The sequence below is a fragment of the Chenopodium album genome, chromosome 21 (genome assembly GCF_948465745.1).
Source record: "Chenopodium album chromosome 21, dcCheAlbu1.1, whole genome shotgun sequence".
Lineage (NCBI taxonomy): Eukaryota > Viridiplantae > Streptophyta > Magnoliopsida > Caryophyllales > Amaranthaceae > Chenopodium > Chenopodium album.
Genome location: NC_137854.1, coordinates 40,562,974 through 40,633,904, shown reverse-complemented (window position 1 = coordinate 40,633,904; position 70,931 = coordinate 40,562,974). Strand labels below are relative to the sequence as shown.

The 70,931-nt window shown below is 32.1% G+C and overlaps 9 protein-coding genes and 3 pseudogenes across 11 annotated transcripts in view; 1 reads left to right on the top strand and 11 right to left on the bottom strand.

The window, feature by feature from the left end:
• The window catches only part of LOC145601950 (beta-1,3-galactosyltransferase GALT1-like), a 7,155-nt gene extending 3,900 nt beyond the window's left edge, over nt 1-3,255 (bottom strand). Inside the window, exons 1-2 of one of the 2 annotated variants that reach the window (XM_081658042.1) lie at nt 3,065-3,255; nt 463-1,567 (exon numbers count right to left, since the gene is read on the bottom strand). In XM_081658042.1, the coding sequence (XP_081514168.1) occupies nt 463-1,255 (793 nt within the window). In that variant the 5' untranslated portion in view covers nt 1,256-1,567; nt 3,065-3,255. The remainder of the gene's footprint in view (nt 1-462; nt 1,568-3,064) is intronic. The other variant, XM_081658043.1, reaches the window with a different exon arrangement.
• Nucleotides 3,256-11,119: 7,864 nt separating this feature from the next.
• LOC145602899 (ribonuclease 3-like) lies at nt 11,120-12,261 on the bottom strand. Its single transcript, XM_081659048.1, has 3 exons — nt 12,110-12,261; nt 11,821-11,976; nt 11,120-11,548 (listed from the first exon to the last, which is right to left on the bottom strand). The coding sequence occupies exons 1-3, from the start codon at nt 12,221-12,223 to the stop codon at nt 11,120-11,122; spliced, it is 699 nt and encodes a 232-aa protein (XP_081515174.1). The 5' UTR covers nt 12,224-12,261.
• A 5,774-nt stretch (nt 12,262-18,035) lies between these two features.
• Nucleotides 18,036-19,426, bottom strand: LOC145602570 (ribonuclease 1-like). Its single transcript, XM_081658757.1, has 3 exons — nt 19,275-19,426; nt 18,976-19,131; nt 18,036-18,627 (listed from the first exon to the last, which is right to left on the bottom strand). Exons 1-3 carry the CDS (start codon nt 19,386-19,388, stop codon nt 18,199-18,201), a joined length of 699 nt encoding a protein of 232 aa, XP_081514883.1. The 5' UTR covers nt 19,389-19,426; the 3' UTR covers nt 18,036-18,198.
• A 5,009-nt stretch (nt 19,427-24,435) lies between these two features.
• On the top strand, nt 24,436-30,853 carry LOC145600847 (uncharacterized). Its single transcript, XM_081656702.1, has 5 exons — nt 24,436-24,958; nt 27,537-28,108; nt 28,485-28,667; nt 28,954-29,158; nt 30,150-30,853. The coding sequence occupies exons 1-5, from the start codon at nt 24,436-24,438 to the stop codon at nt 30,851-30,853; spliced, it is 2,187 nt and encodes a 728-aa protein (XP_081512828.1).
• A 1,164-nt stretch (nt 30,854-32,017) lies between these two features.
• LOC145600846 (ribonuclease 1 pseudogene) lies at nt 32,018-33,844 on the bottom strand (annotated as a pseudogene).
• Nucleotides 33,845-34,957: 1,113 nt separating this feature from the next.
• LOC145602976 (ribonuclease 1-like) lies at nt 34,958-36,241 on the bottom strand. The gene is made up of 3 exons (XM_081659113.1): nt 36,137-36,241; nt 35,828-35,983; nt 34,958-35,386 (listed from the first exon to the last, which is right to left on the bottom strand). Exons 1-3 carry the CDS (start codon nt 36,239-36,241, stop codon nt 34,958-34,960), a joined length of 690 nt encoding a protein of 229 aa, XP_081515239.1.
• Nucleotides 36,242-38,242: 2,001 nt separating this feature from the next.
• On the bottom strand, nt 38,243-40,405 carry LOC145600845 (ribonuclease 1 pseudogene; annotated as a pseudogene). Its single transcript, XR_014104325.1, has 3 exons — nt 40,209-40,405; nt 39,921-40,076; nt 38,243-38,674 (listed from the first exon to the last, which is right to left on the bottom strand). The product of XR_014104325.1 is annotated as a ribonuclease 1 pseudogene (transcript).
• Nucleotides 40,406-44,045: 3,640 nt separating this feature from the next.
• Nucleotides 44,046-45,521, bottom strand: LOC145602943 (ribonuclease 1-like). The gene is made up of 3 exons (XM_081659085.1): nt 45,390-45,521; nt 45,131-45,286; nt 44,046-44,474 (listed from the first exon to the last, which is right to left on the bottom strand). The coding sequence occupies exons 1-3, from the start codon at nt 45,519-45,521 to the stop codon at nt 44,046-44,048; spliced, it is 717 nt and encodes a 238-aa protein (XP_081515211.1).
• A 2,665-nt stretch (nt 45,522-48,186) lies between these two features.
• On the bottom strand, nt 48,187-49,830 carry LOC145600843 (ribonuclease 1 pseudogene; annotated as a pseudogene).
• A 3,659-nt stretch (nt 49,831-53,489) lies between these two features.
• LOC145601253 (ribonuclease 1-like) lies at nt 53,490-56,006 on the bottom strand. Its single transcript, XM_081657227.1, has 3 exons — nt 55,822-56,006; nt 55,544-55,699; nt 53,490-54,063 (listed from the first exon to the last, which is right to left on the bottom strand). Exons 1-3 carry the CDS (start codon nt 55,930-55,932, stop codon nt 53,638-53,640), a joined length of 693 nt encoding a protein of 230 aa, XP_081513353.1. The 5' UTR covers nt 55,933-56,006; the 3' UTR covers nt 53,490-53,637.
• A 3,428-nt stretch (nt 56,007-59,434) lies between these two features.
• On the bottom strand, nt 59,435-61,829 carry LOC145601248 (ribonuclease 1-like). The gene is made up of 3 exons (XM_081657222.1): nt 61,627-61,829; nt 61,111-61,269; nt 59,435-59,971 (listed from the first exon to the last, which is right to left on the bottom strand). Exons 1-3 carry the CDS (start codon nt 61,771-61,773, stop codon nt 59,555-59,557), a joined length of 723 nt encoding a protein of 240 aa, XP_081513348.1. The 5' UTR covers nt 61,774-61,829; the 3' UTR covers nt 59,435-59,554.
• Nucleotides 61,830-63,922: 2,093 nt separating this feature from the next.
• Nucleotides 63,923-65,946, bottom strand: LOC145601446 (ribonuclease 1-like). The gene is made up of 4 exons (XM_081657468.1): nt 65,844-65,946; nt 65,589-65,744; nt 65,068-65,260; nt 63,923-64,196 (listed from the first exon to the last, which is right to left on the bottom strand). The coding sequence occupies exons 1-4, from the start codon at nt 65,934-65,936 to the stop codon at nt 63,973-63,975; spliced, it is 666 nt and encodes a 221-aa protein (XP_081513594.1). The 5' UTR covers nt 65,937-65,946; the 3' UTR covers nt 63,923-63,972.
• Nucleotides 65,947-70,931: the final 4,985 nt, after the last annotated feature.

Below are 70,931 nucleotides of genomic sequence, written 5' to 3'. Positions count from 1 at the left end.
CTGCAAACTCAAATAACACATGAAAACTACAAAAGAAACAAGAGAGTTTATTGGGACCTCTATGATCCTAACGACTACATTTTTGGACAATGACTGAACCTTATAAAAATATCATTCCTGTTCAAAGTTTCTTACACCTACACCTTCTAGTAGGGTCATATACTCATATTACTCATATAGCAGACCCGAATATACAAGAATAGTGGCTCATCAAACTCCAACAACCAAATTCCAAGCACGATTGCTTAAATAAAATTAAAAGAATTTTCAGAGATATCTTTTGTTTTCCAGAAAGCATAATGAATGACTTAGCTGAAAATGACAAAGAAAAAGGATATGAAATTTGAGTGTGGCATAGCAAGTAACTAACAGAAATTCTACAAATGTTGGCATTCTACACTTTTACTAAATAATAAAAGAATAGAGCTTCATATAATCCCCTGAATAAAGAAAACTAATTACCTTTTTTATTAGTGTCAGTTTCAGTATTTGGGCAACGCTCCTCTTCACCCCAGTCATGTGCAGCAGTCCAGGTGTTTTGAACAATAACAGGGTCCTCTGTTATCTGATCTCCATGTAACCTAACATTATAGTGCAGTATAATAGGTGGGTCTGGTTCTCCCGGAATATGTTCCCCAGTTAAGTCAATCCGGAAGTTGCCAAGAAGGCCATTTGGAATCGCAATAATTGTAATAGACGAACCTTGAGTCAATCCACAGGGGACCTCTAGCCTGAAATCACTATTGTTAAGTTCTAAGTCACTCATCTTCTTAAGATAGTGTGGACACTGTTTCTCCTTTGCTTTTACAGAAGTACTGTCATTTACATGAAGCTTTTCCTCTTCAATCACAGTCATAAGGCCATTCCACGCATGTGAAGCTTCTCTAGTGGCTTCAAGTGCATTTGGTAAAGACTGAGAATTATTCATCAAGTGCTTCAGCTGGTTCCAAGTCAGCAAAGAATGTTGCTCCACCTTCGTAAGGTTTCTCCAAACAAAGAGTCCGGATGTCAGAGTATCAGTAGAAATTACTTGGGTAGCAATCTTAGGACTTTGAACATCAGGAGTACCAGTAGAGCTTATCCATTCTAGAGGATTAGTGTTAACCCATTCAAATGGATTAGTCGCGTTGAATGTTAGGGAAGCAGTCAAGGAACTTTGCCCTAGAGGGTTTTGCATGATGGTGTATCGTAGCACCAGCAACATGAAGACAGAGGAAACTATAACACCAACATACCATTTCTTCATGTCTTTCATTATTAGCTCCAACAAATAGGTCAATCACTTTGTGCAGAAAGGTAGTGCTTAAACGTGAAGATACAACCTTAAACCAAATACCAAATGAAGCCAATGGTGATTAGATATCATACAGCTATAATCCAATGATCAATTGATCGGTCTTTGAAAGCAGATAGAATCAGATCATTGACCCCATTCATGTAACCATTTTCTGATCTTTAAACAGCATTTTCTTAATGTGGAAATCTGTAAGACCAAATTCCATAATTAAAGAACAGATTATCAGACTAGTTCCTCAAGGACTATATCAATGACTATTCAACCCATGTCCTGAAAACCAATTATTAGAGCACAAGGTCATTAAGGAGGTACAAACAAACCATAGAAAACCATGCACCATTCTTCAACACAAAGCTACAAGAAAAACTAAAAGCACCATGGATACTCTAATTATCTGCTTGCCCTTCAGCTTAATAAAATCATGATGTAAATAATGGGTACATCTATTATCGTTTTACTATCATAAATTTTTTCCTACTCCGTATTTACTGCTTCAACTAGTTACATACTTCGAATAAGACATTGCTACAGATAATTAAGCAAAACAGAAATCATATTATATACTTCCTCCGTTTTCTTTTACTTGCAACACTTCCCTAAAAAGGAAATGTTACAATACTTGCAACACACTAAAAAAGGAAAGTTACTTTAGGGAAAAACTATACTATTTCCCTTATTTAAAGCACATGGCCCACTAAATTACACTCCTAACAACCACTCATCCCATTTTAAAGTGTATTATATCATGTGAACCCCACATTTCTTAAATACCGTGAAAAAGTGTGTGTTGCATCTAAAAGAAAACGGAGGAAGTACTTGTATACAATTTGTATGACCAACAAATTCGACTCCACAAAATACGAGCACATTCATGGCATATTTGACAGCACACTATAATTTGACCATAGGCCATAGTCAATTAACCATGGTCCGCTCACTAAAAACCAGATGAAAAACTAGAGTATGGATTCAGATTTTATATCCGGACAAACTTTCACAGATTAATGCATGTTACAGAGGTTTCTGAAGTGCTCAAGTAACAAAATCCAGAAATCTGGGGTTGAGAATCAGAAATTAAATGGTCAAGTAACAAGATAAACTCCAATATTACTGTGATTATTGCAACTACTAATAAACTATACAATTCAAAATGTTGCCAAGAAATATAAAAAATTCCATTAGATTTACCACCCAAAACCCACTTAGGAAACCCCACAACAAATTTATTAAACAATTTATTAAACAAAATTCATACTAAGTATATGTATCAAGGAATAGATAAAAGGCTTCCAATTTCAGTATTCAATACAAAATCATCAATAATTCTATCACTTGTTTTGACAGATTCAAAGTTAGCTTCTTGATTAGTTGGTTAATGTCTATGGGGTCGAACCCAAGACCTCAGATCGAATCTCGTCTACCTCATTGTCATTTACACATTGCCCATTTTCTAGCCACTGTAAAGAGACACTAGTCACTAAGAAAATTATGAACAATTTCATCTAATTAATTAATTTTCCACCAAACAAAACCCCACCAAAATAAAAGCGAGAAAGATCAAAACTTTACATCACATGATCAAAAATAGAAGATCCCATTAAACATCACATTGAACCACAATTGGCATAAAACTAATTAACATTATATGGGTAATTTTTGATACAAAATCACTGAAGAAACTGCCTAAAAACTAACGCTTGAAGTTCAATTTAAAAGCAAAATGACAATTCAAAGCAGAAATTAAAATTGCAAAAATTGAAAACTCACCTGGAATTTGAAATTGAATAACTGCAAAAAACAGAGATGATGGTAGAAGAGAAAGAGAAAGAGAAAGAGAGAGAAATTGAAGGGGACTTTAATTGGTTTGAATAGTGGTCTTCAAGTCTACGCTTTAATGGTGGTACTACCAAAAAAAATAAAATAAAAAAGAAAAAAAAAACGCAAAGAAAATTGAGTAATTTGACTAGTCGAGAGTAGGTTTTAAGGTAGCATTATTTTGACAAGTTCTACACTTCTACCTTTAAAACGTTACAAGTATTCTTTTTTGGGGAATTTTATAGTCAATAAGTCATCCATTAATATTATCTACTTCATATAATAAAGTTTTTAATAATAAAATTTATTCATATTTGGCGTTCTTCAATGAAGTCGGTCCAAACTTCATATTCCTAATGGACTACATTTTTTCCTAATCTAGATGGTATTGTTATAAATTAGCTATAGGTTTTCCTCAACTAAAAAGGTTTTCCAAACTTCAAATTCCTAGTTTTTGAATTGAACATCGTTTATGGTTATTAGAGCGTGAAAGCAATTAGATGTGTTTATATTTATAGAAAGATTGGATTAATGATGAATTTAAAGTGTGTTTTATTAATCGGATTTTTTTATCGGATTAAACTTATCTAAACTTACTTGTATATATTTAAAATTATTCTAGTCCTATATTGAATTTGCCTAGTCCTAATTACCTTAATCATAACCTATGTTTTAAATTATCTTATTTCTACTTGTTGCAGCTATTAACTCTACTCAAACTTTCTTGAAATAATTAAAAATAAGGAGATCAAAATAGAATTTAAGGTCCTGTTCTGTTCACCTTATTTTCACTTATTTCAAGAAAAAAATTCATATTATTTCAAAAAAAAAGAAAAAAAAAGTTCATATAAGTTTAGATCAAGGTTAATAAGTTCAGATAGGTTGTGTTAAGAGTTAATTAGAGCTACCCAAGTTCAATTTTTAACTAAAATAAGTTCTAATAAGGGCTAATAAGTTTAGATAAGATAAGATAAGTTCAGATAAGTAAAAATAAAGTGAATAAAACACACATTTGTCTTTGATATTCACTTATAATTAAATTTGCCTTTTGTCCATTTTTTTAATATAATTGTTGTTGTCCACTTGTCTTACATACATGACTTGCAACACTATTTCTCTTCCAAAAGAATTGATTTTTTTTAATAATTGAAGTAAACTAATCTAATCCGTATGACTTTGCTTTATTTTAGATTAGTCAAAATTTTAAATTTTTGTATTCATAAGAAGTTACGTATTTAAATTGTAAATTTGTAACCATATATATTTTCCATAGAAAAAAGGGAGGATTGGAGGAAGATTGTGGTGGTGGGAAAGGAGTTACCTAGAGAGAGCAGGGTTGAGTGGTTCATTTGCTTGCATAGTTGCATGAGGTTGGGATGGGTTTTAGTGTTTTACTTGTTTGTAATGTCTCAATTTACTTGTGTCAAAAAAAAAAAAAAAAAAGGTCTCAATTTACTTACCACAATTTTTTATGGAAATTTTTAACAGCATCCTCTTGAGTTGTGTCTCCCACTCACCTAACTATGGGCCTGTTCATATTTACTGAATTGAGCTGAACTGAACTGAACTGAACTGATTGGAGCTGAACTGAACTGAACTGAACTGATTGGAGCTGAACTGAACTGAACTGAACTGATTGGAACTGAACTGAACTGAACTGAATTAAGTTGAAATGAATATTTTATGTGAGAGGGAAATTAAGAGCTGAACTGAACTGAACTGATTGGAACTGAACTGAACTGATTGGAGCTGAACTGAACTGAACTGAACTGAACTGAAATTAAGTAAATATGAACAGGCCCTATATTGTTTCTCTTTTACTTTTCACTAGAATAAAAATCATGTGCAAATATTTTCTAGGCAATTACATAAGGGTAAGGGCATGCTTAGATTGGGGGTAATAAAAGTCAAACTTCAAAAAACATAAGTAATTAGAGGTGTATTAGGATACAAGGTATTATAGAGGTCACTCAGTTATGTTTACAGGGGTTGCTTAGTTAGTAAATTGGGGTTACTTTATCAGTATTATAGGGGTTACTTTGTTATTTAAGGATCACTCAATAAGTATAGTATGAGGTTACTTTGTCAGTATAATAGAAATTACCTCTTTTTTTACAAGCAGCCACACGTCGTGACCAGCCGCACAAAAAACACGCTGATATTATAATAACGTAAGAGGGAAAAAAAATAGTCAAACGTATAATCATCATAAAACTATGACAACAAAAAAATTCATATCACTTTTTGTTGATTGATCTTAGTAAATAAATACCATGAGAAACATTACAATTAATTAATTTGTTTTGTTAGCAATACTTACATTTTATTTTATGCGTTTATTGAAAAGTAAATGTATGTGCAAATAATGGATCCATGGTTGGACTGAATCCTAAATCGTGGATTTTAAACTCGAAAGTTGGATTTAAATCTAAATTTGACTTTTAAGAAATGACTTTGGGTCTAAATTTGAAGATTCAAATCCTAAATATGAATATATATTATACCACCAAATTTAGACCAATTAAGTTCAAGATCCACCGTCATCTCTAACATATTTACATATTCGTTTAATTATTATTTTAAAATCATTTTTTTTATTTTGACGAGATTATATTCATTTTATCATCAAATAAACATGAAAGCAGATTCAAAAATCATATGACGAAACTAAGTCATTTCGTAGTATTGGTAATTTTGGTAAATAATACACTCACGTGTATGATCTAAATTACATCCTCAATGGCAAAAAAAAAAAAAAAAAAAATCTTGTTACAAACAAATACTATAATATTTTTAAAAAAACTTTATTTTGTTTTGCTCCCCATCCACCCTCCCACCAATAATACATGTATGTCCTTCTCGTTGTAGCACACATCATGAAAGTAAGCATCAATATGAATATGATGGTCACACATCCTGATGGATGCCTTGACTCCAAGGTTGCTTCATTGCTTGGATGCTTTCTTGTTTTTTATTTTTTTATTTTTTTTTTATTTCTTTTTCATCTATTTTGTCTGTATTTAATTTACCAATATTTATTTAATTTCATTTTCCTTCCTTTGGCAAATGTTGAATTAGGAGGTGGAAAATCGTATTTGTTGGATGTTTCTATGATTGCAACTTCTCCTCGTTTTATTGGTCAACATAACCCAAATTGATACTTCCTTGCACAATTTAAATTCATAATAATCTTGCTTTTAAAGCTGACAATATTTCCTAAAAATAAACTAATAATTTAAGTTTTTTTTGGAAACCACAGTTTTCATACTCTAGATGATCATGAAACATAAGAATAAAAGATGAAGAAAAGTTGACAATTGAACGGATGCATGATGAAAGAGTATTTGAATGGATGGATAGATTGGAGTAAAGTTTGATTTTATTTTTTTTTAAAATAATAATAATAATAATACTGACAAAGGCAAATTTTTTATTTTATTTTTTTTTTTTTTTTTTTTGGGGACATAGGCATATAGTTCATGTAAGATCTATTTGTTTCATTTGTTTTGTTTAGAATGTGTCAATGTGTTTTATTCACTTGATTTTTACTTATCTAAACTTATTTGAATTTATTAAACTTTATTAAAAATTATTTTAGTTGTAATTTGTTATTCAATAACTTTATTAGAATTTATTTTTCTTGAACTGAACTTAGGCCATGTTCTTTTGAGCTTCTGGCAGAGCAGGGATTAGCAGAGCAGCAGAGCTTTCACACACTGCAAAGCAGATTTCAGCAGAGTAGAGCAGGGCAAGACAACAGAGCAAAACAGTTCAAAAAAACAAGACCTTATCTATTCTTATTAAACTTGAAATATGTAAAAATAAGGTAAACAAAACAACACCCTTAATTAATTTCAACCAAACCAAACATTATTTGGATATTGTAGCACGGAGTAGATGATGTTGTACACGTGGTGTAACACCAATACTCCGTAGTGGATTTATAACTTGACAACAACCAATAAAAAAAAGTGAAGCTTGTCTGCTGATGAACTTGAAAAAGCACGCAACAAACATCTCCTTTACAATAGGCAAACCCCAAATTAAGAAAACAGCTAATCATTGTGTCTTGTTCAAAGTATATTGTAAGTTTAAACATCCCCTTCAAAGAAAAAAAAAGAAGTTTTAATTTATTTAAATATAGTTCCTCATTATTATAATTTAGAAATTGTATTAATAGCCAACAAATTTTATGATGAAGCCCTTTTACCGTTGGAGCCGTTATGTTACTTCTTAAAGTACAAAATGCTACTGGCTCATTTAAATTAGTAGAATAGTAGCCATTTGATTTGTACAATAGAAATTTTGCTCAATTAGAAATTTAGGTATATTTTGTTCATTTTAACTTATTTCAGGTGCAATTATGATAAGCAGAACTCAAGTACAAATTACAACTAAAATAAATTTTAATAAGGTCTGATGAGTTCAGATGAGTACAAATAAGTGTAATCATGTATGTGAATAAAACACATCCTAAGTTTGAAATTTTTATTTTTATTTGTAATGGTTTACGGTCGAACTAAACTTAGACTTTTTTTTTTTTTTTTTTTAAACCTGAATGTATTATGTTATTATAACGAAACATTATATAAAATAATATCTTGTAGATTCAATTCAACATATTTTTGTTTGTTTTATTTAAATAATTTGATGAAAGACAAACTTTTTTTTTTTAATTAATATTTTTGATTCACTTCGTATATAAATCCCTCCTTTTAAAAGAAAGAAAAAAAAAAAACAAAGACACAAAGCCTTAAATTAGGCTGGCATTCTTTTCAATCAACATTCACTTATGTAGTTTTGTTTCATAAATTTGACATATTGCTCTAAAATTTATGCAAAGATTAAATAAAATCCTTATCTGAATTTAATTTTTCGTAATACCCTAATATATAATTAGGTGAACTTAAAAATTATATGTAAAAGTTTATTGTACTTGTGTTGAAGTTTAAAAAAATATAGATATATTAAAAAATAATTTGGGATGGTGAATGGAGTAGGGGATTGGGAGATAACTACAGATAAGTGATAGACACGTGCATGTAAAACAGTAAAAGGATTACCCAACAAATATCATTACACGATTATTATTGTGCTTTACTTTGTCTTAAAATGTGGTGGAATATCTTTATCTTTTCTGTGTCAAAATTTAAGTGAGAAAAGTAATTTCCAACTTTTGACATTATTGAGGAACATGTCCGCCGAATCACTGCCTATGGTTTCCAATATTCCACCCCAAGAGTTTTAGAGGATCCATAATAGCTAGCTACACGTACATATATGTAGTTTTGGGTTGTCACATTATAAATCTCCAATACAACCTCTACAATAAGCTACATTATTTGTAATAAATATACCATAAAAAATAAAATAAAAAATAAATAAATAAACAAATACATAAATATATTAAACAAATAAATATAATAACATTGGGTGGAGTGAAACTACACAGCTTATGTAATTTGGCTTAGACACATTCACACAAGAGATTATAACTCCACAATGGCTAGTATGTAGTTAGCAATTATTTAATAATTGATACCAGGTTCTTATGCACAACCGTTGTGTTTGACCTTGATAATTTGCAATAATTTAACTTATTCGACTTTTAATCAAAATTAAACCTAATCTACTGTATTAAAAAAACAAGTATTATTAACATGTTGTTGGAGTGATTTCCCACCATACTATTAAAACGAAAATTAATTCTTCTTGTGTACCGTTTTAAAATTCGAATATTGGAGTCACATACGAGATATATATAAAAAGTGAAAACTCGAAACTACCTTACCACTTAACAATAATATATTTTTCATAAAATAAGTTGTTATAGAAAAAATCAGCACATTATATGTATGGCTGGCCACACCCTAGGGTTACTGACTCAAAGGTTACTCAGTCGGTTAAGGATTACTTGATCATGGGTTGCACGGTCGGTTAAGGATTACTTAGCCAGTTAGGGGTTATTTGATCGGTCAGGGATTACCCCTAAATAAATAACCTCGCCACATGATGTGATCAATTCAACCATATATGAAACTTGACACTGGACTTGTTGATAATGATTTTAACGGCTTATCTGAATAGGTATAAAGTTTAAAAGGGTAATCCCATTATCATTATTTGTTTGCTTCATTGCACTTTTATAGGTTATAAATAAAATTTATAACTTTGGCCACCAAATATGGATAATATATACTACCTCCGTTTCATGTTTTTTTGCAACTTTGGACATTATTTGTGAGATATAAAATATTGCAAAGTTGCAAAAAACATGAAACGGAGGTAGTATATAAGAAATAATATAGTCATGTAAGATTTTCTTGGATTCGTTTCAATGCTCCGTATCAACTTTTAAAATATCACATTTTTATAATTATTGCATAAACCGAGATATATTTTCTAATCAACGTTTAAGAATTAAGACATGTTTGAAGACCATGACTATTATGAAGAGATAAAGCTGTCATTAGGAGTACATGTTTTAAAAGAATTTGGACAACCCAATTATCCAACCACGGCCACTAAAGTGAAATTAGGTCGAGGAACAAGGCCCAATACATGTTCACGACATGGGTTTCAGTTGGCCCAATAATACGTTTCATCTATTAGCTGACATTTTTTTTTCCTTAACTTGCCTTCATTTCAATATTTATGGTTAGTGGTAGCTTTGTCCATTTGTCAACCCAATAGGCCAATTTTATATAGAGAAGCAAAGTTGCAAAACACAAGATTGATTGCTACTCTAAATACGGAGTAGATAATGGTTGATCTACCCTTAAAAGGATCTACTATAGTACTAGAGGATTAGAGGCATACTATTATCAAATTAGTGAATTGATGCCTTGTATAGGTGATAATATACCTGATTTGAATGATAGACGCAAGAAAGATTACCAAAATCAATAATAACCCATATTTTATGTAGTTTGCTAATAATTGAATTAATTACATCCATGAACATGCAACGAAAGACTAAAAAAGAAAGTGTTCGCAAGGAATTGGCAAAAGAGAATTTTAATCGATTTAAGAATATAGTAGACTCAATAGTTGGGAGTTTTGGCAAGGTCATAGCGGTTTAAGTATCGGTTAGTGATGAGGGAGCTCCCTCCCGATTCTAAGGGATCCTAGGATCGATTCCATCTCTGCTCTTGTAGCTCTCTAACCACCAAAAAAAAAAAAGGTTTGTAGTTAAAATACTAATATTAGGCGTACGTGTCCTATCAATCATCACGCTTGGAATATATAGAATGCTAACATAATTTTCCAATACATCCTTACTAAAAATTTTTGGTCTTTTGGTTTGGTTAATTTTGATTTTGTACACAACTCTAAGGCCCTGTTCACTTCAGCTTAATTTCAGTTCAGTTCAGTTCAGTTCAGCTCCAATTAGTTCAGTTCAGTTCAGCTCCAATCAGTTCAGCTCTTAATTTCCTTCTCTCATAAAATATTCATTTCAGCTCAGTTCAGTTCAGTTCAGTTCCACTCCAATCAATTCAGTTCATTTCAGCTCAGTTCAGTAAATGTGAACAGACCCTAAGTCTCTAATTGTAAATGTTTTCGCAAAGTAGCACAAGGCCATTTTAATTATTATTCCTAATGAACTGTATTGATTTTGTACCAGATTGATCTAATACGTTTCTACTTTGTTTATGTTATTTAATCTTGTTTGAGTGGTCTTATTCAATACTTCGTGGCATGGCTACAATCATAACAGTAGACCATCTTTTGTTTTAATATAAGGATCACAGTTACATACTTGTTTAAAAGACAGGATGTAATATATTTTGGAGTACTACAACATAAAATATAATGTCTCATAAATTGAGATTTTAGTTAAATATTATTGAAATTTAATTATACGATGAAATAAAGTACATGATTGATAAGGGAATTACATCTTAAAGTAATATAATTGTATAGTGGTAGCTTAATACTTATACAGTTATACTTCAAATTAATTAAAGTAATAACTAACCACATTAATTAATCATCTTGATTTCTTGATTAATAATAGGAGGAGAATTGGATATTATTGTCGCAATTACCACGTCCACTAGGAAGGTAAGGACATTGGATGAGTTTCTTCCCCGTTTTATCAGAGCATAGAGTGACTTGCCAAATCTGCTTGTTACCTTGAGCATTTGTGTTACAAACAATCCATGGATGAAATCCGGTGGCTCGAGCAATGGCGGTCTTGATGGTCTTGAGAGGGTAAAATCGATTATCCGGTCGGATACCATATCTTGCTAGGGCTTGTAAGATATTGACCTTCTTCTTAAGGTACAAGGCACCCTCAAAGTAGTCAATTTCACCTAGAATGTCTTTGGTGCATGTGCCGTGCTTATTCCACAAATGCACCCAAAATTTCCTACCGATTTGTGGGCATGTAAATGTTGGCCATGATTCTTGTAGCCTCTTCTCCATGTACTTAATCTATACATTAATTAAGAGAAATTTTTATTAGAATTTTAATTTAGAACAACAACTAATAAGTCAATCTACTAATCTAGGCTTCATTTTGACTTGAACATTAATTTTTGTGTACTTAAATTTTTGTTGTACTTTTTAACATGCAAGTCAATATTATTATAAATCCGGTCAATGGTTTAGTTTAACAAAAAATATTACTCGTATAATTTTGCACAAAATAATCATATCATTGGTTAAATAGGATTAATTGCATGCATTAGTTGTAGAAGATTTACCCTGCCAACGTCATAATTGTCATCACCACAATTGTAGGGGAAACTACCATCGTTGTAGTAAGGCCATAGCCCATAAATTGTAAAATCTGGTTTTGGCTTCCCAGTTGGAGGGTCGCAACATTTTGTTCCTCTTTGATTACAGTATGATCCTAGCCACTGTGTGAAATAACGCGTTCAATATATAGGGCTCACCAACTTGAAAAAATAATACTCGTGATAATGTGTACAAAATTGATACCTCGAATTAAGTAGTGCATAAAGATAAAATAAACCAACATGAAAAATGTACCTGTTGCACAAAGTAGAAAGCTCGTAAACCACCAGTTCGATAGCCAAGAGCACCCGTTGATAAGCTTAACATTATAACAACCTTAAAAATCATCAAGCTCCTATTTTCTGCCATTTTCTAATTATTCTTATCTTAGCTTAAATTTTGTATGATGAGATGTTTAAGCTTAGTTTGATGAATTTCAATGAGGAGATATGCCCGTTATATATAGTATTTGGAAGTAGGAATACATATCCACCACCTTAGAAATTGTATTTAAAAATAATGTTATACGATTGTTACATTAATTACATAATAACGTGTGTCTAACCTAGTGGCATCAAATTATATGGAGAATAATTATTAGGTTGAATTAGGGTAGCCCGTCATTGTGATCGAATACAATTGCATGCATATACTCCATCTACTAATTTTAAAATGATTATCAAATAATGAATGAGAATAATTTTATTAAGAATATTTTAACATAGATAATTAACATGACGTATAAACTCTTCATGCTATTAAATTGTACGACTTTAATTTCAACTACTCAGTCCCAAGTTTAATTATAATTAACAATACGTGCTATAATGAGACATACAATGAAATTTTATGCGAAAATAAATATTAACTCTATATACAAGATTTAAAATTAAAGACTGTTGTAATTAATCTAACTTTACTTTTCACAGTTCATGCAATGTAATTTTGAAATATTAGTCACGCAAATCTCTTGCTAATACAAGTATAAACTTCAATTATTCAATCCAATTTATTGTTGAAGAAATAGAAAATAAAGGTATTTGTTCATTCATTATATTCTTAAAATGTCATACTTATTCCCATATTGATTTCATTATTGTTTAAACTTCTATAGGTAAGAGATACATGTAGGGATCAAATAATTGCATTTATCGATCTTACCTATAAAAAGTATCACGCACATTCGCACATGTAGTATCATATTAAGCATATTCGCTTACAAGAAAAATAAACTAAATAACCCTTATAACACTAACCGAGTAGCTTCTATTATACCGATAAAGTAACCCTTATTTATTCTTATTAATTAACCTTTAAATTAAAAGCTAAACATTATAACACTGACTAAGTGACCTTTATATTATTAACTAAGTAATCCCATAGTGACCGATGTGGATGGCTATGGCCAACCACATAAAAAAGTTTTAGTTTTTTTATTTTTAATTTTTTAAAATTTACTTATATGCAAAAATGAAATAGCTTTTTAAGGGTGTATTCTCTTCACCTTATTGGGGATTTGAACTTATCTCAACTAAACTTATTTGAACTAACCTTAACTTTTTAGACCTTATTAAAACTTGTTAAACTTTGTTGAATTTACTGGACCTTATTGGACCGTATCCATAGAATTGATTAAAACTTATTGGAAATTATCATACCTTATTTAACTTATTGGAACTTATTAGACTTTATTGAACTTATCAGACCCTATTAAACTTATTAGATCTTATTATAACTTATATGAATTTATTAGACATGAAACTTATTTATATAGGGTGAAGAGAACAATCCCTAAGTACGTAGTAGTATAAAAAGTTTATTTTAGGGTGAAGAGAACAATCCCTAATAAGTACTCATAATTTATCTTGGAAAATTGGAAATTATATACCGCACCACAATTAGTGAACTGTGAAATACAGCATGTAAACTGGTAATCATTAACCCATTTGCTCGGTTGCTCTCCAATCTCCATGCATATTTACTTCTTTTTACATGCCACTTTTGAAGCATGCACTCAAGAATATAGATTTGATATAGAACAAACACAAAATTCAAGGAAGAGTATATAGGAAAAGATGTAGGAGATTGTATGACTTTCATGATACTGAATTAAATGGAGAAATTTAATGTTCAAATTAAAATTTAACCATTAATAGTAAGAACACGATTATTGGCGACTTTTTGGAGTAAAAATGAGGTAATATAGAAGTGAAATCAATTAGACATAACTTTCATCATAATGTGGCAACTAGAAATATAAGTTCTGAGTGACATTTAATTCACTCTTCATAGTTAATGAATTCTGATCAATCAATTAACTAATAGTTAGCCTCCATCAATAAACATGATATAGACGACGTAATATTAAGAGATGATATACAAATTTTAGAGGGTTAATAGTCGTTACAAAATGTTAAAGATATGAGATAATCAATATTAAAGGAAAAAAATGTGTGATATATTTTTTGTATCAATATTATTAGATGAATAATATATTTAGTATTATTTATATTAAGATACGGAGTATTATGTAGTGAATATATTTGTAGGATATATTGTTAACTTTGATCTTTACCCAAACTCGTCACAAGGCTACGAGCGAGCCTACGGCCGTAAAAAGGTACAACAAATACATTCCGATAGAACATGGAGTTTTTGTAGGTAACAAACATGGGAACTTGCTTGAACTTGGAGGCCATCAATCGGACATTGTACATGCAAGCAATGACGGTTATTCACATGGTTTGACTTAAGGAAGACATGCACATGTTATTGATATGTAATACTACATCTTATAACTTAAAACATACAACCACTAATTACGGTTATTTCCACATGTAACGGCATATATATAGTAGTTGACTTATAAATCAATTAATATGCATGTTATTGATAAGCTGAAAGGTGAGGTGCCTTAAGGTTATGTTCCCCTCCACTTGCTACATTTTCATAATTTAGTTATATAGTTCCCAACTACACACTTTTATAATCATTGACGAAACATCTTAGGTTAATTAAACGTAGATAATTTAGGAAAAATTAAGAGATTTAATCAACTAATGATACGTGATTGATAATTTATACTTCGTATTATGAAAATTACGATCCGTTATCTTCTATAATGATTAATAATGGATAGAAGAAAAGATAATATCTATAAAAATAAAACAAGTTCGTCAATTTCATGTGGAATGAGCCGACACACCGTTAATCCACGAAGATAGAGTTTTTAATACGTTGAATGTACCGTTATTTGTTTTAGACTTTTAGTTAGGTAGTGGGATATTAAAAATAAAATGAAATTATAAAATATGGTACAATTATAAGGCCGTACACAAAGGATCATGGGGAGTACAACTAGTACGGGTAAACGTGTACACAAGAGTCTTAAAATGCGTAGAAATTACTGTATTTGAGAATCTCAGCTTCTTCCTGTCTTTAACTTTTCTTTAAGGAAAATGAGAATAATTTGTTCATTAAAAAGTTAACTTGTAGAGTTGTACTTCGTATGATATTGAAACTAAATGGAGTATAGAAATGCATAATGTGATATAAGATGGATGTATACGGTGTACCCATAAAATAACAACCTAGTTTAATTTGGATCCGACTTGATTTAATTTGATCCATGAAAATGAATCTAGAGGCAATAGAGTTATAGAGGTACATCATAAATGTACCATAACTCATGACAACAATCTTGTGATCGAAAAGACTACCCTAACTTCTTATTTGCCTTTTCTCTATGATTTTGTATTTTCTTAATTTTCTTAAATAAGTTCGTAAGATAAGTCCATTTATATAATTATGTTTTGACAAAGATAAATGATGGATATCTAAAGCCTCACTAGTTTCACCTTATTTTCACTTATCGTAAAATCCAACAATTTTAAAACTTGCACTTCCCCTCTCTGTGTAACCAAACCTACCCACCTCCTAAACCTTAATACTCATTACTCTATCAGCCCAACTCCTCATTATTTTCCCTCTTATTAGTGAATTTAATTTATTTTGATGTTGTAATTTTATGAGTTATACGAATATGAAATTAAAAATAAACTGCTATAAATTTGCGTTTATTTAAATTCATATACTTATATGTTCTTTATTTCTTTCATTGTACAATCTCCTTTTGAAATTTGAGTAATATTTCATGTAGCATGTAGGTAGGTTTCAGGTTTTTGTTTTCTGCAGAAAATACCGATATTAATTAAGGACCTGATTGTCGTTAATTAATGACCGTTTATGCATTCGGTGTAATATTCCACGCTAGAGTTAATTAATGACTGTTAGACGGTGTTAGATTTGCACCGATGGCGTGTGGGCCTGTGGGGTGTCCGTCAGTAAAAATCATACGACTATACGAGTATTTTACCAATGTGTAAATCACCGTTTTTTTTTTTTGTACAATAAGTCAATAATAAGAAAATAGTTAAAAAAAAAGGATTTTATGTATATGTAAATCATGCTCAAAACATATATTTATAGGCTATGCAATTAAATTATAAGGTATAGGCTGCCACCACCACCATCATAAATACCTGAATAGTAAAACAAGAAAGAAGACTGAACCTCATTGTCCTCATATAAAAGGAATAATAGGCACAGATCAAGCCGATTCACCGGCATAAGTTATTTACGTCACTCCCTTTTTTTTAGTTGATATTGAATAAGGGGTAATCAGTCAATCAACTAATTTATTGCTTCAAATGAATCAGTCAACTTTATTAGGAAAAAAAAAAAACACTCCCTTTGTTTCTTAATGTTAGTCCTATTTATATATACGAAGTATCAATATAAGTTTGTATTCGCAAATATCAGATAAAACTAGTTTAAATCCCGTGCAATGCACGGTTGTTATTAAATTTTTAAAGAGTTATTATTGCATTGAATTTTATAAAAAAAAAATTATACTCATGATAATAATTCAAAAGTAAATATAAAAATATATTAGTTGGGTATATGAAGAGTTATTATTGTTAAGAATTTTAAGTGGAAGAAAGATATTTTTTATTATTATAAAATGTTTTCCTTAAAGAATCTTCGTAAAAACGGAAAGTGAAATGGGCGGGAAAATTGTTAATGACATTGTGACAAGTGTCATTTTAGATTCGCTTTTAGTATAGGTTAATAGATAGATAACAAAGCTACCTCACTCCAATTATCGTATACAATGACTATACTTAGTTGATTTGATTCCAAAGTGTACACATACTATCTCATATTCTCATATAGTTTTGTGTTTGTAGTTTTGCACCTTTCTAAGGCAATAGTAAAAGTAACTCCTCTACTTTATACTGAATAAAGTGGAGTCATCATTCCTCTTTTTTCCAATGCGAGACACTTATAAGTAGGTTTACATTGAATTTCAACAAATTAAGTTGGTGAGTACAAATTTTAGATGAATAATTATAGTTGTACGTTGTGTTGTATTTGCGATCTTTATATCCCCGTTAATCGATAACAATATTTTTAACTTTGGTAGCTTCTTCAAATATACATGGTACTCGTATTATTCCGAGATCGCAAATAATTTTGTACTCGTACTATAGAGAACAACCCATGTTATTAGGACCATAAAAAGGAAAAAGAGGGGAACATTATTCTAGAGAATATAAAAGTAAAATATAGTACTAACTACATTTTAAGGTATTGGTAATTTGGTATCATGGTATGAACCCAAGCTAGACATCATTTGACGTTCCTATTATGAAACAACATCATAAATAACGAATTAATGACCAAATTTGTGAGCAAAATAAATCCATTTAAATTCTTTACACAAACGGCTAAGATCACTACTCGATCTTGTTCCTTAAAGATATATATATATATATATACATATTTTTTTTTTTCCAATTCATGTGATCCAGCATATGAAAAAGTCCCATGCACTTTGTTTTATTTAATTTGTACGTTTGAGTAAAATTTTAGTGCTTATAATATAAGATCTCGCTAAATTCATTGCAAATTACATATGTAATACAGTACAGTACATCAAAGTTTCTTAATAATAGCCACTATTAAAACGCAAACAATTAAAAAGACCTTTACTAGCTAAAAGATAAGAGGGAGTATATATTCCGAACTTGAAATAAAATCATAACATTTCATATATATATGTAATCACATGAATCGACCGGATTGAATATTGAATATACACAATACCACATCGATTTGTTTGAATACAATGACTAATAAAAAATAAAATATAATGCTTGTTGCTTAGTAAAAAGGTGCAACAAAAACACATACGTAGTAATAATTGATACGACATCTTAAATACACAAGCAAATTGAGCTTTAAAAATAGCTAATTAAGCTTGCATTAATTAGTACCCTTAATTAGTAGAAGGAAGGGAACATAATTTTGGAGGCACAATTACCACGTCCTCTAGGAATGTAAGGGCAATTAACGAGCTTCCTCCCAGTTTTATCAGCACACAATGTGACTTGCCAAATCTGGCTTTTCCCTTGAGCATTATGGTTACATACAACCCAAGGGTGAAACCCGATTGATCGAGTGATCGCCTTTTTGATGGACTTAAGGGAGTAAAATCGGTTGTTTGGCTTAATCCCAGCTCGGGCGAGGGCCTTGAAGACGTTAGCCTTGTTCTTGAGGTTTAGAGCGGCTTGGAAGTAGGGGATTTCGCCTAGGGAGGATTTCGAGCAGGTTCCGTGCTTGTTCCATTCGTGCACCCAAAACTTCCTTCCTATTTGTGGGCATGTAAATGATGGCCATTCCTTTCGTAGCCTGGTCTCCAAGAACTTAATCTGCATACCAAAATCAACTTTATTAGCGTTTTTTAAGGAATTAAAGACAGAGCTTTAAATAAAATGATGTCGACAAAATTTGTCCTATACCACCCTAAGACTTGAATTGAACCAACTTATATATTATATATATACTCCTTAATAGATATTCAATATTCCGAAACCAAATGATTATGTACGGCTCACTTTGAATTAAATAATATAGTAAGATATTTACAACAATGTCATGGTTAATTTTTGTATACATATACAATTATTTTTGTAATAAAAAGTAACATACGACTACCATTCCAATTCAAGAACATAATAATAATAATTAAAATGATCAAAGTTTCTATAAGAACATACCCGACCAACGTCGTAGTTGTCATCGCCGCAGTTGTAGGGGAAACTACCGTCCCTGTAGTAAGGCCAAAATCCATAGATGGTAAAATCTGGACTAGGCTTCCCTGTAGGTGGGTAACAACATTTCGTCCCTCTTTGGTTACAGTACGATCCTAGCCACTGCACGAAATCATGTTCGTAAGCAAACGTGTATATTAGGAATTCATAGCTATATATATCCATTGATCAATATCAAAACAAAGAGATTTACAAAAATATATGAACATGAATACGTATACGAAACAAAGTATATATGTACATACCTGCTGAACCAAATAGAAGGCACGTAAACCACTATTGGAATTGGCAAAAGAGACTGTTGCAAAACTTAGAATAAGGACGAATTTCGTCAAAATTGAGCTTTCCCATTTTCCCATTATTCTCTCTTTTATTTGTTAAGTTCTCTCTAAAAGAAGTGTAGTGATGTTATAAAAATTGGTAGATATGATCCTATTATATAGAATTCTTGGCTTCATTAAATATTAGTTAAATTACTTTGTTTGGCAGTTATTATTTTTATGATTTATTGACATTGATAATTAAGGTTATGCTTTCTTGATTGAGAAGTTATGGCGTACAACAAGGTACCACGTGAAATCAAACAACTTGCATTTCTACAACACTTAGTTTTAAGAATTTATAGAATATGAAATGATGATATTAATAAATTAACTTATAAATTTAGGCAGATAGCTAGCTAGAAACTTAGAGATGATTTTGGACGTAATTAGCTAGCAAAGGATCATGTTAATGTCCTCTTAATGAGTTGATGAGTCAATTATATTTGAAATAATGGAGAGAATATTTACAAATCTATGCATATAATTAAAATACAATAATGTATGCCTTACTTACATATATGCTTATGTTGATTCATTTGTTGACTAATAAAAATACAATAACATATGTCGTACATACTCCCTCTGTTTTTTCAAGTATTGTATATTTTGACCGACATCTAACTTTAGGTAAATTAATTAATTGACTTTAATCTAATAAATTATAACTCTTGTAAGTGCCTAAGTGGAGTAGCTCACTTTAATTCTTTCCTCTCTTCTCCTCTCCATCAACATCATTTATTATTTTACCTAATTCTTAATACATGTATCATTTTGATTTTTGCTTATTTATTTAACAACTTTTATAAAATTTGTTTGGGTTTTTTTTAAGCTATACTCCTAAGGTATTCGAGTTTCTAAGGTGTACTCATACTTTTTCAAGTTTCCAAGGTGTAGCCAACTAACTAGTTTTTGGTTCCATTTTCAATTACACTGTGTATCATTCATTAGATTTGGATTGAAACAAATCATGAAAGGATAAGTCTTTGGTAATAAAATTTGGTTCAAACTATTCATCAACTATAATTATATTTTTAATGTGTTTAAGGAATGAACCAAAAATTATATCCTGAAACAAGGTCAAATTTTCAGTTAAATATACAGATCAGATAATGAACTAGGAGCCCCATTTTTTTTATACACCTTTGATCAAACAAACATAACTATAATTGTTGTTTTATTCAACTTCCTATAAATGTGTGCAAATGGAAACTATTTATTATATACAAGTATACTTTGTATGTTTTAAATATTTGTCAAGTGTTACTACTACTAGTATTAAAAAAATAGAGAAAGCTAGTTAGCTAGCATAAAAGTTTTTTTTAGAAACTTATCACACTCTTTCTTTCACTCTATCTTACTCCATAGTTAAGGTAATTTAATTTGGAAGTCAAATATAATTATAGCTATCAATTGTTTTATTTTAATTTATTCGGAGTATTAATTAATTTTAAATAGTATGAATGTATGATATGTGATTATTAACTTCAAATAAAGTTGGTAATATCTATACTAATCTATACTAATCTATTAAAAGACGTTACACGTTACTAAAAACGTCTATGCGCTACGTAGACTCCCTTATTTTGCCACGTCATTCTCAATTTCTTAGTATGCCATGTCATCCACTCAACACCTTAATATGCCACATCATCCACACAACCAACAATAATCCATATTGTCTCAACTATATTGAAAAAAATATATAGATGAGAAGGTTCGAACACGTGACCCTCTTAAAAAAAAGGTTATTGTTCAACTATCTAGGCTAATTGTCAATTATGTTTTAACCTTGCACAATAAATAATATTGTACTATAAAGTATTGAAGACACATACTACATACACACTACTAGATACTCTTAAAATTATCAATTGCACAACTATGTAAGTAGTAACCCGGGGCAATGTCCGGGCTACTCACTAGTTATTAATTATAAGTTGAAGTTGTTTTTTCTATAAATTGAAGAGCTAGAATTTTTTGTTTTATTTTATTTTATTTTTTATTTTATTTTTATTTATTTCTGGTTGTTGTAGCACAACCACATATGGGATGAATGGATGATATAACAATAGTGTAGATGAAATTTACTTTTACTTTAAATACTGTAACCAATTAATTTGATTAACATTCACATTATTTAATTTTTCACATTCTTAAAACTATCTCCAAATACCAAAGTCCACATATCTTTACGAAAACAGCGAAAAAATCGATGTTTTCTCGTCTTTTTACATTGATTTTCTCTTGTGCCTCATTTGAATATTGTACCCTTTTTCTTTTTTCTTGTTATATTGGGGGAAGTAGTAGTGTCGGAGACATATGAAAGAACTTAATAACATGGGCACGTACTTTACGGGTCATCGTCTCACATGCATCACCTCACCATTTATAACTTATGGTTGACTCTTCACCTAAAGAATAATACGCATACATGTTTACGATTCTCAAATTGTCCTTTTTAACATTAAACCGTGTATTATACTCCGTACAACGCTATTTTTTTTTTTTTTTTTAATTTTTTTAAAGAAAGTTTCATGAGTGACAAAGAATAATACCTTATTAATAATTTAATATGCTTATTTTTATTAATTAACTAAGTTATTAATAATGTAGAGAACAAAAATTGCAATCAGCCGCATAATAATTAATGGTCTTACGCGTTAAGAGCGGTGCATTGATTACTTTCGTATGCTTAATTAATAAACCACCGTATAGTCCTTTGCAATAGGCCGTACACTACGGATCGTGAATTATGTTGTACTACGGGAAAGCCGTTACCATATCCGTTTATGTCATACAGTACCTTTCATACTGCTTTTATCTTTTAGTTTCACATCAATTATATGAAAGAAATTATATGAAAGAGCTGTTGAATCGGATATGTGGTTTAGCTATGGATCGGATTGGTTTAGCTATGTGGTGTTAATTAAAATATGTAACCCAAAAATGCATAACAATATTACATGTTTTTTCTTTTTACCACAAAATTTATTTACTCGAAGAAATTTATTATGACAGATGATTAATTTAAAAAAAAATCCCTTTAATTAAAACAAACTGATATAGTAATAACATTTAGATTACTGCATATTAAATAATAAATTTTGTTGTAAAATTGTATTTACAAAATTTTAAAAATGATTTATGTTTATAAAACCACCAATATGTTTCACTTTATTTTGTTATAATTTTTAATATACGAAATGAATTGGGGCATCGTCCAGGCTAGGGGTGCTAATCGAGCGAGTCGATCGCGAGCTAAGGTGTGCTCGACTTGTGATCGTTACTCGCTAAGCTCGTTAACCTACTGCTCGACTCGTGCTCGTTTAATTTTTCCGTAGCTCGACTCGGCTCGTGACTCGTTAAGCTTTGATTGCTCACTTAGCTAGATCTACTGAAAACACCCAAATTGCAAACACCAAATTGATTGTATCCTTGTCCACACATATTACAATCACTGAATCGCCCAAATTAATTGTAAAATTGATCTACTGGGAAAAAATGCTCAAGTAAATTGTAAAATTCGACTGGATCTACCGGAAAAACGCCCAAATTAATTTTAAAATTCGGGTAGATCTACTAGACAAAACGCCCAAATTAATCTCTAATTCTTCAAGAACATTAAAAATTGTCCAACTTCTTGAATAAATTTTACCGATAATCTAATAAAATATAAGAACAACTACAGATCTACAAGGCTATAACAAAAGAGAGTAACAAAATGCAACTGCAATATTAAAAGTTGGTTTCTTGTTAAAATTTTCTTTTACTTTACTTGATCTTGAACCTTTCTTCTTTCTTCAATTCATATCTTAAGCTAGCTTATTGTTTGAGATTTGAGATTTTTATGAGCTTGCTTGAGATTTGAGAATGAAAGAGAAAAAACAAAGCAAAAATACAAGGAGAGAGGAGTATATACGGCTGTGAATGAACTTAGGAGGAGAAGTGTCTAAGGTTCTTTTTTTTAAGTGAATGAATGTTACTCCCTCCGTATTTTTTTAAGTGTTACAGTTTGACCGACACATAGTTTTAAGCAATTTAATTGACTTTAATAAAATAAGAGGTAGGTGGGGTAGTTGGAGTATTAGAAAATTGTAAAAGAAAGATAGTGGGGTTAATACTTTATTGAAAAGTAATGAATGTGAGAGGAAAAAAATGTAGCTTTTTTCCAAAAAAGGAAGTGTAACACTTAAAAAAACACGGCCGGAAATGGAAAGTGTAACACTTAAAAAAACACGGAGGGAGTACATTTATTTATTTATTTTTAACAATTCTTATAAATTTATATATAATATTTTAATAATTAAAAATTATCGAACTACTCGCGAACTTATCGAGTCGAGTTGTAGCTTGCTCGACTCGGGCTCGTTAGGGTTTCGAGTCGAGTCGAATTCTAGTTGAGCCAACTCGAGTCGGATTTTGACCTAGCGTCGACCGAGTCGATCTCGAGTTGCTCGCGAGTTTCTCAACTCAATTAACACCCCCAGTCTAGGCCAAAAACTAATTGTAGTTGTATAAAAAGAAATTCATGGGAATTTTGAGTGTCTATAGAAACTAAAGGCAACCAAATAACACCTTGGATTCATTTGTTGAGTAGAGCTACAAGGCTTCTAGCTAGTATAGGACTATAGGAGGCAGCTAGGGTTTGGCATGGGATTCCTTTCTTACATAAAAGTCAAAGCTTCTCTCTTTAGTAAAGAACACGATTTCGCCCTTTTTAAAATTAAGGTGGAAAGGCTAATATAATTGACTTGTACATAAAAAATTACGGCCTAATTCATAATATTAAGTTGACCATACATGTCCAAGTCACTAATAACTTATGAAGTATATTAATATATAGTGTTAGTAACTTAATAATTAACTGTCAATCTGATGAGATCCATACCCTAAGCCAGCTCAGTAGCTCCTAGTTTTTTCCAAGTCAAATAATGCTCAAATTGCAATCAATTTATTAGGCTAATTTTTGTCTCATTTGCAAAATATATAAGAACTATATATATATAAGTAACACGCATGAATGAATGTACACATATATAATTCCTTTTACTAAGCTAGTAGTAAAATTAAATCAAGAAAAGAAATGGAAGAAGAACATAGGGGAAGTCTTTCCTTCTTCACAACCTATCGTCCAACAGTTCAACTAGACATCTACTCATGTCCAATCTCATCAACGACGTCGAAAGACGATGAGATTTGCATGACTGATGAAGTGTCCTACAACTATAATGGTCAATTTGTTCCACCCAAAGCCCTTAAAAAAATTATCCAACATCCGAAGCTAACTTGTTCGGATGTTGGAGAAGATGATATCGATTCAGGCCGAATAACCGGCCTGATTTTTGTATCGGAACGATGTAACGGCCTAGAAACCCTTCACTTGGCTCTACGACACGATGATGACCCTCCTATGTTTAAAGTGTTCCAATTCTCACATATTTATGACACCTTTGATGGTGTACGTATGGAAGATAGTGGGTCTATTGCTGGTGATCATCTTATCTATGTCACCACCAAGGACCCTGCACCCAAACGTCGACAGCCTTGGACCGCCGTCTACAAGACCAATCTCATGACGGGAGAAACTACTCGCCTTACTCCACCAGGTTTGTTCTCTATCCTCATTTCCCATCTTTTTTTTTTCTTGATGTAATTATGAAAATTTAACTTCATGCATAAATGTCTTTTATTTTTATAGAACATTTTGTGAAAAACTACCTTATATAGCACTTTTTTTGCGAGAAACTACTTAATAAAAAAAATGTTGTAAGAAACTACATTATAAAAGAGTAAATGTTGTAAAAGACTACCATTATTGGTCAAAAAGTCACCATTGACTTTCATTTTCCGGCGTTGACCATATCACGTGCCGATCACGTGACTTTTAATTCACCATTTCCCTTCTTTTTTCTTAATTGGCACGTCACGTGATCAAAGCCGGGAAATAAAAGTCAACGGTGACTTTTTGACCATGGGTAGTCTCTGTTGAGTTTATAAAGGGAGAAAGATTAATGACTTGATTACCTTAATACCAAAGATTACACGACTTATATAGACTAGCAAAATAACTAACAACTAGAATAATGGAAGCATTACTGACATGATGCATGTAACACATGACCCACTAGTCCACTAGTGCACTACCTACCAAATTATCTCAACAAACAATAGACTAAGTCAGACCAATAACCATAACACTTAAAAATAGGAAATACGTTGACTAACACTATTTTGAAGCACTACAACCAACACACCCCCTTGCTTCAAAGCCACCAACACCAACGACCATATTGCGACGACGGACTTCGACTTGAACACGACATGCTTTAACTCACGACTTTCAAGGCAGCACAACCACGAATTTCTCGACATAACCACGACACTTATTTTTTGCATAATCACGACCTCTTCGACTTTCTTCATCACGACTACGACTTGGACCTCGACTTGGATGATGCTATTTCCACGAACGGAAACTATGACCACAACCATGCAACTACATACACTCGACTTTTCCATATCGACATGGAATTCATTACTGCCAACACTGAGCAACCACGACCCAAACATGAACACAAATAAGAACACAATACTTGGATTTGAAGATGGTTTACATCATGACCACCGCTTCTACTTCCGTAGCCACCACGACCTCCACCTTTTTCATAACCATGACCACCTCGACGATAAGTACTACCACTTGCATACCCACGACCGCGACAACTAATACGAAAAACACCCATCGACACATTAAACGCACCCATTTCTACAATGACTAAACACACAAAAAATAAAATTCATTCTGAAAAGAAAAAACTCACCGTGTCTTACACTCAAACCTCACGACTCTTTTACTCACAACAAACGCGACTGATATTTTAATTTGTTTCACTCACCTCCTTTTTTTTCATCATTTCTCTCCCTTCCCGGATCTAACCTGAAGCTCTGATACCATGTTGAGTTTATAAAGGGAGAAAGATTAATGACTTGATTACCTTAATACCAAAGATTACACGACTTATATAGACTAGCAAAATAACTAACAACTAGAATAATGGAAGCATTACTGACATGATGCATGTAACACATGACCCACTAGTCCACTAGTGCACTACCTACCAAATTATCTCAACAAACAATAGACTAAGTCAGACCAATAACCATAACACTTAAAAATAGGAAATACGTTGACTAACACTATTTTGAAGCACTACAACCAACAGTCTCTTACAACATTTACCCTTTTATAAGGTAGTTTTTTACAACATTTTTTTATTAGGTAGTTTCTCGCAAAAAAAATGTTTTAAAAAGTAGTTTTTCACAAAATGTCCTTTTTTTTTATAATTTTGAAGTAGTCATAATTAAAATGACTACCACTACATATTAGAACATATAATAATACGAGTAACATTTATTTATATTATGCATGAAGTTTTTCGTGAAATAAATCAGTACGCTTCATTTCAAACAAAGAGTGAATTGAACTTGCCTATCTAATTTAGTGTACTGTTCAAAGTAACAGGCTAAGACATCGGCTGCAGCACACACTAGTTATAATATTGTCACATTTTCACTCACTTTCTCTCTTACTTTATTGATCTATTTAATTACTTTAATTTCTTAATTGATAGCTATAAGAGATGTAGCTTTTGCTTGCCATATTATTATTCACAAACTATATAGATTTAAGCTTCAACCTCCATAATTACATCAATTTTTTCTTTTTTTTTTAAAAAAAAATAAAAGAAAGAGAAATTGATGCCATTAAAATATTTGTTTATTTATGAAAGAGAAAATTGTGAAAAAGGACCTTTTAAGTGATTGACTTTTTAAAAAATGACATTTTAAATGAAAACTTGTAAAAAAAAAGGACCTTTTAAGTTGTATTTTGTTTGTATGGGTACTTGGGTGAGCTTGCGTGGCCATTTCTTTTGTTACAAATTAAAAGGTCCTTTCTCACAATTTTTCACTTAAAAGGTCATTTTTCACAATTTTCTCTTTATGAAACTAGATATGCTTTGGGTTTTGTGAAACTACATAGCTTTGATCTTCTCTACCCCTCCATCCCAACACTAATATTTTGTTATTTGACTACTATGTTTCTTTTGTTACAAATTAAATGTACTAGCAATAAATTAAAAACCATGATGATTTACATACATAGCTCTCAAATTTTCTAAACAGGACAAGCTGATCTAAACCCCGCTGTATCACCATGCGGAACAAAGATAGCAGTTGCATCCTTTGAAGGAAAGCCGGGCGGTTGGGATGGAGAGATTGACTATCTAAACACCAACATTTTCGTGATGAACATAGAGGAGCCCTACAGCCGCGAGTTGGTTGTCGAGGGTGGTGGATGGCCAACATGGGGGAGTGAAAATGTCCTTTACTTTCACAGGTTAGTTGGTGAGCATTGGGGTGTGTTTCGAGCTAATGTAAGTGACAATCACTGTCTCATATCAGATGTTACACGTGTCACTCCTGATCACATCGATGCTATAACTCCAGCAGCCATCGATGAAACCAAGGTGGCGGTGGTAACTATTCGTGAGAAATCAGATTTCGAGCATGTTAAACGGGACATTGATCAATATCGACACATCGAGATTTTTGACAGTACAAGGGCACAAGATGCAATAAAAATCACTCAAAATACCAAACCTATGGCTGACCATTATAACCCCTTTGTGATGGCTGACTTTAATGGTGAGATGCGTATTGGTTATCACCGATGTAATACAGAATCCATCGATAAGGTAGCATTATTACGTACTAATCTATGCAAAAATAGTTTATAAAAATTTAATTTATTATACATACACTTGCAATCAAATAGATATATATATATATATATATATATATATATATATATATATAGCTTCATCATCGACATTATATATATTGCCAAACAAAGCTTGGTAGAATTGGTGGGGAATTCACCTTGTGACTTTGAGGTCATGAGGTCGAGCCACAACAACTACAAGATGCTTGGGAGTTATCTCCCCCTTCTACTCTCAAGCAATGACCTGCGGAGCTGGGCTGGCTAAACCTGTGAGAGGTGCCGGCTTAGTAGGGTCCTTCTTTTTACCTTAAAAAAAATAATTAACGTCATTACATAATTATTTATTACAGGATGGTGCTGACCTCTTAGATAAGCTCGAAGAAATCCAGTCACCAGAGCCAAATGTTGATTTATTTAGGTTATCGGGAGCATTCCCATCGTTTGCCAAAGATCTCTCCAAGCTTGCATTTGTTGATAATGAGTTCAAGACAGTTTATGTTGTTGATAGCAGTGGAATGCACTCTGTATTTAAGGTATGCTGAAGGAATACTAATTCAATTTATTGTATTATTTGTGTAACACATCTACACATGCACATGTTGCACACGTCTTATTCTTTTAATATCGTGTTAACAAACAAGTATAAGAATTGAGAGTGAGGGATAACTTAGGTTTTTAGAGCTTCCCTCCGGCTAATTCTGAGAGATCGATTCTCATTATCCGCTCTTGTAGTTTTCTAAAAAAAAAATTACAAAAATAACCATTATATTGAGATTAATTATTTTCAAATCAACTCTTATTCACGCGTAATATATGTAGGCAAATGAGTCGAACAGCGTGTTTGCTCCAGTTTGGAGCCAAGATCCGAACAAGGATACATTGTATGTATGTATGGGGCCTGCCTTCCATCCCAATGGAACTGTTGAGATATTCGCAATCTTAGACGCTACCAATGCTGGTGATCATCAATTGAAACAGCTTACAAATGGTTTCAATAATGCCTTCCCATGTACCAATCCAAACGGTACGATTTACTACAATTCACTTATTATATGCTTCGTATAAATCGATCTGTTTTCTTTCAAACGGTACAATTTACCACAACTAATCTTTTAAATATTCAGACAACTCAAACAAAAAAAGTCAACACTTTACTCTATACATTTATTACTCCCTTAAGTCAACACAAAAAAAGTTAGAGTTGAGATTTTCTGCTATTCGTATACTCCCTCCGTTCCCTAATACGAGTATTTTATATGTTTGGAATTATGCTCGGTTATTAAGAAATTGTGTAAAGTAGAGATATGTTAGAATATTTCAATAATTTAAAGTACAATTTTATTGAAAATACAATGTTGAGCATGTGGGGTCAAGAAATTAGAGGAGAGAGGAGAGAGAAAGTAATAATAAGTGTTGAAAAACTATTAAATAGTACAAAAAATACAATAACACATGGAAAAGTAAGGACTTTTGAGTATAAAAATTGTAAAGTAAGGGTAATCTTGCCCAAAATTTATGACAAAAATAGAAAAAATACTAAATGTAAAGAATAAAAAGAAACACCCTAAATGAAAACGTAAAAAACATTTAGGAACGGAGGGAGTATCTATCACTGTCTTAATTTTTTTTTACCAATATATATATATATATATATATATATATATATATATATATATATATATATATATATATATATATATATATATATATATATATATATATATATAATACTACCTCCGGACCTTTTTATATGCAACTTTGGAATTTTTTTATATCTCACAAATTTTACCCCAAAGCTACATATACGATCCGGAGGTAGTATATAAATATCATCATATAATTATATGTTGTTGAATTTGTCATAATGTCTACTTTTATAAATTTATATTGTTTTTACTAATAATTAAAGATATTGATGGTTATAGTTGTGTGTCGGTAAATGTGCAAATCCAACTCTAGCTTATTTAAAAAAAATATATAGGGAGTAACAAAATGATAGTCAATTCCAATAACAGGTACAAAACTAGTGTTTCGATCAACTAGAGACGGAGGAACGGAAAGATACAAAAATCTCTACGTTATAGAAGATTTAAACTCTTTAGAGAACGGAGATGACGATGGAGGTAAAATAACAAGGCTTACAAATGGTCCTTGGATTGATACTCATTGTGAATGGTCTCCAAGCGGAGAGTGGATTGTATTTGCATCGAACCGCAATAGAGCTTCAGACGATAAAGACCATGGTCTAGACACAGGCTACTTCGCCGTGTATATAATGAAGTCAGACGATCCAAATGTGTGTGTGAGAGTTGTTGGAAGTCGAGGCCATGACTTAGCCGGGCATGTGAACCATCCATTCTTTAGTCCTGATGGAAAGAGCCTAGTTGTGGTCGCGGATCTTGCTGCTGTTTCTTGTGACCCTATCTCCATGCCACACTTCATCCATTCCGTGAGGCCTTATGGAGATATCTTTATCTTGGATATCGACCACAATGACATACATAAAAATGAAGACGTTGGTCATTTTAGGCGCGTAACGCATACTAGGTATGAAAATTCCACGGCTGTTTGGACAAACTTTTCAAGTCATGTGTTTAGCCAAGTGTGGAACACATTCTTCACAAGAAATAAACATAGATTGAAGAATCATAAGCATGATGATGAAGGTGAAACTTGGCATGTTAGTGGTCACATTTGCATACCACGGAAACGTTGTTGAGAGCTTATCAGATTATTTTCTTTCTCAATTTGAACGATTTCATTGCTTTTGTATTGTTTTTCTAATAAGCACCGATTGAGTATATAAACCAATCGTGGGCTTCAATCATCAGCTTAAGAGTTGAAGCTCAGGATCGATTTATATACTCTATAAGGGACATCAAGACACGTATTTTTTTTTCATTGTTTTCCTTTTTAATCCTAGCTAGTATTTCCTCACATGGATAAGGTGTTACATGAAATTGAAAAGAATGTAATTTCTCACATAAACTATATTATCACTTGTTGTTTTGTTTATTATAAATTACGGAGTAGTTTAGTTTGTTGTCCTTCAGTCAATTTAATCAATTGTTAAAATAAAAATAAAGCAACCTATTAAAATGGACAAATATTACAAATGTTATAATCATTTTTGTGACAAATATTACAAACGTTGAAATATGATCAAATGTTGAAGTACTTTAAATTGAAAGTTATAGCACTTTTATATTGTTATGTTTGTTGTCCACAGTACACCGTGAAGGTGTAATTCTCTCTTATTCATCATGTTCATCCCATTGGTTTTAAATTTATAGCTAGCATCAAAATTTCTTCCAATTTGATCCAATCAACTGGATATTATCCTCATTTAAATGTAGTTCCATCTATCACCATACTTCATACTTGTACAGTTGTACCAGTTTCTCTTCGCGTGTTTGTCACTGCACCAACAAGGATACGATACCTTTTGAGGGCAATTTTAAAGGAAATTGAATCAAAATCAGATCATCTAACTTAGACCCCGTTCACTTCACCTTATTTTTGCTGAACTGAAATTATTTTAACTGAAACAAAATTATATTTGCTGAACTTAAATTATTTTTACTGAACTTAAATTAATTTTACTGAATTTAAATTATTTTTATTGAACTGTAATTAGTTTTACTGAATTGAACTTAAATTTTTACTGTACTGAAATTATTTTACTTAATATTATTTTTGTATTTATGGATCATGGATATCATATTTTCGTCTAGCTCAAATTAAACAAAAAAAAAAAAAAAAAAAAAAAAAAAAAAAAAAAAAAAAAAAAAAAAAAACTTTGTTTAAGCACAAGACCTCATATTTCATTAATTGAAATATTGATCTATTTATTAACACAAGATACTAATGAACCTGAGATTCATTAAGCAGAAGGAAATTTAACGGTAGAATCACAATTCCCTAGCCCCTTAGGGGTGTTGGAGCAGTTGATAATATTCGTCCCACTTTTATCAACACAATGAACAATTTGCCAAATCTGATTATTTCCTTGAGCGTCATGGTTACAGAAAACCGAAGGGTGAAATCCAGTGGCTTGAGAGATGGCCGCGTTTATACTTTCAAGCGAGTAATTTTGGTTATTGGGTTGGATCCCTGCTTTCGCGAGAGCTTGGATGATGTTGATCTTGTTATTGAGGTTTAGAGTTACATGAAAATATGCCATTTCGTCTAGGACAGATGTTGCGCATGTTCCATGCTTGTTCCATTCATGTTGCCAAAATTTCTTTCCTATTTGTGGGCATGTAAATGATGGCCAACCTTTTCGTAGCATGTCCTCTATGGGTTTAATCTGCAATTAATGACAAAATTTTATCAGTTTTATGTTTATTTACAAAAATGCATTTTGAGTTTATACTTGTAACGTTATTTTATTTAACTGTTGATTTTCGATCTATCTCTCTCTTCATGATTCGAGTTTCACTTTGTCTCTCTATCTCTATATGCTACATAAGTATTTATATACTACGTATTAAACATCCTTCACATAGTGAACATCAAATAATGGCCGATTATATAAATTGATGCCATCATCAGCTAATGAAAAATAAAGAAAAATGATGACAAAAAAAAGAGCATTACTTTTAGTTTAACATAGTATCATTACTATTATGGTTTAGGGCCTGTTCACATTTATTGATTGGAGCTGAACTGAACTGAACTGATTGGAGCTGAACTGAACTGAGCTGAACTGAATATTTTATGAGAGAGGGAAATTAGGAGCTGAACTGAACTGAAATTAAGTAAATGTGAACAGGCCCTTAATTTCTTGAATTTCATCTATAACTTAATTTTTATTGGGAATCTTGGATTTAATTTCTTAGCAAAATCAAAACATACCACAGTCTCATCAAAAGTTGCACCAGGGCAGTTTTCAAGGGCGCTTCCATCATTTTGACAAGGCCAAAGCCCACCAATTGTAAAATCTGTTACATGCACTTCTGTTGGTGGGTAGCAACAACTTGTTCCTTTTTGGTTACAGTATGATGGTAACCACTATATTTTTTTACGGAGAAAAAAAATATATAATTAGATAGACTTACAATCCATAACTAGAATTCTATTGCAGAAAAATAAAAGAAAACAATTGATCTTATGTGGAACTTATTCACAACGATTAAGTTTAATGTTGAGATAGAGGAATAGCTCAAGTAGTTAGAGATTTACCGATTCTCATCTACTCGCCCTTGTGACTCTCTAAACACCCAAAAAAAAAAAAAATTAAATAAAAAAAGTTTAATACTCGCTCTATATATTTACTTGGTCACTCATCATTTATCATTCTATAGTTTTATTCGACCATTTAATAAGAAACCATTTAATATAACTTTTTTTTTTGAAAGCAACCATTTAATATAACTAAAAAAAAAGGTTTATCTTTTTATATGCTTAAGCTATCATAACTAAAAAAAAAAAAAAAAGGTTTATCTTTTTATATGCTTAAGCTATCGAACTAGGTCCATACGAAATTTATGCGAGAAAAATGTTAGAAACACACCTGCTGAATAAAGTAGAATTCGCTAAAATCATTGCTAGTGTGACCACCAAGAGTTAGAACTGCTAAGCTTAGCACAAGCATGATCATCAATAGTAAGCCCCCGCATTTCGCCATTGAATTTCTTTTTTCTTAGAGTAATGATAATTTTTTTTTTTTTTTTTTAAAAAAGATTAAGCTTAGAATGAACAAGTAATGGGAAGGTAACCACTATATAATGCAGTCGTTAGAAGTTTAGAACATTAAAAAGAAGATCTCCCATTAATAAATGCAAATCCTTTTTTGGATACTTTGTATTAATTATTTCACGATCTCATGAGATTAAATAACTTGTCCATTATGAAATTATTGAAGTTTGTTTTTGTCCTTAAACAGAAGTTGTAACTGCACAAGTTAGCGTTTCATTCACTATCAAATAATCGTGAATCCAAAACAACCTTGAAAAACTATGGTTTGTGTATTGTGTAACTACTAGTAATGTACATATTGGCTTTGTTTGCGTGCACAAATAACTTAGCCATTTGGGCCTGTCCAAAGAAGCCCATCAATGCCAGTCCACGGTCTGATTCGTATCAAACTCCAGCCCATTTGACATATGTTAACTAAATACGTTTGTAAGTGTGCACCAAGTGCACATCATTTTTTTTTTTTTTTTTTTTCCTGTTTCACACGATCCACCCTTTGAACTAATCCGTATTTGAAGATCGGTTCTGGATGGTTAGGTTTTAATTCCCTCTCAATTGTTATTACAGGGGATCGAATACGCGGTCCTCCCCATCAAGTGTAGCCTCAATCGCTACTATACCAACAACCAATAACGTTTCTATTGTAAGTAATATCTGATCATATATATTATCACATGATGAGCATTTACATCATTTTTCTCGATCTATCTTTTCATCACACTACATTTATGTTGTCGTTAATTTTATGTTAAAGGCATTGTGAAAGTGGACGTATTATTGTAATAAGAACTAACGATGAAATAAAACTAAATTAAATGACCATTTCAATCACATAAAATTGACTAGTGAAGACAGTATCAATTATGAATTATCACATAATTAAATAGACTAACAAAGACCATCACATGATTAAATTTTCTAGCAAAGACATACAATATCACATAAATTGACCGGATTGAATTATTCACAATACCGGATTGAGTACAATAATGATCAACAAATTATGATAGTTGTTGTAATTTATTTAAAAGGTGCAGGGCTAAACATTATCGAAGAGTTATAAAGCAAGTGATTGAGCACAATAAATATCCTAGCTTAGCTTAGTACGTACGTACGTACTATACAATTAATAGTAGGGAGGTAACTGGATATGTGATGCACAATCGTTATGTCCCGCAGGAATGTAAGGGCATTCAATGAGGTGCTTCCCAGTTTTATCTGCACAAAATGAGACTTGCCAAATTTGGCTATGTCCTTGAGCATTGTGGTTACACCTAACCCATGGGTGAAACCCGATAGATCGAGCTAGAGTCCTCTTGATGAGCTTAAGAGAGTAAAACTTGTTGCCTGGTGTAATACCGGCTTTTGCAAGGGCTTGGTAGATGTTGGCCTGCTTCTTAAGGTTCAAAGCGGCTTCTAAGTAAGGGATCTCACCTAAGACTGATTTAGTGCATGTTCCGTGCTTGTTCCATTCATGCACCCAAAACTTCCTTCCGATTTGTGGGCATGTGAATGATGGCCACGATTTTCGTAGCTCCTCCTGCATGAATTTTATCTGCATAGAAATAATGCAATATTGTATTAGTTGGTAATATGGATTATTAAGAATTTATTCTTCAACTTGTCAAAATATTAAGTGTCATATATACATGGATGATTGAAAATGAAATTATATTTATAGAGTGTCACAGGTTTGAATCTCATCTGATTCTCCTTAATTTAAAAGTGAAGTACGAAGTATTAAAGGTTGGATATAGTAGGGGCAGGACATGCATGTTACATCTATATTTTAAGCTCAACAGAATCTTATGAAATCTATTCTTGTGCCTCAATCATCAACTTATGATTGTGTTGAATTTGAGTTATTTAACAAAATCTTACATAATTATTCTAGACATATAAAGGGTCAATAACAAAGATTAAAAATTTGTGTTGATATTAAAATTTTCAAAAGTTACTATTGAAAAAGAACGGAGAATATATAAGCTTATCATACCCGACCAACATCATAGTTGTCGTCACCACAATTGTAGGCGAAGTTTCCATCACCCGAGTAAGGCCATAGCCCATCAATAGTAAAATCTGGACTAGGTTTTCCCCATTCAGGGTAGCAACATTTTGTTCCAGCTTGATTACAGTATGATCCTAACCACTGCAAGAAATCAAACGAAATTCATATATATAGTTAATTACTACAGTTATTACTCTTAGGTTCGATGAATGATCCAACTAGACCGAACCCTAACAAATCGAAAAAAGAAGATGATATAAACTATTGTAAAATCAAAATAAACCAGTTAAGTACCTGTTGCACCAAATAGAAGGCTTTTAGATTTGTAACGGTATTACTTCCAAGAGCAACAACTGCAAAACTAAGGATCAAGACGAGTTTTGCCAATGTTTTGCCCATTGTTCTCTTTTGAGCTCTTACTAGGTTGAGATGCTAATTGGTTTGAAATATATCAATGAATATAGTTCCATTATATAGTATTCCTTCACGCGTTTAAAACTATCTTATAATATCTTAGATTATGATTGCTTGATTGAAAAGTGTAAATCAGTTACGATACTATAACATGGAGTATTTAGTGTAACTGTGATCTGGGTTGATTATACAATTGAATAACAAGATCCGAATTTGATGCAAGCAAGTTGTTTAGAGGTGAAGGTGTTAATTATTAAGAATAATCTCACATGTAATCTTGTCTTACATATCATTAATATGTGAATTATGTTTAGATAAAAGTCGGTTGAATTTGTTATGATTAAACACTCACATATGAGCTATTGTATATGTTATTAGATGCATGATTTTTCTAATATCAAGCAATTTGAGGTTGATGCTCAACCATCTTGATTTTAGAATCAAAAATTAAGATTTAGCAATATGTTTGGATATGTGTGTGAGCTAGTTTAGTCGTTTGATTAAATAATTTCATCCACAAACTTAAAAGTGGTGGATATCTCATTTGATATATATTCTCTTGATATCAATATTATTATCAAATCCTTAAATCTTTGGTATAATACGATATTATGTTATGTATGTGAATAATACTGATTTTGTATTTTGTAATCATTTATTTATGATACTATTTAATTTGTGAATCATAGAGATTGATTGTATAAGCATTATTCTCTTGTGGCACTGTAAATAGTGAAAATAAACGGGTTTAACCAATAAAGATGAATAGGTTAATATAAAATTACTTAACCATAAGGTATCTACGTACTTGTTGGCCTGGGTTCCTCTTAATGAATTTTTTTTTTTAAAAGTTTTTGTGTTCAAAAACTTCACTTATACGTACCTAATTACATATTTATATAAAATATATGCACTATTGATTGTGCAGATGCCAACGAGTTGAACTTTTGAAACATAATTATTTCTTTTATAAAACAAATAAATTCACAAAGACAATTAATTAAGGATTTGAAAATCTATAATATGTGTCTCTGGCCTTCAAATTGCTTCCGAAATGGCTTTTGCTCTGATACCAATTTGTTAGGAATTCAGAATCCAAAACAAGCAAAAATAAACAACAATGCCAAAGAACAATGAAACCAACACAAACAATTTATGGGTAACTTTGTTATCCTTCTCAAAAACAATTTCACTATTGAATCTGAGCTACTAAACAGTAATTACAAACACTCTTAATGAGCTCACAAGCTCTCTAATATTTGCACTCACAACCTACTAACAACAACTACTCACTCTCTTATGTTTTCACTCAAAAACTTTTAAGTAGTTTTTTTATCCTCCCACTTCTACTAGTGCTATTTATACAAGTAGTATGCTATAACTTATATAACACACTACCAAACTTGGCTTATTCTACAAACCAGCTACAAAGTGTACAAAGCACACTACCACAAGAGCATCCAAGTTATACACTGACATGCACTAACAAGCTGATATAAAAAAAAAAATCTCATAAGTAGATTATTGTAGCAAGCTGCGCGATCAACCAACATGCACTAACATATTTGTTATCCAAATGAAAGATAATCTATTCCATTCCTTTCTTTCCCTCCATTTCCTTCAATCCAAATACACCATTAGTTTCCCAATATGAATGTTATGCGCAGCCATTATCACGATTGACAATTTTAGCCCCGGCTCTGAAGTGAATGTACAAGTATATGTCATTGACTACTATATGATGCTACAAATAAAGTAGACCTAACTAAAAGGATTATTGGATCAAAGAAATTGACTAACAAAGAAGATATCATTTATTCACTACATTGACCAAAATGAATTATTATTCACAATACTAGATTGAGTACAATAAAGATCAGCAAATATGATAATAGTTGTTTATTTAAAAGGTGCAAGGAAAAACGTAATCTTAAAGTAAGAAATACAAGTAAAGGAGCACAATAAATAATCTATCTTAGTACAGAACTATTGGTAATAGATGGGGTACTGGATTTGAGATTTACAATCGTCAACTCCGGACGGTATATAAGGGCATTCGATGAGGTTCTTCCCGGTTATATCGGCGCAAAATGTGACTTGCCAAATTTGGTCATGTCCTTGAGCATTTTTGTTACACCTAACCCATGGATTAAACCCGATAGATCGAGCTAGAACCTTCTTTATAACATCGAGAGAGTAAAACTTGTTGCCTGGTGTAATCCCGGCTTTTGCTAGGGCGTGGTAGATGTTGGCCTTGTTCTTGAGGTTCAAAGCGGCTTCAAAGTATGGGATCTCACCTAAAATTGATTTAGTGCATGTTCCGTGCTTGTTCCATTCATGCACCCAAAACTTCCTTCCGATTTGTGGGCATGTGAAGGATGGCCACGATTTTCGTAGCTCGTCTTGCAAGAATTTTATCTACATACATGGAGTACGTATTGTATTTGTTAGTGACATCGATCGATTAAGGTCTTGGTTTCTTCAATTTATATAAACGTCACATTTATAAAATGGATTATGCTGAAATATTTATCATCAAAGAGTAAAATTACAACGCTATTGATTTAAACATCAAAGATTAAAATGAGTAGTAATAACTCTTCAAGTCAATACAAAGTTAAATTTAGATAGTAGCGATGTATCAATAACAACATCAACCACTAAAACCAATCTTATCACATATCATGGTCTTACAAAAGGTTGTGCACGAAAAATATTTCCTTTCCTTCAATTTAATGTCGCAAAATTAAGAGTTTTATGATTATCACTACATACACAACTTATATACTTCGTATATCATTAATATATCTAGTTATCTTTTAATAAAAAAATATATACTTAATTACAGTAACTATAATTTATTAGTATGTATCAAGATAAATCTAACAGGATTGATCTCATGTACAAGTGACTGTAATTTTTTAACGTACAAAATGTCATTGATGATGGCTAAAGCAATGTTTTAATAATGTAAACTAGTGATGCCCCGGGTTGCTAGTTTGTACTTGTTGGCTTTGAGTTTAAGTTTTGTTATAAACATTTTTTAGTTGTCAAACTCAATCATTAGATAATGGAAACAAATAGTATAATAAAACACCAATTAACTTATCTAAGTTAACTATAATTTTGTTGGATAAATAAACACAATTAATAAGTTGCTAACATGGTAAGACTTGTAACTTAAGACTTGTTGGTCTTGAGTTCAAGTCTTGTTATGTAGAACCTAAAAAAGTTAACACGTAAACGCTTTTTAATATGTAAGTATAGATTACAAAAATTTTGATTACATTAAAATCTAATATATATATTTAAAGGGGAGTTTTTTCTCGAGTTTTTAGAGAGCCACGTAGGATCTAATTTTCTTAGCGCGCCATGTAAGACTATAAATTTTAGTTTTAACCAATTAAATAAGAGATTATTAATTTCTTTTAGAATTAAATAATTCAAATACCACGTAAGCAAAATTGACGAATGAGATTTTTAAGTTTAAATTAATTATATATAAAATATTATCTTTTGATAGTATGAATTTAATCTAAATATATAACAAATTTTAGCACATAAATTTTAAAAATAAAAATTTATTTTAAAAAATTAAAAAAAAAAACGTGCATCGCACGGGCTTCATCTAGTAAATATAAATAGAGTAAAAATGAGATCATACCCGACCAACATCATAGTTGTCATTGCCACAATTGTAGGCGAAATTTCCATCACCAGAGTACGGCCATAGTCCGTCAATAGTAAAATCTGGACTAGGTTTACCTGAGTCAGGGTAGCAACATTTTGTTCCCGCTTGATTACAATATGATCCTAACCACTGCAAGAAAACAAACCAAAACCATACTTCGTATTAGTTACTATATTTTTTTACTTTTAGGTATAATGAATGACCCTACTAGACCGAACTCTATCTAACAACTATGGTAGAAATCGAAATGAAAACAAGTACCTGCTGCACCAAATAGAAGGCTTTTAGATTAGTAACGGTATTACTTCCAAGAGCTACAACTGCAAAACTAAGGATCAAGACGAGTTTCGCCAACAATGAACTTCCTCTTTCGCCCATTTTGTCTCTCTTATAGATCGAGTTGAGATGGTTATGGTTAGAAAAACATCAGTAGATATAGTTCCATTATATAGTATCGTTTTACCCGTTAAAATTATGTTTTATTTTTTTTTTGTTGTATTTATTATCTTATAATATCTTACGAATCTTAAGCTTAATTATGCCTGCTTGATTGAAGTGAATAAATCAGTGAAGATTGTATACAACATGGTGTATTAAATGTGACTGTGATCCTAAATTTAGATTGCAAGATCCGAATTTAATGCAACCTGTTTAGATGGGATGAGGTTTTTAAGAATAAAATCACATGTAAGTTTGTCTTACATTAATATGTGAGTGATTTGAGATAAAAGTCGGTTGAACTTGTATATGATTAAACACTCTTGTGTAATAAGCTTCTTTATATGATATGCAAGCTACTAGTATTAAATGATTCATTTAGTATCATGTAATTTGGAATTGATGCTTAAAAGTGGTTATTTAGTTTAGTTAAAGTGTTTGATTAATTAGCTTTGATTTATCTTAAAAGTGGTGGATGTATAAGTTTGTATGGTTATACCAATCATAAAGATGTATGACACAAAGTATATGATAAAATGTAATAACGATTATTTATATGACTTGCCATCAATAATAAATTTTTCAACCTTTTAAGAAAGTTGGTCCTTTGAGCTATGGCGCATATGCAAACTAGTTATGAATTTTATTGTAAAAGTTATGTTATTTTCACTAAATTTGTGGTTTACAAATTAATATTATTATAGTAGATTTCATATAACTATTTATTAGTGATAATGTTTTCTTCCCGTAAAATAAATACTAGTAAATAAAATAAAAATAAAAAATAGTGTAGCTATTTTATTTAAAAAAAGATAAAGACCAATGACTAGCACTGTCAAAACGGTTTGACAGTTCGGTTTCGGTTCGGTTTGAAATCGGTTCGGTATTTAATCGGGTCGGTTTGAAATCGGTTTAATTGTCTCACGGGTCGGTTTTGGTTCGGTTTAAATAGTTATCGGTTTAATTCGGTTTCGGTTTATTCTTAAGCGGTTTTAATTCAGTCCGGGCTGTAAACAGTTCGGGTAGTAAACGGTTCGGTGCAGACGGGTTGCGGTTTGTTAATGGTGCGGTGTAAACGGATTTTATCCCGGTTCAAACAGTTTCGGGATAGAAACAGTTCGGTTCTTTTTTGGTTCAGTTTATAACTGGTTCGGTTCTTTTTCGGTTCAGTTTTTAACTGGTTCGGTTCGATCTTTTTCGGTTCAGTTTATAACTGGTTCGGTTCTTCGATGGTTTAACCACTTTAACGTCATTCATATCGGTTCCATTTCAAGTTTACTAAATTACGGTTCGGGTCGGTTTTCGGTTTCAAAAAATAAATTGTTTATCGAGTTGTTTGGATTCGGGCAGTTAAATGGTTTTGGTTTGAAATTTGATAGTACTTGCTAACCTTTAGCGTTCACAAGTTTTATATAAAGTCGTGAATCATTTCATATTTAGGCATCATATTATAAACAAATTCTCATTGATTTTATAAATACATATGATGTTCTGTTTCAAGTTTAGTCATACTGATCTTACTAGTTATATTCCCGTAAAAAAAAAAAAAAGTGTAAACGGTTCGATTTAATTATATTCCCGTCAAAAAAAAAATCCATTTACTTGTATAAAAAAGTTTGTAAACGGTTCGATTTAGAAGCGGTTTGGTTCATAAACGGTTCGGTTTATAACCAGTTCGGTTTACAATCAGTTCGGTTTTTAAATGGTTCGGTGCAAACGGGTAGCAGTTTGCTAACAGTTCGGTGTAAGCAGTTTTTTTTCCAGTTTACGGTTTCGAGTTGGAACCGGTTTCGGGTTAGATACGGTTCGGTTCTTTTTCGGTTCGGTTTTCTTTCAGTTCGGTTTATATTTGGTTCGGTTTGTTAACGGGTTCGGTTCTTATACGGTTTAACATTATTCGGGTCGATTCGGTTTCGGGTTTACTAAAATACGGTTCGGGTCGGTTTTCGGTTTCAAAAAAAATCGGTTCGATTCTCATTTGGGTCGGTCGGTTTCGGGCAGTGAAACGGTTTCGGTTTGAAATTTGACAGCACTACCAATGACTGTGGACATATATAGGTCATATTCTATGAGAGAAGACTTGAGCATTAAAAATGACCATGTTTTGGACTTTCGGTCCTCAGTCAATAAGTTTGTGTGATATTGGGGTTGCTATTCGAAATAAATAATAATCCCTCCGTTTTTTTAAATACATTACTTTGATTTTTGCACTATTCACATATCATGGTTGACTTAATTTTTTCACCTTTATAAAATGAATAAATAAATATTATTATATCATATATCATTAGATTAGTCATAATGTCTAGTTTCATAATATAATTTTGTTACAATTTTTACAAATAGATAACTAAAGATATTAATGGTCAAAATTACGTTTCAGCAGCAAATGTATCGATCAAACTGATGCAAATAAAGAAACCAGAAACCAATACAACAAAACGGTACACAAAATAATAACAAAAAATTTAAAGATAAAATAAATAAATAAACTATGCAATGTCAAAGTGTCAAAATCCTGGCGGATACAGCCTCCTGGACTTCGGGAGATAAATTATTTTAGAACACGATCTGAATTTAAGCTTTAATTGAGCATTTTCATCAGTTAATCCTCTTTATACGATTACTTTACATTCTTCTTGTTTGACTTTTTTATAATTTAATGTATGAGATACACCATTCAATGGTTCGTTTTCACCAAAAAAACAATCAATGGTTCGTGGAGACAGATGTACCAAGCGCATGGTATACATCCCTTCAAAAAAAAAAAAAAAAAGAAAAGAACATTATATTATACTCCCTCCGTCCCCTTTTGATAGTCCCTTATGGGCAAATTTTAGTCCCAAAATATTCACCCTATTTGCTTTTTCCAACAATCATAAATACTGTATTGGCTTAATCATCGAAACACAGTTTGCCTTAAAATTTATGTGGTACCGTATGTAATAATAACTTTAAATGATAACCAAATTTTGACAAACACTACCGCTACATTTAAAACTCTACTATTTTAATGTTTGAGACTCTTATTGTATTTTTTTTCTACTGATGGTTTAACTTGATCAAAACGTCAACCACTACCTCAAAGTCTCAAACACTACCGCGAAAAAGGGCCTTTGTGGTACATTAAGGTGGCCTACCGATGACTGTGAATTATGCACCCAAATGGCACCTAGGCCCATCGGGGTCATCGTCACAAGCCTGTGTTGTATCATTGTCGAATGTTTTCTCAGTTTTTACCCCTTAATATTTTTGGGCCAACCCATTTTCTCCGAGTCCAACTGTCTATACATGTTAGTATTTGGACTGCGGTTGTCTATGGCTCAAAATCCTCAAATGTCCCTAGAAAGAATTAAGTACGGTTTCATGGGTTGGATCTAGGTTCGACTTGAACCCAAACCCAACCTTGGACATCTAGACCCAAAACAATAAGATCGAAAATAGAAACGGATCCGTATGGGTTTGGGTCGGGTCTGAGTACATTGTCATCCACTAATCTTGTATGAGCCACAACTTAAATTTGACACTACTTGGCCCAATGCTTATTAAAATCACCTCTTGATAAATGAATGTACATGTTAATGTTAATATGTGAACGTATTTAAATAGGAGGAATGTAATTTAGGAACGGAGGAAATACATACAACAACACAAGTAGAATTAATAGGATGGAAACTTGATTGTAGAAGCACAATCCTTTTGCCACTCAGGAGAACTGCTAGAGCAGTTGATGAGTATCGTCCCACTTTGATCGACACAATGTAGAACTTGCCAAAGTTGGTCATATCCTTGAGCATCACGGTTACAAAAAATAAAAGGGTGAAATCCAGTGGCTTGAGAGATGGCCGCGCTTATGCTCTCAAGAGGGTAAAATTTATCATTAGGTTGGATACCGGCAATTGCAAGGGCTTGGAAGATGTTGATCTTGTTCTTGAGGTTTAGAGCAGCATGAAAATAGGACATTTCATCTAGGACGGATTTTGAGCATGTACCGCACTTGTTATACTCATGGAGCCAGAATTTTCTTCCGATCTCTGGGCATGTAAAGGATGGCCACTCCTTTTCTAGCATGCTCTCTATGGGTTTAAGCTGCAACAAATAATGCATGACATTGTTGGTTAGATTTCCGCAAAGAATGGGCTAATGCCTAAGGGTCCTACTCGACAATGTTCATATTTTACTTGCATCATATTGAATTATTGATTGGATACATAAGCACATAACGCTTGCAAATGGACAATTTTGACTATATTTATACATATTAAGATTTTTTTTTTTTTTTTGGATATCTTCGTAGAATACAAACTACCAATTAACTTCTTAAATGGTCGGACCAACTGCAGTGTTTATGTATGTGTTTGTATATGTTCTAAGAGTAAAGTTATGGTCTCTCATGGCCATTATTTATGGTATGTAGCTAACATAATGAGTCGTATGGGGCTAGCTATTCTATAACAACTGATATATGAAAATCATAGGCTAATATGAAACCAAAGATATATATAGCCAAATCTACGGAAAAAAACATGTAACTCTTACTATTGATTAAGAATATGTGTTGAGGTAAGTGGTTAGTCCAAACATATAACAATAAAAGTTAAGGTTTGAAGGATTAAAGACTTTGAATTTGTTAAATCTATAAACTAGTATAGGTACCCAAAATTCACATTAATCCGAGCAAGCAAGAGTTCAAGAGTACTAATGTGTAATGTACGGGCAAGAAACTACGCACTCCTAATACATACCGGAGCTACATCGAAACGTTCTCCAGAACAATTTTCGAGGGCAGTACCATCTTCACTATAAGGCCAAAGTCCATAAATTGTAAAATTTGGTGTAGGCTTTCCTGCTGGTGGGTCGCAACATATTGTCCCTTGTTGTTTACAGTACGATGGTAACCACTGCATTTCAAGATATAATTTTATTCAATGTCACAAACATCTATCATTACTCACTAGGCTGCATTACTAAGATATAAAGCTTAGGTGAGCACAATGAAATCACCTGTTGGATGAAATAAAACGCGCGAAAATCAGTAGAGGTTGGCTCATCACCTAGAGCAATAACCGCGAAATTGAGGAGCAGCACAAGCTTAGTGATTATTATTAAGTACCCCCTTAGGCCCCATTTTGCCATTTTTGCTTTATTAATGATCGGATTTACATGCTTATACTTTAACTTGAGTCAGCCCACCCCTTACTTGAAGCCTTGAAGGAAAGTTTTAGCTATTTTGTAATGGTAATGTAAATAAAAATATATAAAGTGGAAGAATGATGAGAATTCTTTGGTAGACATGTATAGCTTATAATGGACCACAACCTCTCAACAAATAGAAGTAAAAATTTTTTAAAAATCGCTTTTGTATTAATTTTTAGTACCGGAAAATGACAATGTACTATTTCTACGTATGTATGGTTCTCATTTCTCATTTAATCAATATACTCAATTTGAAAACCAGTAACACGTATTCCGTAGAATTATAATGATTATTAATTGAAAATCTACAAGATTTTAAGAAGAAAATATAGAATTTTTTTTTTTTTTTGAAAATTAAACTACATGATTCACATAAGATTAGACAATTTTAAACATAATTAAGGTATTATATAATCATATTGATGACTAATGAGTTTATGAAATTATGAAACTAAAAAAAATTTTGTAACCTCTAATCAATTTGCATGAAGCCTTATGACTTGAGGGCAGAAATTGACCAATTGCGAGGCACGTCGTGAATGCTACAAATAAACAAGGGGTTGATTGAGAAGAAAGTATATATAGTTACTAACTTACTACCTAACAATTCTTATTATAAAAATCCTTTAATCGGTGGATAATGAAAAGGTGTTAAATCGTCTGAACCTGAACTTCGAGTTTGCATGCAACAAAGAAACTAAAACGGAAGATCAAAGAAACAAGGAACAATAGCCGAAGCAACAAAATAAATGCTTAGTAAAAACGAATCACGAATAACTAGAATGAAACCGTTAGTCCCCGACAACGGCGCCAAAATTTGATAGGCATGTCGCGTACCTAACAAAAATAACCTAACAAGACCACTACTATGTAGACGGGCAAGTAAGGGTCGGATCCCAAGAGACTATGGTTCAACTAATTAATTAGACTCAAGTAACTACTAAGCAAGTAACCAATCAATAGTGATATTCAACTAATCTAATTCTAAACAAAATGAACAAGAAGAATCAAGATGAAATAAATCAATTAATGAAAACATCCAGAGTTAAGTATCACCACTAGTATGAATAATGCAAAGATAAATCCCTACCCCAATTAATCAAAATAATAATACTCAAAGGAAGGACGTGCCCTTAAAAATACCAATAAACCCCTACCGAGTATTTATGGCTTCTCTAAAATCCAATCAAACCTATTTCCATGGTATCATGCAATTTAGAGACATTAAACTCAACATCCATACAATCCTAGCAATCCATCCTACCTATTTCCATGGAGAATTTCATGCCCTTATTGAATTTAATCAAACCATCTAATCTCAACTTCCATTGATAAATAAGATACTTGGTTCAATCAATATCAAATTACGTCTAACCTAACATTGATAAATTAGCACAATTCAATAAGCAAAGCAATTAATCTAATAAAATAAGGAATTGGGGGAAATCATGCATTACTAATAACTAGGGTTCAACCTAACCCTAGAATATAAATCTACTCACTCATAATTAAATTAACAAAATAATCAAAAGACATAATAATATAGGAAAGAAGAAATACTTGAATTAATGGAATTGAAGATGAAATCTTGAACAAAGTAAATCTAAAATTGAAGGGAATTGTAGAATTCTTCAACTCAATTTAACGAGTCCATAAAAAGTCATCTAATATGCCTAACCAAAGCCTATTTATATCCCTAGGAATAAGTTAAGAAGTTTCCTAAAATAGGTCTTCCAAACCGCCTCAAACTTGGCTTCGATGCTTCGTCAGGTGATAGCCACGGGTTACCCAAAGCTGCTAGGACTTTGCCACGGCCAACCCGTGGTGTCTACTGATCTTGGTAGGCTTCTCTTGGGCATAAAAGGAGGAGCCACGACCAGGCCAAAGCTTAATGCAACAAGCCACGACCAGGCCAAGGCTAGGCAATTTCTACACAAAACTCCTTCGAAAACAACTTCAAGCTTGGAATATGACCATATGATGTTGGGCTCGTAATCTCCTACACGCTCCTAGCTCACTTAGCTTGCAAAGGTGCTCTTTTATGCGTAAATCCTACAAAATAAAGAAAGAGAGCACGAGGAGAGCAACATCGAAATATAAAGAAATATAGCTCTAAAAGATTAAATATATAGAGAAAATATGATAGAAACACTCAAATATAACATATAACAATGAGTATATAAATGTGTTATCACATTTCGACCCAATAAGGTCATTTTATATAGCAGATTGATGGACTAAAATTATTTCGTGGTTTATTTCATAAAAGTTTACATGTATAAAAATAAGTGGTGACCATTTTTTTTTTAATAATTCTATGTGTTTTCTTGGACATTATAATTGTTGCTTGTTGTCGTACCTTAAACCATGTCATTGTCTAATCAAATTTTGGCACAAACCCATGCTTGTTATAAACACGTACATTTGCAATTTGGCAAAAATGAAAGTCAATGTAGACGTTGAACATGTTGTATTGTGGTTTGACTTGATCAAAAATGACCCTTACACGAAGCTTAACATGAATACTCTCTTGAAAGTAATTAATGGATCGGACTTACAAAGAATCTAGGATTATTAAATAAAGACATAAAAGTACAAGAACTAATTAATTATAAGACGGAAACTTGATGGTAGAAGAACAACCTCCTTGATTCTTAGGAGTGCTAGAGCAATTGATAAGCTTCACACCACTTTTATCCACACAATGTATAACTTGCCAAATCTGACTATTTCCTTGAGCATCATGGTTACAGAAAATTGAAGGGCGAAACCCGGTGGCTCGAGTGATGGCCTTGTTTATGCTCTCTAGAGAGTAAAATTGGTTGTTGGGTTGTATCCTGGCTTTCGCGAGGGCTTTGAAGATGTTGATCTTGTTCTTGAGGTTTAAAGCTGTGTGAAAATATGACATCTCGTCTAGGATGGATTTTGAGCATGTTCCGTGCTTGTTCCATTCATGGAGCCAGAATTTCCTACCAATTTGAGGGCATGTAAAAGAGGGCCACTCAGTTTGTAGCATTTTCTCTATAGGTTTAAGCTGCATTCAATTATTGGATATATTCATCAATTTGTATTGCATTTAAGAAAATAAAGTAAAGAAAATAATGGAAGGAAATTATATTAAGTAAATGAAATATTTTTATCATATATATTTATTTGTCTCTAAGTATTTTCAACAATTTGACCAACACACTTTCAAACTTGTTAATAATGCACAAAATTAACCGTTAATATCTTTAACTATATATTAATCCATAGTACAAAGTATGAAAAATTGATATGTTAAAAATATATAATAAGATAATAAATCTAAATATCTCATATACATGCATTTGTCTTTATATGTTACTAAGTAATACTACAAAATTATGGTAAAAAACATGTGATAGTAGTATAAAAGTAAAATCGTTGCATTTAATTCAAATATCATCTACCTTATGGTGAGATGCTAATAAATTAATACCCTTATTACTTATTATCTTTCAAAAATCTTTAATTGCCTAGTAAGTAGATAAACCACTTAATGTTATGATAACCAATAATAGGTGATTCTTAAAACAAACAAAAATCATTTCTACCAATATATATAATTATTTAATCTTTTGCATGAAATTAAAATTATAAACCATGAAATATGTCCTAGGTGAGACAATCTTGCAAATCGCATCACAATAACTTATTTTAATTAATTTGAAACAAGATTCTATATATATATATATATAATCCTGATTCTTACAATAAACTTGGAAGCAAATAATTGTTCACACGTAACTAGTACTCCTATTACTCACCGGAGCAACATCAAAACTAGAACCGGCACAATTTTGAATGGAACTACCATCACTTTTGTAAGGCCATAGTCCATATATTGCAAAATTGGCTTTAGGTTTTCCTGTTGGTGGGTAACAACATGGTGTCCCTTTTTGGTTGCAGTACGATGGTAACCACTGCGTACAAAAATTATTACATTTGAGAAATTTTCAATAAATAAAAAACTAAATAAATTCTACAATTTGAATGCGTAATAGAAATTAAAATTTTGTGTGAGGAAAATAATAAATTTTTTTTTTTTTTACATGAGCTTAAAACAAACACGCTAAACAATATTATTAAAAGACGATAAACAAAGATTAACCTGTTGTATATAGTAGAATGCTTGAAAATCATTAGGATCATTTGCAAGAGTCGTCACTGAAAAATTGAGGAAAAGCACAAGCTTAGAGATGAATATTAAGCTCCCCAATTTCGCCATTATTGTTCGCTTACTTTCGAAATGGCTTGGGTTATCAAATGTGGCTATGCTTATATATTATGAAAAGAATCCGTACGTATCACCGTTATATATATAGAGCATATCAAAGAGGATACCCCCCACTACCAAAAAAAAAAAAAAAAAGATTATTAAAAAAAAAAAAAAAAAAATCAATCTTTGTTAATCTACATTAATTTGGAATACTATTAAAATAAATTTATCATTGGGCTATATGGAAAATATAATGATGAAGTTAATAATACCCAAAAGTCAACCCAAATATATGCAAGCATGGTGTTTCATCTAAAAAAAAAAATTATGAATGTGGTTACTCCCTCCGTTTTCTTTTTTACTTCCTACCTTCCATTTATGTATGTATTTTTTTTATATTTCTTCTTTTAATTTATACTATAATATATTACTCTGTATGTACTTCGTATACAAGTATAATAATATCAATGTATGTTCACAACTTTCTCTTTTACCCAAAAAATAAAAAATAAAAAAAAAATCATTTTTCACTAATAAGTTTAGGAGAAAACAATGCAATATAAAATAACAACTGCGAATAAATCTCAAGAATAAGTTTAATTACTATTCAACATTTCAAATACAAACTGAGTTCATTTTGGATACTCGTACTTTTCATTTATGAGACTCTACCGACAACATCACTAAGGTCCTATTCTCTTTACCTTAAAAAATAATATAATATTTCGTAAAAATAATACTTTATGAGGAATGATTTTAGTTCAGTAAAAATAATTATTTTTAATTAGTTTAAACAAATAAGTTCAAAAAACAAGTATAATAATGAATCAATAAAATAAGTTTTAATCAGTAAAATAATTTCGTTTTAGTAAAAATAATTTCAATTCAATAACGTAATAGAAAAATAAGAAAGAAGGGTAATTAGACTATTTCCGGCCTATAATACAAAAAAATTATAAACCTAAGAAAATAAGGGAGGGAAGAGAGGAACGCAAAGTAAAATAGTTAAGTGCTCACGTTGGCTACTATTAGTTAAAAATTATGATTCACTAGAGACGTTCACATTTGTTTTATATGAATCAAAAACATTAATAAATTCCATACAACATTAACAAAAGCTATCAGAACTTGCAAGCATAAAATAAAATTGGATCAAATAATATTTTAATGGGTAATATTAAAGGAAAACTTGCAAATTAAATACGTATTTAAGAGTTGTAATACATCGAACCTACATAATAATTATTAGGCACATAATGTAGGGGTGACATTTTGACAAGTTGAGTGATTGATAATTTCATATTTCCATGTGATGGCTTGTTAATTAGGGAGTAGCAAGTGATCTGAAAGTAGCCTTTATTTTCGGTGCAAAAAGAACAATAACCTTGTTAATCGTTTAATAGAGCTAATTAGACCTTATTAATTTTGACTTTTAAATGATTGTATACTATTATGCTGGCAAGTTCCAATAATGTTTTACGACTTGGAAAATAATTTTAACTTTGTAATAATAAATGATGACACAGGCAAATTACATCTAAGACTTTTTAATCGAGTGTTCTTATATTATTATCCAAGACTTCTTTTTTAAGAACACTTGATCGATTAAAAATAAATTTAGATGAACACAACTTAAAAGAAAAGAACACTTGGATTTAAAATAAAATACCAATTACGCATTTATAACAATATAACTATCTAACTAAGACTTTTAAAAAGTCAATTCAAGAATAGATCATGAGTTAAAAAAAATTACGCACTCATCAATTCGAGAGTTTCCTTTTTAGTGTTAACAACAATTAGAAAATACATACGAGTAAAAAATATAATGAAGTAGACTTAGGCGTTGTTCTTTTGAGCTTCTGGACAGAGCAGGAGTCAGCTAAGCAGAGCAGCTCTAAAGAGCATGACCTTAATCACTACAAGTAGTTTTTATGTACGCAATGGTTGCCTAAAATTTGCATCAGTATTACTCATGCCAATTATGTTTCTTGACAATTATGTTTTTGCATGACAAGCCCATACACATCAAGCCAGTAAAAGCCCACTCTTGCCTTGACCGATGGACCCAAGCCCAATGAAAGAGGAAACCCATGCCAAGAAGAATATCTATTTTTCTATAATTCTATAATCTATACTAATATATTAAAAGGCATTTCTAACAACGTTCACGTGTCACGTAAGCTCCCATCACTACGCTACGTCACCCATGCAACTACTCATAATGCCACGTGACTCTTCCTTCCATTTGTCTTCATTATATGTCATTCACTTATAATAATAAAAAAATGTTCACCACAAGATTTGAAATCACAACCTCTAATTCTAAAACTAGTGTTTTACCACTGAGATATGTCATTTTTTATATAATCTTTTGAATACAAGATATTAATATGTAGGAAATGACAGCATGAACAACAAATTTAATTACAAGAAATTTTAATCATAAATTACAACATGTGTTAATGATCAGTTCCATGCATGTAAAAATCCGGGGCATCGCCCGGGTCCACAAACTAGTTTTATAATAAAGGTAAACTTTGGGATGACACGTATTATCTTTTAATTAAAAAAATTTCCCACCTAAATGTGTTGTTTTTTCCTTTTTTGTCAAATATTAACTTCTATATTTGACATCAAATTTCTTCGATACGTTGAATAAGCTCATTTTTCAATGGCCAATAAAATCTATCGGTTAAAAAATATTTTTAAGACGGTTTTTCAAGCTAACGGTATTGAGAAATAACTATAGCCTAAGCCTAACCATCGGTATAATTTTTCCAAAAGCTTTCCTCCATTGGGAATTTTTTTTTAAAAAAAAAGGTAAATTATTTTTTGTTTAATTATAAGAATAAACGCACCAACAATTTTTAATGAAAAGTAAAATAAATGAAGTTGTAAGAATCTGTACTTTATTAACCTTGCACCTCATTATGTAAATATAAATAAAATATGCAATCCTAAATAATTAACCAACCTCATTTTGTTTAAAATTATAGGATTTCCATATTCAACAATCCGTACAGTTCCAACCATCCGTTTGTTATCCCTAAAACTACACTTGTACATGCTCCAAAGATGTTTTGAGTTTTGAGCGTGGGTAGATCGAGCCTAGATAAAAGCACGAAGCTCTCGCACGGTCGACGGTCTCGTATAGCAACAATTTGATGTCGAAAAGCGTGAATAGACCAGGCCTTCTATGCTACTGTACTCTATGTTTTTGTTTCATTATTGGGTCTCCTGTTATTTCGTTGGGCTTTGTGCATTTGACCTCAACTTTCCAATTTTGTCTTCACTTAGTTTATGATTGTTAATATTGACATCTGATGCAACAACTTCAAATGTTTAAATCAATACAAGTAATATTTTTGTTTTTGGATTTCAAAATTTTTTGGTTGTCAACTGTAGTTATATTATGTGTAAACTTGAGTATTAAGTTTATAAATCCTAATTTTTGTCTATTGTACATTTAAGCAACCTTGATTTGCATAATTTGCTCTTTTAAGACTTGAAATGAGCTCTATGATGAGCATGCATTAGCCTTGAGTTAGTAAGTATTATAAGTATGTGAAACTAATGAACTATGTAAGGATATCATAGTCATAAGATGTTTATATGGTCAATTTTCCATTAAATTGCGACTAATAATAAAAAAAGGAATAGCTCGATACTTAATAGGCACTTTTAAATAGTCTCTTAGTCGAAAGAAGCTACAAGCCTATAGCATAAGTACATAGCATAAGCGAGCACTAAAAATGGCACGCTACATGAAATTTTCTTCAACATACCACATTCATTAGCTAGGCCTTTCTATATTTAGTAAGAAGGAAACTTAATTTGAGACCCACAATCACCCTGCCCCTTAGGAACGAAGGGGCAGTTGATGAGTCTAGTGCCAGTTCTATCCACACACATAGAAACTTGCCAAATCTGGCTAACCCCTTGAGAATTGCTGTTACAAACAACCCAAGGATGGAATCCTGTTGCCCGAGCAATCGCCTTCTTTACGGCCTTGAGAGGGTACATCTGGTTGTTTGGTCGAATCCCGGCGCTTGTGAGGGCTTGGAGGATATTCACCCTATTCTTAAGGGCCAAAGCGGCTTTGAAGTAGGCAACTTCACCTAGGACTGATTTCGAGCATGTACCGTGTTTGTTCCATTCATGAACCCAAAACTTTCTACCGATTTGTGGGCATGTAAATGATGGCCACTCCTTCCTTAGGTTGGCTTGCATTGGTTTAAGCTACATAAATTAATGATCTTAGTTAACAATCAAAAGAGTAATAAAAGGAATACGGGAATGTTATGAACAAGTTTACAATCACCGACATTGCCTCCCTAGCTCGGATCAATATTATGAAACAAAACCACTTATGAACTAGGAGCTACAACTCATTTAGTTCATGTTATATCAATCAATCAAACCCTTAATCAGTTCGTGTTATAATCGAGCAATTATCATTAAATTAGGTCTAGACCATCATGTCGATTCAATTAGGTTTATTCACAATTAGTTTATCATGATAACTCAATATCAATCAACTTCAATAAAAATCAAAATTAGATGGTGTCAAAATCGAGTTTAATTCCTAAGGTCAATTTTGAATATGGTCTAGATTTGGTAGAATGAGCAAGAACGACTATACGGGCTAGTTTTATGAAGTCTATTTCCTCGTTAGAAAGTCGCTATCTTATAAGCTCCCAAATGGCCCAAATCCCTCTTTTAAATCATCCCACTAAAATCCACATTTCATATCATACATGTTACAAGAAAACGGTGATCTGACATTTCCTATTTGTTGCAATAATACTAGTGTAACACCAGATTAATTACTGTATGTTACTGCAACAAAAGAAATTAATGTTGGCTTTAGTGCTGAGTTGTTGACTGTTGTTGCAATTCATTAATACTCCGTACCTTTGATGTTACCAAGGAACATTATATCTAATTACATTTAACAATTATTGGTCCTCTTCACCAAAAAAAAAAAAAAAAAACAATTATTGGTCCTTAAAAGGAATTATCAGAAGATTAAGAAGATAATTTATTTAAATGTGAACTATTATTTGTATTGACTGTTGTCCCGGGTTAATCGGACTATGAGTCAAGGTTCATCCAACCCACCGGCCTTGGCGTTGAACATGGTCTTGTGTTTGGCACTATTATAATTTTTAACCCGAATTAAGTTCAAATAAATTTAGATTATGCCGATAATTTCAAACAAATTCAACATACGGCTTTAGAGAACATTTTAAACTATATAAGTACAAATTACGAATTAAATTCAGATCGGTTTAGAATTTTAGATAAGAGCCAATAATTTTATATTAGCTTAGTTCAGAATCTTTAACTTATGATCAAAAAGTAGTAAAGCGGGAAAAGAACTAATCTTGATTATTTTCTGTCTTTTTAACTAATGATAATTTATAAATTAAAGTTAAATTATTAAAATAAGAGCTTCATCAACAACAATAATTAGTACACAATCTGTAAAGGTTTTTTCACTAACTAATTAAACGGAACCTTCAAAAATTAAAAATAAATATACAACTCTGTTTTGGTTTTTAGTTTCTGTCTAATTATGTGTGATCTTGATTCTTCCGTTTCATAATAATCGCAACAGTTTATCATTACGCTACTAAATTCATACAACTTTTCATACAGAGTATGAATTTGCACAAGTAATTAAAATTAGATCAAGAAAAAAAGAGGAGAAAAATACCAGAGCTTCATTAAAATTGCCGCCACCACAATTGTAGGGAAAACTACCGTCATTGTAGTAAGGCCAAAGCCCATAAATTGAAAACTCTGCTGCTGGTTTTCCTGAATCTGGGAAACAACATCTTTCGCCGTGTTGGTCGCAGTACGATCCTAACCACTGCACAATAATAGTCATGTTAATAGTGTACTTTGAACTAACTAGTAAAAAACTAAAAATGTAACAACTAAATCTGGACACGACGAGTAGCTAGACAGTGAAATAATAAAGAAATTATTTACCTGTTGCACAAAGTAGAACAAATGAAAATCACCATTGTTAGCAAGAGCAACAACAGATAAACTTAGCATTACACTAAGTTTGATTAACAAAGAACTTCCCCATTTTCCCATTCTCACTCACTTACTCAAATTGGATCTTGTGTTAGTTGGGAGAGTTGGATATATTATGAAGATAGTAAATGGGTTGAAGGCCTTATTTATAATAGTTGGTCCAATATTAAAATACAATTATTATAATAATAGTAATAAGAATAATGATAATAATAGTATGTGGATGTGAAGAGGGAAAAAGACACTGCCATTTTGTAACCTTTTTCTGCTTTTATTCTGTTGCTTTGATATTTTTATTTTTTTTCACTTAAATGGCGCAAATAATTTTGGAAACAATCACATGGAATGATGTAGTTGCAACAAATATACTCCGTATTTACGTGTGCATTCGTATTACAGAGGGATGTTACATTATTTGCTTTAAGATAACATATTCCTTATCCATATTCAATTAGTTTTTAAGGATTACACAAGTTTAATTTATAACTAAAAAAAGGTCTAATAAGGTTTAAAAATTTTAAATAATTTCAAATAGAGGTCGGCTTTGATAACGTATTTCCTATATTATTAGTGAAGATCAAGTAAATTGAATGTATTCTTTTAAACTTATAACTTCTTCGTTTTAATTTCATTAAGAAATAAATATTTCATCGTTATTAACAGATAAATAGTATTGAAATGCGTGAAGGGGATGTATTCATTGAGAGGCCAGGTTTGGAAATTTTCTTTAAGCTAGTTAGGTGTGACACTATGAAATTGTGAGGATCCTTTAACCGATCAATAATTTTATTATTATTTTTTTTTTGAAACCAAGCAAGCATACTTATATTAGAAAACTTTCACCAACATTTGAAGGCTTTGGGGAAAAGTGTTCATACATATGAATTTTGAGCTAGCATCTGTAGCCCACCTAGCAACCATATGGGCGACCGAATTAACAGCTCGTTTAATATGCTTAAAATGGAAATAATTAACCGATCAATCAAGTGCAAGGTTTGAATTTGATTATTATTTGTAGAGAACTTTACAACAATAAGGACTATTAGAAATTTAGAAGTTGTATTGGATTATATACTGCATCAGCCTTGAAAATTAAAACTGGTTCTCCATAATATTGATTGATAATAATTTTTCTTCTTTTAAATTGAATAGTAATTCTTTCAAGTTGAGTTGAACTTGAGTTTGTTAATGTTCTTTTAAAAACAAGTTTTCTTACATACTAATAATGTTTTTCATGTTACTTAAAAGTATAGTACGGAGTAAGTAGTTTCATGATAATACGAAGTAGTACAGTAGTAAGTATATACTTTTGCTAGGAATAAAACTACAAAAAGGAAAATATACTAAACACATCCGCACATGGTCACTTTAATATGTGCCTTAAAAGTTAATGAGAAGCCTTTTCTTTTAATGAACATAATAATATCAAGCAATTATAACTACTAATATGTACGAGTACGTATGTATTATTACCATTATTGATGCGTGGCAAGCTATTAGGGCCTGTTTACATAAACGAAAATGAGTTGAACTGAACTGATTGGAGCTAAACTAAACTAAACTGGATAATTATGAGAGAAGGAAATTAGAAACTGAACTGAACTAAACTAAACTGATTGGAGCTGAACTGAATTGAATTGAACTGAAATTAAGCTGAAATGAACAGACCCTTAATCTCACTTTGTATACTCACTACTACACAATTTTATCTTTGTATAGTGATGAGTTCCATTATCTGACCACCCACACCCTGCATCATATGTACCATTCAAGCGACTTGATAAAGACCCTCTCCCTGAAAGGGGAGGGGACAGGAGATGGATCTATATATTGTCGTATTACTCGACATGATAAAACTGACTCATACCTAATTACTAGACGTGAAATCTTCAATCTAAAATTCAAATTCTACTAGAAGTCACTTGAACCAATTTATTTATTTGGGATAGATAAGGGTATAGGCGAATTTATACTATAACATGGGAGGTCACTTAACGGGCCCATCCCCACATGAAAGAGCTTATAAGTTCAATGGTTGTGACATAGACCACATAGTTGCACATGTTATCGGTAACCAGAAAGGTGTGCAGTGTCTCCCTTTGGCTTCTACATACACACCATATATTTACACATCATTTATCCTAATTAATTTCTGAGTATTACGTCTATTTTTCATGTGATCTGATTGCAGATCATTTACTATAAGACAATATTATTGGTATGGTAACTGACACATAAGTCAGCAGTTTACCACCAACCAATTTTTTCCCATTCAATTTTACTTCTCTAATGTTATCTACATACCATACCATACCATGAATGAATCCCAAAATATTTTAGATCATGTGATCTATCCTTACACTTCTTTTCAAAATATACTTAAGAAAGAACAAATATTGCAAAGATGATATTATTGATAAAATTAAGTACGGAGTATTTACTTGGAATTATTCAACTATATAGTATATACTACGTAAATTTTGTTAATTTGTAACATCTTATTACAGAGTAATTAAGTAAGCTGAGGTAAAAATAGTCGGATGAGTAAAACAGATATATGAAATATTCTATAGCTTGGTGGTAAGATGCTCAACTTTAGAATTAGAGATTGCATGTTCAAATCTTGCGGAGAACATTTTAGACCAACAAGAGTTGGCTCAAGTGGTAAGCAACTTGATGTCGCTTAAGGGAGGTCTCGGGTTTGAGCCTCACCGTATGCAGATGCTCTTGTTGGGAGACTCACCCACCATAAGCTAGGTGTGCTACCCGAGTCGGATCCGGATGTAGTCGGAGCTAAGCTCCGGTGAACCGGGTGGGCAACCTTAAAAAAAAAAAAAAAGAAGAGTAAAACAGATACTTTAACGAGTAATTTTTTTTTTTTTTCAAAGCATACTTTAAGGAGTAATTATATGCATATATATAAGGTCAAAATGAGTAAAAAAATCTAGATTAACTAAAAAATCAGATAAGGCAGTAAAATGGCACCACGTGCAGCAATAATTCCAAGCATGAACTCCTGTCTGGGACTCAAGAATTCTTTATATTAAGTGTCGGTCACCCTCAAACTTTAATTATTCCACAAAATCAAACTTTAAAGTTTAAACAAAAGAAGAAGAAAATCAAACTGATGTATGTAAAAGTGGCTTTGGGTAAGGTTGGCCCGAGTCAAGCCCATGGGCTTCAAGGTTGACTAGGAACAACCCACATCCAGGCCCACCATCAATGAGTTAGCTGGGCGGAACTCAAGGCCCAAATACGGCATGGACCCATGGGCCTTGAGGACTAGGTTAGGTAGACCCACGATCTTTTTAAAAAAAAAAAAAAGTAAAATTGATGCATTAGTATTTTTGTGGTATTTACTATGCTAATGAATAGACCAAAATATTGTTTTTTTTTTTTTTTAGGAAAAAAGACCAAAATATTGTTAACTATGAAGAGTATCCTTATTTTTGTCATTAGTCACTAAATATTTGTGAATTTTTCCTAAATAATATGAAGTCCATTTGAAATTTCCAACAAGATTAGAAAGAAACTTAACAATGTGTTATTCAATAATGATGTTTAAATCGTTCAAACAATCAATAATGTGAAGTTACAAATGTCTGAATTGTGTGAATGGTGAAGAATATGATTCACCAAATTCAAGATTAGACATAATCACTTAATTACTAATTTAGCTACCTTAAAATTTAGGAAACTGTACTCTAGAGGCACAATTACCACTAGGAAGCACAGGACATTTGATAAGGTCCTTTCCATTAGTATCTACACAAATGTACACTTGGTAAAGCTGGCTATTTCCTTCGGAATCATGGTTACACTCGATCCAAGGGTAGAATCCGATCTTCTCCTTGATGGCCTCCTTCATGTCCTCGACGTTGTAGAACTCATCGTTGGGTTCGATATTGGCATCCTTAAGGGCTTGGAGAAGGTTGGTTTTGTCCTTAAGGTCTAGACCAGCTTGGAAGTACTCTTGTTGGGTAGAGAATGATGAGCATGTACCGTGTTTGTTCCATTCATGTGCCCAAAACTTTGTTCCTACGTTAGGGCATGCTAGTGATGGCCACTCCGTTTCGAGCCTGCTCTCGAGCTCTTCTATCTGCACAGTTGTAAGTTTAGTGAAAATTAAGTACCTATGCTTTAATTCACAAAGTCTTATGTGTGGCTGGCCACACCGTGTAATAAGGATTACTTCATTAGTATGATAGGGGTTACTTAATCAGTGTTATAAGATTACTCGATTACTGTTATAAGGATCACTCAGTCAATATTAAAGGGGTTACTTGGTCAGTGTTATATGGGTTACTTTGTTCGTTTATAGGTGGCCACATGGTGTGACTAGCCACACACAAAACGGACTGGATTTAATTTGTTTAATTAGGCGACAAAAATAAACTTTGTTGTTGTCATAGTAAAGATAATATTATTTTTTTGTGACGCTAGATAATTGGTCAACTATACAGGTTTACAAAAGTCATATTGTAACACTATATCGGAATCCTTTATTATTTGCACTGTTTGCTTTATTTTTCATGTTTATCACTTAGGAAGTACTGTACTATATAATTCACATTCAAAGTTGATAAAGTTTGACTTTAAAAGCAAAGATAGAACAAACGATTAGAGACGCAGGAGACAATAATAAGTGAATTGGAGAATTAATTTTAATATTTTTTTAATAAGCTTGTCATGCTTGTTCTTTCACTTCATTGTTAGGACTTATTACCCAGGAAAGTCTTGCACAAGCGACAATCTGGCACTTGATTAGCACCTAAGAAACATTTAAACTAAGATTCAACTAATTAAGTACTAACGTACGTACTTGTATACTTTTGTTATCTTCAGATGGAGGAAAACATCACGCATTAACTTTCAAGTCAATTTCAAATATAAACAACAATTTCGTATATTTTTAAGAATTTAACCAACAATTCTGCCTTTAATACTATCTCAAACACAAAATTCCCCTCCCCAACCTTTTTTATTTGGAACTCAAAATTGAAAAGTGTTTTTTTTTTTTTTCAAAGGAAAAAAGTGGAAGAAATTCATCCCCTTTATAATAATTTACAATGATCATAAAATTTTATAGGATAGGTGTTGCACGCCATACATATGTAGTCATATGTATACGCAGGTTTGTCATAGAAAATTTCCATTTAATACGTACTTCCTTTATTTTTAAAAGTGCAACGTGTAATAGTTAACGCGTTGCAAATAAAAACTAGGCATGGAGAATACCTCAGATTCATCAAAAGGTTTAGTGTTATCACAGTTGGAGGGGTAACCACCATCATTGTAATTAGGCCAAAGGCCATGAATTGAGAAATCTGTTGTTGGCTTCCCACTTCCAGGAAAACAACATTTTTTCCCTTTTGCATCACAATATGCTCCTGGCCACTGCATCATTTTCACATAATTTAATTAATTAGTCTTTTCATAAATTAATCATGCTCAAATTAAATAGCATCACCATTTATCATCCATCCTAACAATATACATATATAAATATTTTTTATGTGCAACATTAAAAAATATTTACCCTCTTAATTTACCATATTTTAGTGTACATATGATGTGAGTTGGAGAACAATTGTATTGTCTGTGTGTTAGATAATTTATATTTTATAACAAGGATAATAAAATAGTAAATCAGGATAATAAAGGTGATAAAATATAGGAAAATACAAAGTATTTGCATTTTTTTTCTAAGACGAAAATTATAAGAGGGGAGGAGGTATATATTGCGAAATTTACCTGTTGCACAAAGTAGAAAAAATCAAAAGTAGAACTTGTATGGTCAGGGTGATCAGGGTTGTGATGAGGTTTTTTGCTCTTACACAAAGCATCACCAACTAAACATAAAACAACCAAAAGCTTGATCATCATTGAAACTTTCCCCATATTTTCTTGCTATCTTTTTTGTGTGTTACAATTGAAATGTGATGAGTTTTAATGAGTTCATAGATAGAGTTTAATAGTATTTATATAAATAAATTCTAGTAACTTAATTTTTATATAGAGTTTACGTAACGGAATATCCAACATGAAATAGCTTGGCATATCCCATGAGCCAATTGCACGTTATCATGCCAAATTAACGAATTTTAATGTAATTACAACCTACTCTTGCGTGTTCATACTTCGTTCTTAAGCTTATTAATTTTGTCACCAAAATTATAAATTAATGTTTGGTAATATTAAATTAAGGGTACGAGGATGAGGTGTGGTCGTGCTTGATTAATTATGAATGCGATTAGATCATAATTAGAATATATATTAGATTAGCTGATTAGCAGATGATTTTGCTAAGTAAAGAATTGTGTCATTACTAGGGCACGTTCATGAAGTTTCTTACTCATCAAGATCCAATTAAATCGGGATTATGTAATCGGGGTTGTGTGACTAGATTGTTAATTAAAACTCGATACACAGTTTCTATGACTCCGTCCCTAATAATACATCCGAATTAATGGGGTTCGAAGTTGCTTCTGCCTTAACGGATAGTGCTTACGTTTCATTTTATCTCTTCATTATTACACTACTTTATGAGACTATGAGTTTAATTTGTAAATTAAACTTATCTAATTAGTGAAGGATGTTATATGCTAGTATTTTGATTCACAAAATTCAATATAACTAATCTCTAATTAAATGCAACATGCAGCGTAATACGTAGTATATAAATATGATAAAATAGTATAAAACAAAAATTATTCAAATTGATCCTTTAATATTTGCATCAAAAAAAAAAAAATTGATCCTTTAATATGGTATTAGAGTCAGCGTGACAATAAGATCACAAGTTAAATAATCTCATTCCCAGCATCCACCTGCCTTAAGAAATCTAATGTTGCATTCACATTTCAAGCCCGAAAGTAGAATTTGTGCACATACTTTTCATATATGATACTAGGACTACGTACTTCCAAGATAAGTATAAACAGCCAAGGTAAGGGAGAAATTAGTGATACAAAATCTATGTGGGCTTGATGGTGTAAACGTAGAGAATTTAGCAAGGAAAAAAGCAAGCTAAGTTATGGGAAAGTGTTATTGATGCTTGAAAGTCATTTCTTTATGGACAGAATGCGGGATATACAATAAGTAATAACAAAGCCAAGATTGCTAGCTAAACCAACAATAATAACATTGTATTACGTAGTATGTAATTCCTTATCAGCAACAAAATGATGTACTTATATGCAATATGTGTCAATATTATTCATTTTGATATTCTTATGAACCGAAATTATTGTTCAAATTTGGTCCACAGTTTAAGGCTCAAAGTCATATTTTAGTTGAGTTAGTTGTATCAATTTTAACTAAATTGACCACTTGGCTAGTTGGCTCTTGTACGTCATCCATGCTTATTAGATTACATACGTTTCTTGTGGACTATTTCATGATCAATTTATGTTGTTTCACTAAATTAAACCAGTAGACCACTAAGCTAGTGTTATTTTGGCACATATCGGTTATTGCCCCCTAGTATATTTGGATTGTATTCATAATACCATATAACGTATTAGTACCTACTTCCTCCGTTTTTATTTAGTTGCAACACACCCCTTAGACACGCATGTGTTAAGGAAGATATTAGATTAAGTTGCTACAGTTTAAATTTCATAGCTTAATTTATTTGTTTACCTAGTTTAATCACCTCATCAATAAGCGTGATAAAAAGTGTGTTGCAAGTATAAAAAAACAGAGGAAGTTTATATTAAGAGGGAGAAATTGTTATGCAAGGTTTTATTAATTAGACAATTCATTTTGATTTGTGTTTTCAAAATACGAAATGTCAAATTGTCAATATTGCCCAAAGAAATTTATTTATGGTCATAATTTGTATTTGATATATAACTATGGTCAGAATTCCACTTACAATTCAAGTATGGGTTGTAACTTGTAACCGTATCGGTGATTAATTAGATATAACTCCCGCACAATAAGATAATAAAATTTATCATTATTTAATATAGAAAAAAAAAAAAAAAAGAGTATAAGAAATTAAGAATTCTTATTCAAGAAATAATGATAGTACAAATATTTGTGACAAACATCAAAGGTCTTTTGATGCCCTAAATCATTAACTTGATTACAAAATCAAAAGGATGGAAATTCAATTTGAGAACCACATTTGCCATGAGGGAAAGTAGGACACTCAATAAGGTTAGATGCAGAATTGTCAACGCAAAGGTAAATCTGGTATAGTTGACTATTGCCGGATGTATCATCATTGCACTCCACAAAAGGTGTAAGTCCAACACCTTGTTTAATTGCATCCTTTATGCTTTCTAATGTGTACGAGTTTCCATTTGGCTCAATTCCTACATCGCAAATAAAAAAAAAATTAAAAAAAAAAAAAAAAAAACCTTAAATTAAAAAAAAAAAAAAAAAATAGAAGAAGTTATGTTACGTGCTCTTTCTATTTTTAAGTTGTTCTACTATTTTTTTTAAAAAAAAAAAAATTAGCCAGATGATGACAGAATTATATCATAAGTTAAAATGTCACGATCGATAAAAAGTTGAAAACAAAGGAAGTATTATTATGCTTAAAGTGTTGAAGATAAAATCTCATAGACAATCATAAATATTTTCAATGTGTTAATTATGGAAAAAATATTATCTTCTTGATTATAGCCTTTAAATTAGGTTGATTACATACTATATTTGATTGATTATGGAAATATCAATTGAGCAGTTATTGTTTATTACAATCATAAACTGTCTTATATGATTGCAATTAAAAAAAAAAAGTCAAAGGAAATAATCCTCATTAATTATCATATCTTAATAATTATAGGAATAATCTTTCATGATTTTTATTTTTTTGGAGGAAAATTATTAGTGAGATTTTTCTTCAAAATTAAGTAAAATGCATCAAATTTTATTACAAAAGAACATGGACATTAAAGATGTATCAAAAGTTTTTATTTTTTTCTTTTTTTTCGGAGTACTAAATTAGTTAACACTACTAGTATGTATTAGGATTAGTTTTCCTTAATAAGTTACGGAGTTATACAATGTACCACTCCGTGTTAGTTGGTGTAAGTCGAAAAATATTTGCGTACAACCTATTTATTAACAATATCATCAATAATATTTGGTCATTTATTGCTCCCAAAAAAATGAAAGAAAGGCCTTAAATCTAAGAAAAAAGCAACAAATATTAAAGTTAATACAGTAGTAAAAAGTTACCTGCAGTTGTAAGTGATTGGAGAAGATTAGCTTGATTTTTAAGGTCAAGAGCAGTTTGGAAGTAGGCATGTTGTCCAAGGGTAGAACAAGTCCCATGCTTTTCCCATTCATGTGACCAGAATTTCAATCCATCACCACTTGGACATGCCAATGTTGGCCATTCTCTTCTCATTCTCTTCAATAGATTTGATACCTGTTTATTTTTAAACCCATAGCTTCAATTAACTTTTCGCCGTTTTATCAACAAGTGTGATACTTACGACAAATTCAAGTGTTTTGTTATGTGTCGTTATTGTTTACTGATTAAAACTAATTTTATTCATTAAAGAAATTATCATCATCATTCATAGGAAAAGTCGTGGTGTAACAAGTTATAACAAAACACAAAACCACCCCTCGGGGTTACTAATAACTTTCACCCCTCGGGCTTGTTATATTTAAAGTAACACGACTACACGAGTAACTCATAGACAATATTTGTTCGATTTACAAATCGAACACAAATTATAAACCGTACGTACCTGAGATTGATCGAATTGGCTGCTAGGATCACAGCTAGAAGGGTAAGAACCATCATTATAATTAGGCCAAAGTCCATGAATGCCAAAATCTGCTTCTGGTTTTCCTGTACTTGGATAGCAGCAACTTTTCTCTGTATCACAGTATGATCCAGGCCACTACAAAACCATCATCAATATTCAATACAAATTATTAATCTCTATATATAATAAAAATCAACCAAAAATCAAATTAATAAATTAAAAAATCTAGCAAACCTGTTGAACAAAGTAAAAGAAGTCAAAATCCTGAGAAAATGCTGAGACTACAAACAGAAATTGTACTGCCAAAGTGTAGTAAAAGGCTTTCATGTTTCTCTGTTTTTTTTTCTTGAGCGAGAGGATTATTATTGCAAATCAAGTTCCGTCAAAATATGTATGATAGTGAATTATGGACAAGTATCTTAAGTTTATATATATAGACAGAGTGAATGAGTGATTATGGTAGGAAGATAATTATTATTACATATATGGAAGAATATCCGTTGGTTGATAATCTGAATATGCTATTTATGCAAAAAAATATGTTCATATTATTAGGATTATCAAAGGTCAATATGTTCACATTATGTTAAGGGGGACCTTACTTTTTATTAATGCAAAATTTGAGAATATGCATCAAAATTCAAAATCAATACATGTGTTGTACATACACTAATATAATCTGTTGCATTTAATTTGTGTACGCATAAAAATTGAAGCTCAAATGATTGTCATTTGTCACATTATAATCTATTGATAAAGTCGGCAATAAACATACAAGACAGTTGTGTCTTTTTTTTTTTTTGGATTTTCGTCTGAACTACGTGATCGTTTTCGCACTTGTTTCATATAATATGGGTTGCTTAACTACTTGTACTTCTACTATTAGTCGCTTTTGGTTGAAGGTTTTTTTTTTTTTTTTGTTTCACGAAATTTATGACATGTACGTTTACAAATCGGATCAATCAAATCAATGATTACATGACATTATTAATCATCTACAACTGGACTAATGTATGTCTAGAATCTAGATGTACCTTATGGAGTAGAAAAAACTTGTTTACTCAATTGGAAAATGAAATTAGCTATATAAGTATTTGTATTCAAAATCAAATTGAGTAGTATAAATGTATAACGTAGATATAGAAATAAATTATTAGAAAAGATTGAGAACATATTTGGAAGCAAAAGATAATTAAAATTCTGGAAATAAGATGAGCAATAAGAATATAATGGAAGAGTCACTCATTTCATTTTCATTTATTTCATTTCCGTCCAATTTCCTTCCGTCTAAGGTCTAACAAACTGGTAAAAAATTGGCTTTCATAATTATGATGTTAGTTGTCACCTATAAGATTCCGTTCACTTCATCTTAAAATGGTAATAATACTACCTCCGTTAAATGTTATGTGCAACTTTGGAATATTTTATATCTCACAAATAATACCCAAAGTTGCACATAACAATTCACGGAGGTCCCTTCTTTCCTCCCATTTAAACTCAATGATCTTGCTGGGTCCATCTCCAATTGGGCCTCTTCAACCTACGCCTCTCTCCCGAAGCAAATCAAAAAGCTAAGGGCTAGGATTGAGGGAGCCCAATTGGCTTTCCAAACCAACCCTCTAAATCCTTTCCTTTTTGACTTGGAAAGATCATTGACAGAGGATCTTAATAGACTTCTTGACCAAGAAGAAGTTTATTGGGCGACTAGAGCAAGAACGGATTGGCTTATTGACGGGGATAAAAATACTAAATTTTTTCATCTCACCTCGACAATCCGTAAAAAAAGGAGCAAAATTTCTGCTCTAAAAAACGAGGTTGGGGATTGGCTCACCGATCCTAACCAAATTCATGACCACATCACCAATCATTTCTCCAATCTCTTCACCGCTGAAAACTCCACCCTTCCTACTCCCTCCATCTCCTCTGGAGCAATTAATTGCTCTCTTCCACCCACCCTGGCTGAGTTAAAAGAGGCCGTCTTCTCTATTGGGCCCTTAAAGGCCCCGGGGGAAGACGGGTTCCATGCTATCTTCTTCCACAAATTTTGGGACATTGTACAAATTGATTGTTTTCACCTAATCTCTTCCTTCTTCCAAAATAAGTGTGTCCCCCGGTCAATTAATAAAACGGTAATTTGTCTCATCCCAAAAATTCAAAACCCGACCCAAATCACAAGTTTTAGACCCATAAGCCTTGTCAATTGTTGCTACAAATTTGTGGCAAAAATCTTGGTGAACAGAATAAGGCCCACTCTTCAATCTATAATCTCTCCAAATCAAAATAGCTTTCTTCCGGGCCGTGGCACGGAGATTAACTATATCATTGCTACGGAGATTGTTCATGCAATGGGAAAAAAAAGGGGGGTAGAAAAGGTGTTTTTGCTCTCAAGATTGACCTTGAAAAGGCCTATGATAGGCTAGAATGGTCCTTCATCAAGCATTGCCTCCATTTTTTCAACTTCTCTCTTGATTCAATCGATCTCATCATGAGTTGTGTCTCTTCGGTCTCATCCTCTATATTAATTAATGGTAATCTATCTAGATCCTTTTCCCCTTCTAGAGGATTGCGCCAAGGGGACCCTCTCTCCCCTTACCTCTTCATTATTTGTATGGAGTACCTTTCGAGGTTAATCCATAATGAGTGTGATAAGAAAAATTGGAGCCCCTTCCGATTTAGAGGAGGTAAAACTCAAATTTCCCACTTACTTTTTGCGGATGATGTCCTTCTTTTTGGCCAAACTGATAAAAAAACCCTTCACTCTTTGTCTACCACCCTAAACTCCTTCTTTAATCTTTCCGGCCAAAAGATGAACGACCAAAAAAGTTCGATTTTGTTTTCTCCAAACACCCCCCAATCAATGATTGATGAGTTTGAGCAAGAATTAAATGTCACCGCAACTTCGGATCTTGGCAAGTACTTGGGCTTCCCTTTATCCAAAAAAAAACCAAGTAAAAGGAACCTCCAATCCATTGTGGACAAGATAGGGTCTAAACTTGCTTCTTGGAAGAGTAGAACTCTAACTAAAACAGGGAGACAAATCCTAATCCAATCCACTCTCCAAGCAATCCCAAGGTATTTCATGCAAACCATGTGGATCCCCCAATATTTGAGGAAAAAGTTAGACTCCATATGTTCCAATTTTCTTTGGGGCAATTCTGACAGTAGAAAAAACCTTACTTGGGTTTCTTGGGACAAGGTGTGTAGGCCGAAAGAAATGGGTGGGCTGGGCTTCCTTAATCATGAAAATATCAACACCATTTCTCTTGCAAAACTTTGTTGGCAGCTTTATAATAAAAAAGGATGGGCTGCTGAAATTTTGAGAGAAGTGTACATTGAGAATAAGACCAACCCAACTCCTTTCACCAAGGGATCGTTCATCTGGAAGGGCATTGGGAAGGTTTGGAAATTTTTCCAAAGCAGTATTGTTTGGGATGTAGGTGATGGGGGTGCCATAAGTCTATGGGAAGATAGGTGGTTGTTAAGAACGACCCTTAGAGAGTATTTCATTGGGCCGCTCAACTCCAACGCTTCCTCCCTCACTTTGTCCACCATAAACAATTGTTCCAAACCTCATATGGAGACAGCAATCTCCTTTCCCATTTCTGATGATACCTTCTCTCAAATTCAATCAACTTTCAATGTCTCCCACACTGACTCTCACTTCTCTTCTTGGTCCTACAAAGGTAATTTCGACTCTCACAAAGCAAAGCTAGCAATCATAGAGTCAAGCCCGAACCTTGCCCCTAATATGCATTGGCCCCTGATTTGGCACTCACTCACCCTCCCAAAATTAAAGTCGTTTTTGTGGCTCTTAACCTGGGAGCGTATCCCCCACAGAAAAAACCTCCACCAAAAAATCCATTCTATCCCCCCAAATTGCCTCTTCTGCCCATCCCAGGAAGAATCTTGTGCCCATATCTTTTTTCACTGTGTTCGAGCAAAAGAGTTTTGGGCTCATTTGCCCTGCCAGATTGTGACCCCCCTCAATGGTTGGATCGACTGGCTATCAGCTAACCTTAAGTCTAGCAGCATGACCACTTGGTCTATACCTTGGAATGTTGTATTCACCTTTGCTGTTTGGCACATTTGGTTAAGGCGAAATGCTTGGTACTTCTCAAATTCTAGCCCTCCAATTTCTTCAGCAATCTCTCAGTGTAAATGGGCTGCTTCAGAGTACTTCTTTTCCACAAAGTGTAGCTCTGAAAGTCCAAAGCCCTCTCCTTTACACTGGCTTCCCCCTCCGTCAAATTCCATCAAAGTTAACTGTGATGCATCCTTCTTGATCTCCTCAAGAGAAGCTGGATGCGCTGTTGTGTGCAGAAATTCGTCTGGTGACTGGATTGTCGGCCTAAGCTGGAGAGGCTTTTTAGCCTCGCCTTATGATGCCGAAATGAAAGCTATTTATCTGGGATTGAATCTGATTAAGCAAAGAAACTGGACAAATACAATCCTCTGCTCAGATGCTAAACGTGCAATTGATGATATTTTGTCCATTGACTGTACCTCTAATGCACCATCAATGTTACTAAAATGCAGGGACCTAAGGATGGACCTCCATGTGGATATGCACTTTGAGAAGCGAGAGGGAAATGCAGTAGCTGACGTACTTGCAAAGGATGCTCGAACCAATCTGGATCGCTTGAACGAATGTTGTATTTTGTTTGCTCCACCAGAATCTTGTATTGTTGCTTTTGAGAGAGACTTGAACTCATGTTCTGCAAACTCTAATACTTATTTGACTGGTGATGTCCCAGTGATCATGGATTGTAACCAACATTTAACTTAATTAATGCATCCTTTTGTTCGAAAAAAAAAAAAAAAATTCACGGAGGTAGTATATTAAATAAGTTAGTTCAATAAAAATAAGTTCAATTCCAGAAAAATAAAGCTAGTTTAATAAAAAAAAATTATTTTTTCAACGAAATTAAGTAAAGAGAAAAGGGTCTAAGTACAAATAAATAACAAGAATTGGATAAGTTTACCTAAACAACACGAAGTTGTTCCCTCTAGGTTTTCTCTTGGGATGGGTTTTTCACTTTTTTGGTTCTCTCTAAGGTTTTCCCCTTTGGGAGGGTTTTCCTAGCCTCCATTGCTAGGTTTTTTCAATTTCTTTGAAGGTTTTGTTCTCTCTGCTCCTTTTTTTCTCCATCTCTACCATCTCTTTTCCTCTTGGTCTAAGTTGTGAATCTTTGTAGGGGCTTCCACTAGTATGTTTACCGGTGGTAAGCCCCAAAAACCGTTCAATTATTGCATTCAATAAACAGATCTCATCCTTGTGATGATTTTTCTCTTGAGTTTATTTTCTTTTTGTGTTTGTTTGGT

Bases quoted from the DNA above. Each gene is read 5' to 3' on its own strand.
- LOC145601253 (XM_081657227.1), bottom strand. From the start codon at position 55,932: ATGGGAAAATGGGGAAGTTCTTTGTTAATCAAACTTAGTGTAATGCTA. The intron at 55,700-55,821 runs GTAAATAATTTC...ATTATTGTGCAG, and splicing joins TGTTCTACTTTGTGCAACAG to TGGTTAGGATCGTACTGCGA. The intron at 54,064-55,543 runs GTATTTTTCTCC...TAATTTATGTAG, and splicing joins GCAATTTTAATGAAGCTCTG to CTTAAACCAATGCAAGCCAA.
- LOC145602976 (XM_081659113.1), bottom strand. From the start codon at position 36,241: ATGGGCAAAACATTGGCAAAACTCGTCTTGATCCTTAGTTTTGCAGTT. The intron at 35,984-36,136 runs GTACTTAACTGG...GATTTCTTGCAG, and splicing joins CCTTCTATTTGGTGCAACAG to TGGTTAGGATCATACTGTAA. The intron at 35,387-35,827 runs GTATGATAAGCT...ATTTCTATGCAG, and splicing joins ACAACTATGATGTTGGTCGG to ATAAAATTCATGCAGGAGGA.
- LOC145601446 (XM_081657468.1), bottom strand. From the start codon at position 65,936: ATGAAAGCCTTTTACTACACTTTGGCAGTACAATTTCTGTTTGTAGTC. The intron at 65,261-65,588 runs GTACGTACGGTT...AAAAATAAACAG, and splicing joins GCCAATTCGATCAATCTCAG to GTATCAAATCTATTGAAGAG. The intron at 64,197-65,067 runs GTAACTTTTTAC...TTTGCGATGTAG, and splicing joins CCAATCACTTACAACTGCAG to GAATTGAGCCAAATGGAAAC.
- LOC145600847 (XM_081656702.1), top strand. From the start codon at position 24,436: ATGGAAGAAGAACATAGGGGAAGTCTTTCCTTCTTCACAACCTATCGT. The intron at 28,109-28,484 runs GTAGCATTATTA...TATTTATTACAG, and splicing joins ATACAGAATCCATCGATAAG to GATGGTGCTGACCTCTTAGA. The intron at 28,668-28,953 runs GTATGCTGAAGG...TAATATATGTAG, and splicing joins GAATGCACTCTGTATTTAAG to GCAAATGAGTCGAACAGCGT.
- LOC145602899 (XM_081659048.1), bottom strand. From the start codon at position 12,223: ATGGCAGAAAATAGGAGCTTGATGATTTTTAAGGTTGTTATAATGTTA. The intron at 11,977-12,109 runs GTACATTTTTCA...TATTTCACACAG, and splicing joins CTTTCTACTTTGTGCAACAG to TGGCTAGGATCATACTGTAA. The intron at 11,549-11,820 runs GTAAATCTTCTA...ATTAATGTATAG, and splicing joins ACAATTATGACGTTGGCAGG to ATTAAGTACATGGAGAAGAG.
- LOC145601248 (XM_081657222.1), bottom strand. From the start codon at position 61,773: ATGGGGAAAGTTTCAATGATGATCAAGCTTTTGGTTGTTTTATGTTTA. The intron at 61,270-61,626 runs GTAAATTTCGCA...AAAATGATGCAG, and splicing joins TTTTCTACTTTGTGCAACAG to TGGCCAGGAGCATATTGTGA. The intron at 59,972-61,110 runs GTATTCTCCATG...ACAACTGTGCAG, and splicing joins AACCTTTTGATGAATCTGAG to ATAGAAGAGCTCGAGAGCAG.
- LOC145602943 (XM_081659085.1), bottom strand. From the start codon at position 45,521: ATGGCAAAATGGGGCCTAAGGGGGTACTTAATAATAATCACTAAGCTT. The intron at 45,287-45,389 runs GTGATTTCATTG...CTTGAAATGCAG, and splicing joins CGTTTTATTTCATCCAACAG to TGGTTACCATCGTACTGTAA. The intron at 44,475-45,130 runs GTATGTATTAGG...TATTTGTTGCAG, and splicing joins AACGTTTCGATGTAGCTCCG to CTTAAACCCATAGAGAGCAT.
- LOC145602570 (XM_081658757.1), bottom strand. From the start codon at position 19,388: ATGGGAAAATGGGAAAGCTCAATTTTGACGAAATTCGTCCTTATTCTA. The intron at 19,132-19,274 runs GTATGTACATAT...GATTTCGTGCAG, and splicing joins CCTTCTATTTGGTTCAGCAG to TGGCTAGGATCGTACTGTAA. The intron at 18,628-18,975 runs GTATGTTCTTAT...TTTGGTATGCAG, and splicing joins ACAACTACGACGTTGGTCGG to ATTAAGTTCTTGGAGACCAG.